Source organism: Dipteris shenzhenensis, chromosome 26 (genome assembly GCF_047967505.1).
Source record: "Dipteris shenzhenensis isolate YYH24624 ecotype China chromosome 26, Dip_SZ_1.0, whole genome shotgun sequence".
NCBI classification, from domain to species: Eukaryota; Viridiplantae; Streptophyta; class Polypodiopsida; order Gleicheniales; family Dipteridaceae; genus Dipteris; species Dipteris shenzhenensis.
In genome coordinates, this window is record NC_141621.1 from 14462607 (window position 1) to 14534695 (window position 72089).

At 41.0% G+C, this 72089-nt stretch overlaps 1 protein-coding gene across 1 annotated transcript; it reads right to left on the reverse strand.

The window, feature by feature from the left end:
* Positions 1-22370: 22370 nt before the first annotated feature.
* Positions 22371-23947, reverse strand: LOC147884714 (glucan endo-1,3-beta-glucosidase-like). The gene is made up of 2 exons (XM_087397543.1): positions 23725-23947; positions 22371-23624 (listed from the first exon to the last, which is right to left on the reverse strand). The coding sequence occupies exons 1-2, from the start codon at positions 23825-23827 to the stop codon at positions 22684-22686; spliced, it is 1044 nt and encodes a 347-aa protein (XP_087253669.1). The 5' UTR covers positions 23828-23947; the 3' UTR covers positions 22371-22683.
* Positions 23948-72089: the final 48142 nt, after the last annotated feature.

Sequence of the window (72089 nt, forward strand, 5' to 3'; positions counted from 1 at the left end):
GCGTCTATTTGTACGTCTAGTTTTGCATCTAGAGACCCGCATCTACCAACGCGTCTATATAGCAAACACACGTGCATATAGACGTGCATTTAGATGCTTAAATAGATGCTCTTATAAACACGTTTATAGATGCAAAAATAGACGCTTGTCGAACAGACAGATGCGTATATAGATGCACTGATAGACGCGCTTTATTATATTTTTTTTTAAATTTACAGAATGCATTTTAGTTACAATTCCAAATAAAACATTACAACTCCAAAACGCAATAAAATTGAAAGCTCAAAAAGTGCTTGTATGTACATATAGCACGAAGCTAAGCCACGTCATGTGGCTTCAAGTACAAAAAATAAGGAAGCTAAGCCATGTCATGTGGCTTCAAGTACAAAAAATAAGAGGAGTGTATATACAAGAGGCACGAAGCCAAGCCAGTGGCTTTAAGTACAAAAAAGAGTAGCTAGCACTACTTCTATGACTAATCTATGTTCTCCAAGTCCTCGCTCCCTTCCATGCTCCCTTCTGTGCTTCCTTCTGCGCGGCCTCCTTCCTCGTCTTCCTCATCGTCTTGTGCACGGGCCTGTAAACAAGGGACAACATATATCAATGTATGAAAAATCAAATCTTTACTTATAATTTTGGCATTATTTAATTACTTTCAAATACCTCGAGGGCTACTCCAGTAGCCCGGGTATACTGCTCCTCAGTAATCAACCCATCATCATAGAAGTGCCTCCATGTATCTCCTCTATGATGGTGATGGTGGTAGGCTATCTCCACAGGAGTAGGGTATCTGCCCACGATCTCAAGCTGCAAGACGACACAATTTGCGGAGGGATTAGTACAAAGAAACAACCTCTTAATAAACTACATAAGCAATATAATTTGAGATCGATACTTACCAATTGGGCCTCCCATGATTCAACACCCCCTGCTCCAAAATGCGCGCTTCCATATTCCTCCATCTAGATCGTTCGTGCCTCCACGTGCTGTAGACTGGGCCCTCCCTCGCTGACTTCATTGCTTTCTTCCACTCACGCTTGTGAGTGGTGTGGGGTGGGCCCCTTGGTGGTTGACCTCCCTCAAGCTTGGCAAGCTTCGCTAGTGCCTGCCTCTTAAGCGAAGATCTTTTATTGCCAAGTATCGTAACAATCTTTGACTTGGCCCATTTATCTGTGAACTGGCGATTGGGGGGGTTAGGATACCTAGAGCGAACAACAGCGAGGGTCTCATCAGCCAACCTCTTTGGCTGGTCTTTGAAGTGGATAAAGCAATCTCTGTAATTGTTAGCAATTACAGAGGGCATGAAGGCCATGATGTCCTTCCCTCGCGCATCCATCAAGATGCCTCTTGCCTGAGTGATGTCATAGAATATCGTACCATCACCCGGAGGCACATCTAAATCATCTGAATCATCATTGTCCCCACCGCCACCCCTCCCAAAGCACTATGCCATGCATCCCCCACCGCTCTCCCTGCTACTATGCCTACTACCGTGTCGTGTCGAGCTCGTACGCTGGCCACTCGTAGCTGGAGACTGCACGGGACTACGCTGACCACTCGTAGCTAGAGAACCGAGTCTCGACTGCACAGGAGTACGTCGACGGCTCTGCAAGACAGAAGGACCTCCTGACGGCATGGGGGAAGGGGCATAAGATGGCATGGCAGAAGGGGCATAAGACGGCATGGCAGAAGGGGCATAAGGTGGCATGGGAGATGGGCCTGTGTTGTGTAGCTGGCTAGGTTGTGTTGACTCCGCTGGGGTGATCTCAGCTGGTGTGGGGTGGTTTGGAGTCTGTAGTGCTGACTCTTGGGGGGTGTTTAGCGTACCCGTCATATACCCGTATAACTCCGCAAGACTAGAAGGGTGCCCTAAAAGGTTATATAAGTCCCTCCAAATAGAATCCCGGGGATCAAGTGAGCTGGAAGTGCTTCCTAGCCATATGTTGAACTGGAAAAAAGGAAAAAAATCTATTACTGATGGGTTGAGAAGAAGGGGAAGGGAAGAGAGAATCGGGTTATTGTCGGAGCGCATCTATAGATGCATCTAATTAGCGCGTCTATTTTTGCGTATAACAGTACATCTATAGACGCGGCTGTCTATGTCTGCAAATAGGCTAGATACGCGTTTAGACGCACCTATAGACGTGGTTTTAGACGCGCTCTGAGCTACGCCTATAGACGTGCTCCGACAGACGGACTTTTCTAAAAAGTAGAAAAGAACATTGCGCCCGACACACAAATGTGACACTGATACCCATATCATGTGTTTTTTGGATACGAGAAAGTACAAATCCAAAGAGAGCAAACTTCCAAAAAAGATCAACTGCAAAAAGACTTATCTTGGATAGAGGTATGGAAGGTTCTTCTCCTTTTTCAAAGTTGCAGCTTCTTCTCCTTGTTGGCCCTCCTCTCCTTTAAGCTTGGAAGTAGTTGTGGGTGCCTTCCTCTTGAGTATAAGCTTGGAAGCAAGTGTGGGTGCCTTCCTCTTAAGCGTCGAAACTATGGATCTGCTAATAACGAAGCAAGCAAGCCGCGTGAAGTATAAGTAATGTGAAGAAAAGCAACGCGAGCGTGCTAAAAGCAAGTTTAAAAGCCGCATCTATAGGCGCATCTAAATACATAGGGTAGATGTGGTTTTAGACGTAGTTTTAGATGCGGTTTTAGATGCACACCATAGAACAAATAGATGCACTTTTAGACGCGTCTTTAGATGCGCCACAAAGTTTAAAATTAAACATTTGAAGAAGAGCAAATTTTTTTGGGTTGTTTGTTTGTAGGATGTCTTCATCTTCAACAAGTAGCTCCAGTGAAGATGAATCCCTCCGTATCCACCATCACGAAATGTGGTTGGAGAAAAAAATCAAATGTATGTGTGATCGATGTCGAGGAAACATGTATCATGCACGCAGGATTACACTCAATCACATCTCACAGTATGGAGAATGGGATGCAATCCTAAACATGGTAAGTGTTAAAGAGTTAAGGTTGATTGAGATACCTATGGGTGTTCATATGTTTGAGTTATGATCCCATTTTAATTTGATACAGGATGCAGTGCCACACCCGCATATGTTGCCCTATGCTCGCCGTGAGGAGGCGAAGCATCGGCGATATGAGGTGGGATCTTTAGGAGGGATCGTTACGAATGCATGGAGTGATGGTGATAGTAGCCCTCCGCCATTACCTCATGAAGCCATGGAGGAGGAGGTGTTTGATGATATGGTGTGGGATTTATATGTCCATCAAGGGACGGATGATAGCATGGAGTAGGATGATCTTTTTACTACAGCATTGACTCCACTGTTTGAGGGGTGCACATTCTCTGCTCTTCGTGCCTCCCTTGAGTTACTAAACTTTCAAACCATCTATGGATGGAGTAGTGCAAGTTTGAATGCATTACTCAAGTAAGCTTTAAAGTCTATTTTGCAAACATGGTGAATTATGCTAGTGGGTCAATTACTCGAATGCTTTTCCTCATTTATGGTCTTCATGTGCAGGCTATTGTATAAAATGCTTCCAAGGGAGAATAAATTACCGACCTCAAGAGATATGGCAGGGCAACCTGTGACCTCTCTTGGAGGATTAGATTACAAGCGCATCCATGCATGTGTCAATGATTGCATTTTGTTTCGTGGACTACATAAGGATGCAAGAGAGTGTCCTACTTGTGGAGAGGCAAGATATAGAGCAGATCTCAAAACTTTAGATGTGCCTCCTAAGGTTCTGCAACATTTTCCCATAATCCCTCGCATCCAACATATGTTCAACTACAAATCTATTGCAGAGCTCATGTCATGGCATTCCTCCCATCGATCAACCGATGGCAAGTGGAGAACTCCTGCGGACTCTCCTGCGTGGAAGCATATTGAAGACACATGGCCAAGCTTCAAGGAAGAACCTAGGAGCTTGAGACTTGGATTGGGTATGGACGGTGTGAACCCATTTGGTCTCAAAAGCACCTCTTACAGTGTATGGCCAGTGATATTGGTGAATTATAATCTTCCACCCTCTATGGCCATTAAGAAAGGACATGTTATGCTGTCCCTTCTAATTCCAGAGAAACATAAAGTCAAAAACCCTTATGTTTATTTGGAGCCTTTTATTGACGAGCTAGAGATACTTTGGAGAGGTATCGAGATGCATGATGTGAGCAGGCCTCCCTCGTCACGAGACTTCAACTGCAAAGCAGTCTTGATGTGGATGATGCATGACTTCCCAAGCTATGGCGAGTGTTCAGGTAAGCATTGCACTTCTAATTATGAATAGGCAAAGGATGTGGGACCCTAAACCCACCTTCAACTCTTAATTGCATCTATTGTTCAGGTCTCACTACATCAGGTTACCATGCATGTCCTGTTTGTGGTCCTTCGCTAGTTGCCTCACGGGTAGACGCATTGAATAAGGTCATCTATGAGAATCACCATCGATTTCTGCCACCTGATCATCCTAGATATGTTGCCCCTTGGAATGAAGTCCTCCCACAATCACTCACCGTGGGAGATTGGATGAGAATTTGGGACGGTTCCATGACTCCTCCACCACTTGGCATGAGCTGGTAAGGGTTTGTAACTATTGTGTGCTATATCGGCTGGAAATAAAGATTGCCCGCTAACACTTTATTTTGTTTAGATACTCCATCTTTTATCGTTTGCCATATTGGTCCCACCTCAAGATCAATCACCTGCTTGATCCCATGCATATCTTCAAGAATGTGGCATCTACCATTTGGGAGCATTTGAATGGGACACGAGATTCTGTAGGCATAAAGGAGGATCTACGTACTACAGGGAGGATGCATGAAGCTTGGCCACAAGAGAGACCAAATGGGTGTGTTTCCCATTGGATGCATGAGGTGTTTGAAGGGAGCCTTTACAAAGAGCAAGAAAAGAGGTGTAGAGCAATTATATGGCTTGAAATCTCATGATTGGCACAAGATGCTCCAAGCAAGTATTTTATGTGCATAATATCTTTTTCCTTTCAAACTTGTGAGTGAATAATTATAAGCAACTAATCAACCACCTCCTCGTGGGTTCAGTTCATACTACCTACTAGCATTTCACATATTGCATCGAAGGACGTGAAAGATTGTATTTACAAGATGGGCGAGCTTGTGAGGTACTTTACATGATACAAAATATGATGCGTATCAATGCTCCATGCAAGTTTGAATGCATGTTGCTAATGTGCTGTACTTTTTCATTTCTAAGTATGTGAGCTCAAAGGAAATAGATCCCACCACACTTGAGAATGCTCGAGTTATGTCAGTGGAGGTGGTTTGTTTAGTGGAGACATTTCCACGTTCTATTCTCACAAGCCAACTACATCTTATAGTGCATTTGGTGGATGAGATTGCTATATGCGGTACTATACATGCACGATGGTTGTTCTTCCTCGAGCGCTTCATGAAGACCTTGAAGGGCTTCGTGAGACAAAATGCAAGACCCGAAGGTAGCATGGCTGAGGGTTGGTTGGTACAAGAGTCACTTGTATATATTTTTGAGTTTCTTGTTGATGTGGATAGCTCTCTCCCATGACTATGGATAGATGATGAAGACCTAAGGATGACCTCTATTGTGCCTCAAGGGAAAGGATGCAACAAAGTAATAGACACGTAGTTGCATAATAGTATCAACCTCTTTTGCGTGCTTAATAGTGATGTGATGAAAAGATGGGTGACAAGATACGAGGATGCAAAGGCAAGAAGACAAAAAGAAAGGGCCCTCTTTCGTACACACCATGGATCTCTGTGCCATATCCTCAGTATCTAAGAGCACTTCTAAAGGATATTCATGTGGATTGGCTACTTGATGAAATGGAGAAAGCAGAGAAAGACGAGGGGATGCATATCACAATGGAAGAATGGGAGTATGCTAGGGGATGCATGAGCAAGGTCAGTATATAGAATGTTATGCATAAGTTAGGAGCTTTCAATAATTTAGATTGCTTATTTAATTGATTTTTTCTTGGTGTAGTGCACTATGTTCAATGCTATATGGTGTGAGGGCAAGCATTTTCGAACACAACGGATTGATGATAAGAGAAACACACAAGATTGCGACGTCATTTCTAGCTTTGAGGGAGCCAATGGAGCCATGGATGATTATTGTGGCATAATCCAAGATATTATTATGCTTGACTTTCGATGCTTCTTTATGTATGTTTTGGATGTAAAGTGGTTTAAGGACGTGGTGGAAAGAGGCCCTAATGCAACAATAAAACGCCATGCAAGTGGCTTTGTAACTATTGACTCCACAAAGTTTTGGCAAAGTAGCAAGGAAACACTAGTACTACCGCAACAATGTGAACAGGTATTGTGCACACATATAAAAATACTCACTTTTAAATATTTGATGAAAAATAACATGATTGTATTTGTGTTTGAATTAGGTTGTCTATCAACCAATGGTGGACAATAATAGATGGTGGCATGTCATACCTATTATGCCACGTTCCAAAGTGATGTATAGTACATTTACTAATATGGAGCGTATGGAGGATGATCATGGCCATGGATGTGATGATGACCGTGATACGAGAGAGGAGGATGATCATGAGATAGGAGATACAGATATTGAGGCCATTACCCATGAGGACGAGCCTACCATTAGTGATGCTAATTTCGATGAGCATGAGTAGCACAAGTAGTAGTGGGTTGAATGTATTTGTAGATCTAAACACTTGTTTGGATTTTGAAGTAGAGAGTTTGGCAAGGGTTGATCTCATTGAGGATGAGATTGAACCATAGCCCCATCATTGATATTGGCAAAACTATTTTAGATATTGTCTCATTCTCCTCACCTCACTTAATTCTTGTATATGTGGGCTTGCAAAAAAGCATTGATGTTCTGTTAAAATTATGTGCTTTGGTAATCATGGGCAATGTTTGGAAAGCAATGATGTACACCAAAATCTCACTTTCTGTAATCTGTGGTTTGCGTCTATCTATGCGTCTAAATGCACGTCTAATTCTCAGTGTAAACGCGCAAATAAACGCATTAATACACGACAAATAGACACGCTGATAAATGTGATGTTAGATGGGCTCGTATTTTCTTAGATTAGACGTGCAATTAGATGTGTTAATACACCGCAAATAGATGACACAACAACACAAAGCAACTATAGACGCGCTTGGTAGACACGCAAAATAGCAGGCGCGTCTATAGGCATTGCTTTAGTAGAGAAATTACGGGCGCGTCTATTAGCACGGCTAAATGCTCGTCTATTTGCGCGTCAATCACCGCGTTTATTTGCGCGTTAGACCTGAGAAAATACGGGCCCGTCTAACATCCCGTTTATTAGCGCACCTATTTGCGCGTGTATTTGCGCGTTTATTTGCGCATTTACACTGAGAATCAGACGCGCATTTAGATGCGTTGTTAGACGCGCTCCAGAGAATACAGAAAGTGAGATTTTGGTGTACATCATTGCTTTCCAAACATTGCCCATGATTACCAAAGCACATAATTTTTTGCAAGCCCACATATACAAGAATTAAGGGAAATGAGGAGAATGAGACAATATGTAAAATAGTTTTGCCAATATCAATTGTGGGGCTACGGTTCAATCTCATCCTCAATGAGATCAACCCTTGCCAAACTATCTACTTCAAAATCCAAACAAGTGTTTAGATCTACAAGTACATTCAACCCACTACTACTTGTGCTACTCATGTGCTCATCGAAATCAAGATCTCCAATGGTAGGCTCGTCCTCATGGGTAATGCCGGCCTCAATATCTATATCTCCTATCTCATGATCATCCTCCTCTCTTGTATCACGGTCATCATCACGTCCATGGCCATGATCATCCTCCATACGCTCCATATTAGTAAATGTACTATACATCACTTTGGAACGTGGCATAATAGGTATGACATGCCACCACCTATTATTATCCACCATTGGTTGATAGACAACCTAATTCAAACACAAATACAATCATGTTACTTTTCTTGCATCAAATATTTAAAAGCGAGTATTTTTATGTGTGTGCACAGTACCTGTTCACATTGTTGCGGTAGTATTAGTGTGTCCTTCCTACTTTGCCAAAACTTTGTGGAGTCAATAGTTACAAAGCCACTTGCATGGTGTTTGATTGTTGCATTAGGGCCTCTTTCCACCACGTCCTTAAACCACTTTACATCCAAAACATACACAAAGAAGCGTCGAAAGTCAAGCATAATGATATCTTGGATTATGCCACAATAATCATCCATGACTCCATTGGCTCCCTCAAAGCTAGCAATGACGCCGCAATCTTGTGTGTTTCTCTTATCATCAATCCGTTGTGTTCAAAAATGCTTGCCCTCACACCATATAGCATTGAACATAGTGCACTACACCAAGAAAAAATCAATTAAATAAGCAATCTAAATTATAAAAACCTTCTAACTTATGCATAACATTCTATATACCGACCTTGCTCATGCATCCCCTAGCATACTCCCATTCTTCCATTGTGATATGCATCCCCTCGTCTTTCTCTGCTTTCTCCATTTCATCAAGTAGCCAATCCACATGAATATCCTTTAGAAGTGCTCTTAGATACTGAGGGTATGGCACAGAGATCCATGGTGTGTACGAAAGAGGGCCCTTTCTTTTTGTCTTCTTGCCTTTGCATCCTCGTATCTTGTCACCCATCTTTTCATCACATCACTATTAAGCACGCAAAAGAGGTTGATACTATTATGCAACTACGTGTCTATTACTTTGTTGCATCCTTTCCCTTGAGGCACAATAGAGGTCATCCTTAGGTCTTCATCATCTATCCATAGTCATGGGAGAGAGCTATCCACATCAACAAGAAACTCAAAAATATATACAAGTGACTCTTGTACCAACCAACCCGGCCATGCTACCTTTGGATCTTGCATTTTGTCTCACGAAGCCCTTCAAGGTCTTCATGAAGCACTTGAGGAAGAACAACCATCGTGCATGTATAGTACCGCAAATAGCAATCTCATCCACCAAATGCACTATGAGATGTAGTTGGCTTGTGAGAATAGAACGTGGAAATGTCTCCTCCACTAAACAAACCGCCTCCACTGACATAACTCGAGCATTCTCAAGCGTGGTGGGATCTATTTCCTTTGAGCTCACATACCTCACAAGCTCGCCCATCTTGTAAATACAATCTTTCGCGTCCTTTGATGCACTACGTGAAATGCTAGTAGGTAGTATGAACTGAACCCGCGAGGAGGTGGTTGATTAGTTGCTTATAGCTATTCACTCACAAATTTGAAAGGAAAAAGATATTATACATATAAAATACTTACTTGGAGCATCTTGTGCCAATCATGAGATTTCAAGCCATATAATTGCTCTACACCTCTTTTCTTGCTCTTTGTAAAGGCTCCCTTCAAACACCTCATGCATCCAGTGGGAGTACGAATTGTAGTAATAGCGCGCTTCACCGTCGCCATCTCTAGATTTGATAACATCCACGGTGCACGAGGTAAAAAAACACGCCCATTTGGTCTCTCTTGAGGCCAAGCTTCACGCATCCTCCCTGTGGTACGTAGATCCTCCCTTATGCCTCCCGAATCTCGTGTCCCATTCAAATGCTCCCAAATGGTAGATGCCACATTCTTGAAGATATGCATGGGATCGAGCAGGTGATTGATCTTGAGGTGGGACCAATATGGTAAACGATAAAAGATGGAGTATCTAAACAAAATAAAGTGTTAGCGTGCAATCCTCACTTTCAACCAATATAGCCAATCTTTACTTCCAGCCAATAGTTACAAATCCTTACCGGCTCATGCCAAGTGGTGGAGGAGTCGTGGAACCGTCCCAAATTCTCATCCAATCTCCCGCGGTAAGTGATTGTGGGAGGAGGGCAACATATCTAGGATGATCAGGTGGGAGAAATCGATGGTGATTCTCATAGATGACCTTATTCAATGCGTCTGCCCGTGAGGCAACTAGCGAAGGACCACAAACAGGACATGCATGGTAACCCGATGTAGTGAGACCTGAAACAATAGATGCAATTAAGAGTGGAAGGTGGGTTTAGGGTGCCATGTCCTTGCCTATTCATAATTAAAAAATGCAATGCTTGCCTGAACACTCGCCGTAGCCTGGGAAGTCATGCATCGTCCACATCAAGACTGCTTTGCAGTTGAAGTCTCGTGACGAGGGAGGCCTGCTCACATCATGCACCTCGATACCTCTCCAAAGTATCTCTAGCTCATCAATCAAAGGCTCCAAATAAACATCAGGGTTTTTGACTTTATGTTTCCCTGGAATTAGAAGGGACAGCATGACATGTCCTTTCTTAATAGCCATAGAGGGTGGAAGATTGTAATTCACCAATACCACTGGCCATACACTATAAGACGTGCTTTTGAGACCAAATGGGTTCACACCGTCCATACCCAATCCAAGTCTCAAGCTCCTAGGTTCTTCCTTGAAGCTTGGCCATGTGTCTTCAATATGCTTCCACGCAGGAGAGTCCATGGGAGTTCTCCACTTGCCATCGGTTGATCGATGGGAGGAATGCCATGACATGAGCTCTGCAATAGATTTGCACTTGAACATATGTTGGATGCGAGGGATTATGGGAAAATGTCGCAATACCTTACGAGGCACGTCCAAGGTTTTGAGATCTGCTCTATATCTTGCCTCTCCACAAGTAGGACACTCTCTTGCATCCTTATGTAGTCCACGAAACAAAACGCAATCGTTGACACATGCATGGATGCGCTTGTAATCTAATCCTCCAAGAGAGGTCACATGTTGCCTTGCCATATCTCTTGAGGTCGATAAATTATTCTCCCTTGGAAGCATTTTACACAATAGCCTACACGTGAAGACCATAAATGAGGAAAAGCATTCGAGTAATTGACCCACTAGCATAATTCACCATGTTTGCAAAATCGACTTTAAAGCTTACTTGAGTAATGCATTCAAACTTGCATTGCTCCATCCATAGATGGTTTGCAAGTTTAGTAACTCAAGGGAGGCACGTAGAACAGAGAATGTGTACCCCTCAAACAGTGGAGTCGATGCTGCGGTAAAAAGATCATCCTGCTCCATGCTATTATCCCTCCCTTGATGGACATATAAATCCCGCACCATATCATCAAACACCTCCTCCTCCACGGCTTCATGAGGTAATGGTGGAGGGCTACTATCACCATCACTCCATGCATCCGTAACGGTCCCTCCTAAAGATCCCACCTCATATCGCCGACGCTTCGCCTCCTCACGACGGGCATAGGGTAACATGTGCAGGTGTGGCACTGCATCCTGTATCAAATTAAAATGGGATCATTATAACTCAAACCTATGAACACCCATAGGTATCTCAATCAACCTTAACTTACAAATCCTTACCCTGTATACGGTCACATCCCATTCTCCATACTTTGAGATATGATTGAGCGTAATGCTGCGTGCACAATACATGTTTCCTCGACATCGATCACACAGACATTTGATTTTTTGCTCCAACCACATTTCGCGATGGTGGATACGGAGGGATTCATCCTCACTGGAGCTGCTTGTTGAAGATGGAGACATCCTACAAACAAACAACCCACCAAATTTGCTCTTCTTCAAATGCTTAACTTAAAAACTCTGTGTTGCGTCTATCGCCGTGTCTATCGTCGCGTCTAATGTCGCGTCTAACTGCGCGTTTAAATGCCCGTCTACTCTGTGTATTTAAACGCGCCTGTAGACGCGCTAATAGACGCGACTATAGACGCACTACTCTGTGTATTCAGACGCGACTATACCCGCGACTTTTAAACCTGCTTTTCGGCGCGCCGCTCGCTTTGCTTTTCTTTTGACTACTTAAACTTCGCGAGCGGCTTTCTTCCTTCTTTATTAGCAGTTCTATAGATTCGAAGCTTAAGAGAGAGCCTCCCATACACAGTTCCAAGCTTTCACTCAAGACAAAGGGACCGTACCTACACAGCTTGCTTCCAAGCCTAAAGAAGAGGAGGAGTGTGAACAAGGAGAAGAAACAAGTTTGGAAAAGAAAGATCCTTCCATACCTTTTTCCAAGTAAGTCCTTTTGAAGTTGTTCTTGCTTGCTCTTTCCAGTTTTGTACTTTTTCGCATCCACGAAACGCAGCATCTAGGTATGAACGACACGTTCTTTTGTCGGGCGAAACGTCCTTTTCGACTTTTGAGTATTCTCGACTGTCGGAGCGCGTGTATAGAGGCGTCTGAGGGCACGTCTAAACGTGCGTCTACAGGCGCGTCTATATGCGCGTCTGGCTTGCTACAGACACACACAGATGCGTATATAGACGCCCACACAGACGCTCTATTAAACAGAGTTTTAAACGAACTGTTAGATGTGCTTTTAGACGCACTGTTAGACGGATGTTTGGACGGATTGTTAGACGCAGTGGTAGACGCGCTTTTTAACGCACTGTTAGACGGATTGATGGACGGACAGTTAGATGCGCTTTTACTTGAACTGTTAAACGCTCTGTTAGATGCGTTTATAGACGCGAAGATTAGATGGGTCTATAGACGCGCTCTGACAGAGCCTCTTTTTTTTTTTCCCCTTTCTTCTCAGCTCCCAAAGTAATAGATTTGTTTATTTTTTTCCAGTTTAACATGTGGGGAGGAAGTGCTTCTAGCTCACCTGATCCACGTGAATCGATATGGAAGGATTTATATAATATTTTAGGGCACCCTCCTAGTCCTGCGGAGTTATACAGGTACATGACGGGTACCCTTAACACTCCCCAGGAGTCAGCACTACAGACTCCGAGCCACCCCACACCGCCTGAGATCACCCCAGCGGAGTCCGCACAGCCGTCTTATGCCCCGTCTTATGCCCCTTCCCCCGTACCGTCTTATGCCCCTTCCCCCATGCCGTCTTATGTCCCTTCTGCCATCCCGTCTTATGCCCCTTCCCCCATGCCTTCAGGAGGTCCTTCTGCCTCAGCGAGCCGTCGATGTACTCCCCAGCCGTCGAGACTCGGTTCTCCAGCTACGAGTGGTCAGCGTAGTCCCACGCAGTCCCCAGCTACGAGTGGCCAGCGTACGAGCTCGACACGACAGGGTGGCAGGCATAGTAGCAGGGAGAGCGGTGGCGGATGCATGGCACAGTGCTTTGGGCCATGTGGCGGTGAGGAGGATGATGATTCCGATGATTTAGACGTGCCTCTGGGTGATGGTACGATTTATTATGACATCACCCAGACAGGAGGCATCTTGATGGATGCGCGGGGGAAGGACATCATGGCCTTCATGCGCTCTGTAATTGCTAACAATTACAGAGATTGCTTTATCCACTATAAAGACCACCCAAAGAGGTTGGCTGATGAGACCCTCGCTACTGTTCGCTCTAGGTATCCTAACCCCCCCAATCGCCAGTTCACAGATAAATGGGGGAAGTCAAAGATTGTTACGATACTTAGCAATAAAAGATCTTCCCTTAAGAGGCAGGCACTAGCGGAGCTTGCCAGACTTGAGGCAGGTCAACCTCCAAGGGGCCCGCCCCACACCGCTCAGAAGCGTGAGTGGAAGAAGGCAATGAAGTCAGCGAGGGAGGAGCCCAGTCTGCAGCACGTGGAGGCACGGAGGATCCAGATGGAGGAGTATGGGAGCGCGCATTTTGGAGCAGGGGGTGTTGAATCAAGGGAGGCCCAATTTGTAAGTATCGATCTCAAATTATATTGCTTATGTAGTTTATTAGGAGGTTGGTTGTTTCTTTGTACTAATCCCTCCACAAAGTGTATCGCGGTCATGCAGCTTGAGATCGTGGGCAGATACCCTACTCCAGTGGAGACAGCCTACCACTGCCACCATCGCAGAGGAGATACATGGAGGCACTTCTATGATGACGGGTTGATTACTAAGGAGCAGTATACCCGAGCTACTGGACAGGCCCCCCAGGTATTTGAAAGTAATTAAATAATGCCAAAATTATAAGTAAAGATTTGATTTTTTATACATTGATATATGTTGTCCCTTGTTTACAGGGCGCCCCTGCACAAGACGACGAGGAAGACGAAGAAGGAGGTGCAGAAGGGAGCGCAGAAGGCAGCGCAGAAGGGAGCGTGAAAGGCAGTGAGGATTAGTCGTAGAAGTAGTGCTACTATTCTTTTTTGTACTTAAAGCCATTGGCTTGGCTTCGTGCCTCTTGTATATAGACTCCTCTTATTTTTTGTTCTTGAAGCCACATGACATGGCTTAGCTTCCTTATTTTTTGTACTTGGAGCCACATGACGTGGCTTAGCTTCGTGCTATATGTATATACAAGCACTTTTTGAGCTTTCAATTTTATTGCGTTTTGGAGTTGTAATATTTTATTTGGAATTGTAATTAAAATGCGGTTGGCTATAAGAATTGAATTACAGAATGTGGATATGGGATTCTTGTAACTATATAGCATACACAACATACACAGTATTCTGTAAAATTTATTTAAAAAAAAAAGGGGCGTCTATCAGTGCGTTTAAAAACGCGTTTATATTCGCGTTTGTCTGTTCGACTTGCGTCTATACGTGCATCTATCAAAGCGTTTATATGCGCGTTTATTTACGCATGTATAAGCGCGTCTATACGCACGTAAGTCTGATATATAGACGCGCAATTAGACGCGGGTCTCCTGATGCGCAAATAGACGCGCCCATAAGTTTTTTATTTAGTTCATGAAACGCGTCTGTGCGCGCATCTATGGGTGCTTTGTCTTGTTGTGTGAGTTGTTAGACGCGCTTTTAGACGCGCCCGTAATTCCTCTACTAAAGCAACGCAGATGCGCTTGCTATTTTGCCCGTCTACCGAGCACCTCTATAGTTGCTGTGTTGTTGTGATAGTCCCTTGCCAGGTGCCATCTGCATTAACTCCCTATTGTCTTTCCAAGCCTTGAACCTTGGGTGACATCCAGTGCATATTTTGACTCTCATTTGACATAGGAGGTGATGACTCTGATTATAATTGTCTTGAATTGGCTTCTTGCCTAGTACCCAAATAAAATCCTTCAATGGACTTCAATAGAAAGGTTTAATCATGGACATTCTTCATTTGCGATGTCTCCTTCTACTTCCTCCATGGCGAGCATCCTTAAAAATTCGTGTATATGCAAAATACTTTGCTGTGGTCTTTTTATTTTTCCTTCTACCTCATATCCCATGTGCTTCTTTGATTTCTTTGCCCTTGAATGCCAAGACACTATGATTGTCTCCGTCGAAACTTGAGAGACCGCTTCATCATTTGGGACCCACAATTAGTATACAATGTGTTGTTATCCATATTCTCCTTCTTGCCCTTTGGCTCATACCATACCGCTGTAAATGTTGTAGCTCTCCCTTGGTCATCTCTTTGCATATCAACTACTTTTGCAACCCAAAACTTCACATTCTCATATTCATCATCCGATGGCGGAACCACAACAAAACAATCGACCTCTATATCTACTTGTGGCATAAACTCTCTCTTCTTCGGTCCACAATATGGGCGTGGGAGTAATGATACAAATTCATTTTCAAAGACTGGAGCGGGCGCAAATCGTTATGAACATTTGGCCAAAATATATTGCATTCTTCCTTGACATCCTTTGAGCCTCGCATTCTCTCAAGGTCCTTTATTAAATTTCGTGTCTTGTTAATTACAGTGGTAGTGTGTTCTCTCCAAGTAGGCTTCAAATCAGGATATCTCCGGAGCATTTCCTCTTTGTATGTAATAAATGCTTTTAATCCTTCTATTTCACAGTTAGACCTCTCATTGAATTCTTGTATAGGAGCCCATGTTGGATACCTTTCCTTGCTGGGAATTGAAGTTAAGAGACTCTAAGGTTCTTTAGGTTCCCATTTTGTATCATCAGAATACTGTTGCCATTGCATTACGGGTTTTTCATCTTTAAAAAAAAAACGAAAGTAGTGTGGATTGGTATGACCTGTCAATGCATCACCACCCGTTTGTATGAAAGGTAGAATGAAGCTCTTCCAATCATACATTCTTTCGAGCCTCTCACATACTGTACTTTCCTTGCGACCACCAACTTGCCTACCACATCTTCTTACCAAGTCATCTATTGTCTCCGCATCGTTGCATTTAAGCTCCCTTGAGACTGTGCTAAAAATCTGATTAATATCCTCATGTGTATGCCCAACATACAAAAATCCACATTCGACCTCATTGAAGATTCGATGAGCAACTAGCATGGAGCAGAATGCAAACATGAGTACATTCTTATTTTCTCACCAGCAATTATCAGCTTGTATTCTCAAAGTCGGTGGTAGGTGACCTTTTTCTGCATGTACATTACGAATTGCCTTCATAATAGATGTTACAACTTGATTGCTATCATGTAGATGCAAGGAATCAATCCATATATTTGCAAAGAACTTAATTCCATGCACTAACACTCCACATAGATGTGTCTTTAGAAAGTGCTTTCCTTGTAATTTAGGTGGAGTGGCAACAAAACGAGGCAATGTTGTTGTATTCTGATCCATGGCATCTACAATAAGGCACATGTAGTCATCGGGATGCGAAATAGCTTGCTCCTTCCAAAATGCATATTTTTGTCTAGAATGTCGAATAAGGTCATGATGAGATTTTTGGTTTTTTTTGTATAATTCCCTTTGATTTGGACATGTTGCACTCTCAATCGCTCACCTTAAATCATCACAGACATTGCACTTTGACATTTTTTACCTCCTTGGGATTTTAACATATCCAAAGTTCTTCTTCCAAAGAGTATACAAAGTATGAGAAGAAGCTACGGCATCCCCTCTTTGCCTTTGCTTTTCTGCAATAGAGTCAAATACTTCGAGCTTTGTCAAGCCCATTGGAAGGTGCATTTCAGTGATCACGTCACCGTTAGGGAGTTTGATAGATATATGGGGTTGAGGTAAAGCATTTTCATGTATGAAGTCTTCCGAAATTGCTGCTGCCCTGACAATTGAGATTCTTGATTTGGACCTTCCTCTATTACTGTGAATGCTAAATTTGTTGCCGCCCTTTGCCTTGGTGACTAAATCCTAATATGTACCATGGGATAATCCAGTAATATTGCGATATGCCTTATTGCAAATCTTTTTTCCATTTACGAGAGGTTTTACCTTTTGTCTTGAACTTAGCCTTTTATTGCCATTCTGAAGAAAGCAAGAGAGACTTGTGAGAAGGTATTCATTTCTTTCGCTTCCTCTTCTTTGCCACACATGTCCTCTACATTCCCTGATGTCTGCAAGATCAATGGAGCGCATACATCTTCGCTTGCAAGATAAATATCCCAATGCATTTAACATGTTCTCCTCCTTCATTACTCTCTTCCTCTTTGGTTGCTTTTGTGGATCTGCTTGGATTCGCTCTCTCTTCATGCATATGTAAAACCGTTTTCGTTCCTCGTGCACGTTGTTATCTGTATTTATGCACTTCTTTTCCTCACATTTGTTTGTAACCAAGCATCCATGATTGGTTGTTGCATCCTTGGCCATATCACAATCAAAGTTAAATATTGAATAATCCTTTGTTGATCTCATCCTTGTTTTTAACATACTCTTAGGACCATTCAATGAATTCAATATTCTACGAGAGTATTGAGAACCTTGAAACTCTTCCACTCCAGAGAGAACATCACTCATTGGGAAATCTTCCATGGCTTTCACAAATCCACAAGCTTGATTGACACCAGATTTGTTAATATGCATGAACTCACACTTCTCACTGTGCAAGAATTCATCCACCCCAGATAAGGCTTCGCTTCTAAAGTCATTTTGTTTCTCGGAACCAATGAACTCATCCACTCCAGATAAGATGTCACTTCTATAATTAAGTACATTGAAATCATCCACATTTGAAGTGATAGAGCCTGGCACATGGGCACGCTTTTTAGGTCCTTTGATATTGTAGTATACCTTGTCTTTATCATTGAAAACCACGTGCCTCTTTCTCATGTTTAAAAATTGCATGCTCCATCTCATATTCTTACCTATCTCATAGTAGGGATCACATAAGGATGTTATGTTATCAACCATACCATCATTAGTGACTTTTAGATTCCTCATCTGTGCAAATGACCATTGTTGATCCACTTGTTCAAAACCCAATACTTTACCTTTTGCTATAGTCTTATTTGCAAATAATCTCATTTGTAAAATGTCCCCTATAGTAAAATCCAAGGTGGTGTACTTTGTATTCTTGATAATGTCTGTTGCATAAGTCTCATCTTTGTCCCATGCTATAAATGATTTGTTGGATGTATTGTAGGGCATAACATCTCCAAGTGTTTCCATATCTCCACATTTATACTTTAGCTCAACATGTGCGCTAAGAATCTTTGATACAGTAACTGCCACCTTATCTTCGCCAAGTCTTCGAAAGTGGCAAACTGAATTGGAATCACTATCATGGATTGTAGCAAATGCAAATACTTCTCTTTTGCTACATAAAATCACATCCATCCATGGAACAAAATCTATAGCCATCTCCTTTGTGAGAGTCCTTTGCAAGCAAGCTGCAGTAGCAACAATTACATAAATATTATCCACCTAGTTGAAGGTGCTTTGCATGGTCGATCGAGCATTAAATACCATTTTTGCCTTAGTGTCATGCACATCCATAAAAAAACATGCTTCTAGGTGTGTTATCCGATCAAGTACTTATGCGATGGGAATGCCACTTTGCATGTAATTCAATTCCACCTAGTTGAAGGTGTGTGCAAAGTATTGTGCCCATCGGATATGCTTTGCATTGTCGATCAAGCATAAAACACCATTTTTGCCTTAGTGTCATCCACAATCATAAAGGAACAAGGTCCTAGGTGTGTTATTCAAACAAGTACTTATCAGATGGGGGCTCCACTTTGCACACAAGTCTGTTTCAACTAGGTTGAGGTGCGTGCAAAGTATTGTCACCATCGGATATGCTTTGCAAGGTCGATCACGCATTGTACAACGTTTTCTCGGTAGTGATATGCACATCCCCAAAAAAACATGCCTTTAGGTATGTTATCTGACCACTTGGTACTTATCGGATGGGGGTGCCTCTTTGAGAACATTTCAATACCACCTAGGTTAAGGCATAGGAAAAGTATTGTGCCCATCGGATATGCTTTGCATGGTCGATCGAGCATTAAATACCATTTTTGCCTTAGTGTCATGCACATCCGTAAAAAAACACGATGCTAGGTATGTTATCCGATCAAGTACTTATGGGATGGGCGCGCCACTTTGCATGTAAGTCAATTCCACCTAGTTGAAGGTGTGTGCAAAGTATTGTGCCCATCGGATATGCTTTGCATTGTCGATCAAGCATAAAACACTATTTTTGCTTTAGTGTCATGCACAACCATAAAAAAACACATCCTAGGTGTGTTATTCAAACAAGTACTTCTCAGATGGGGACTCCACTTTGCACGCAAGTCGGTTTCAACTAGGTTGAGGTTCATTCAAAGTATTGTGACCATTGGATATGCTTTGCATGGACGATCACGCATTATACACCGTTTTTTCCCTAGTGATATGCACATCCACAAAAAAACACGCCCTTAGGTGTGTTATCTGACCAAGTACTTATCAAATGGGTATGCCTATTTGAAAACATGTCAATGCCACCTAGGTTGAGGTCTAGGAAAAGTATTGTGCCCATCGGACATGCTTTGCATGGTTGATCGAGCATTAAATACCATCTTTCCCTTGGTATCATGTACATCCGTAAAAAAACACGCTGCTAGGTATGTTCTCCGATCAAGTACTTATGGGATGGGCATGCCACTTTGCATGTAAGTCAATTCCACATCCTTTAAGGTGTGTGCAAAGTATTATGCCCATCGGATATGCTTTGCATTATCGATGAAGCATAAAACGCCATTTTTGCTCTAATGTAATGCACAACCATAAAAAAACACGATCCTAGGTGTGTTATTCAAACAGGTACTTATCGGATGGGGGCTCCATTTTGCACGCAAGTATCTTTCAACTAGGTTGAGATGCATGCAAAGTATTGTCACCATCGGATATGCTTTGCATGGTCGATTACGCATTATACAATGTTTTTCTGGTAGTGATATGCACATCCATAAAAAAACATGCCCTTAGGTATGTTATCTAACCAAGTACTTATCGGATGGGTGTGCCTCTTTGAGAACATTTCAATGCCACCTAGGTTAAGGCATAGGAAAAGTATTGTGCCCATCGAATATGCTTTGCATGGTCGATCGAGCATTAAATACCATTTTTACCTTAGTGTCATGCACATCTGTAAATAAACATGCTACTAGGTGTGTTATCCGATCAAGTACTTATGCGATGGGAATGCCACTTTGCATATAAGTTAATTCCACCTAGTTGAAGGTGTGTGCAAAGTATTGTGCCCATCAGATATGCTTTGCATTGTCGATCGGATGGGGGCTCCACTTTGCACGCAAGTCCGTTTCAACTAGGTTGAGATGCGTGCAAAGTATTGTCACCATCAGATATGCTCTGCATCGTTGATTACACATTATACAATGCTTTTCCCGTAGTGATATGCACATCCGCAAAAAAACACGCCCTTAGATATGTTATCTGACCAAGTACTTATCGGATGGGTGTGCCTCTTTGAGAACATTTCAATACCACCTAGGTCAAGGTGTAGGAAAAGTATTGTGCCCATCGAATATGCTTTGCATGGTCGATCGAGCATTAAATACCATTTTTGCCTTAGTGTCATGCACATCCGTAAAAAAACACACTGATGGGTGTGTTATCCGATCAAGTACTGATGCGATGGGAATGCCACTTTGCATGTAATTCAATTCCACCTAGTTGAAGGTGTGTGCAAAGTATTGTGCCCATCGGATATGCTTTGCATTGTGGATCAAGCATAAAACACTGTTTTTGCCTTAGTGTAATGCACAACCATAAAAAAACACGGTCCTAGGTGTGTTATTCAAACAAGTACTTATCAGATGGGGGCTCCACTTTGCACGTAAGTATCTTTCAACTACGTTGAGGTGCGTGCAAAGTATTGTGACCATCGAATATGCTTTGCATGGCTGATCACGCATTATACACTGTTTTTCCCCTAATGATATGCACATCCGCAAAAAAACATGCCCTTAGGTGTGTTATCTGACCAAGTACTTATCGGATGGGTGTGCCTCTTTGAGAAAATTTCAATACCACCTAGTTTGAGGCGTAGGAAAATTGTTGTGCCCATCGGATATCCTTTGCATGGTCGATCAAGCATTAAATACCATTTTTGCCTTAGTGTCATGCACATTCGTAAAAAAACACGCTGCTAGGTATGTTATCCGATCAAGCACTTATGGGATGGGCATGCCACTTTGCATGTAAGTCAATTCCACCTAGTTGAAGGTGTGTGCGAAGTATTGTGCCCATCGGATATGCTTTGCATTGTCGATCAAGCATCAAACACCGTTTTTTCCTTAGTGTCATGCACAACCATAAAAAAACACGGTCCTAGGTGTGTTATTCAAACAAGTACTTATCAGATGGGGGCTCCACTTTGCACACAAGTCCCTTTCAACTAGGTTGAGATGCATGCAAAGTATTATCACCATCAGATATGCTTTGCATGGTCGATCACGCATTATACAACGTTTTTCCGATAGTGATATGCACATCCGCAAAAAAACACACCCTTACGTATGTTATCTGACCAAGTACTTATCGGATGGGTGATTCCTAGCCCTATGAAGATCTTAGAACCAATGCAATAATCCCACTAAAATTTTAATGATCAAGATGACCACTTCAGTGATAGTTTGTACATAAGGATATAGCATATTCAGTCACCTCTTAAAGGGTAATAAATAAGGTAACTAGAAGACATTGATATCATAAACTTGGCAAATAATTTAGTACTAATACCTACATGATTTCATTTTGATGTCCTCTTGGTTTGAGTAGCTTTTTCTTTTGATAACCCACTCCCATCTATATCCATGGACACTTCAAATCCAGTGGGGATATGAAAATTTAACCTTTAACTAGGATTTCAATATATCACCTTTGGAAAAGGGTATTGACTTCTTTTTTGAGAAAACAGTAGTATGCAATCTTACTGTGGTTAACAAAACTGACCGAACTGCATCACAAAAAATCTATAAGCATTTAACATAATATCAACATGTTGCACAACATTTCTATGGTGATATTTTATGTCATATGATTCTTTTTTAATTGATCGATTGTTTGTTATTTGATAAATTAATACCCTCAAGATAGTTAATTTATTATCGGATGATGTGTTAGCTGATCTCACAAGAGCATTTGTTGCAATTGTAAAGAGAAGTGGAGCAAATGAATCTTTAAAAGAGGAGAAATGAGAATGAGAACTTAACATGTTGCATCGTATTTTTATGGTGATATTTTATTTCATATGATTTTTAAAATTTCATCAATTGTTTGTCGTTTGATAAATCAATACTCTTAATATTGTCATTTATAACCAAAAGATGTGTGAGAGATCTTAATAAGAGCATTCGTTACAATTATAAAAGAAGACGATTAATAGTGCAGCATGATTTGCCTAACCGGTCTTTAAATTAGGAGAAATGAGGATGGTAGCTCATCTTTGAGATGTAGTGTGGAATTTATGTGAAAGGACCCTTAATCCTTGAACTTTAACTTATGGAATCTACGCAATTTTCATCGCATGCTTCAAGCGCTTTTAGAAGTATTGGAGGATGCAGGTGTTATATGTCTTAGACGTTGCTCTCAAAAGGTTAAAGAAGATTCAAGAGACCAAACCCATGCATTCAGTCTCAAAGAGTGATGGGATAGACCGGGCTCTGATCAGCATTGAAGAGGCCAAAGTTCATCTCCTCAACACTTGATTTCATATCCTCGTTAAAGAGCTCGAAAATGTACGTCTCGAGGAGCACGTTGGGCCTCTTGGGAGTACCGCTTGCTACGTGATTCACCAGATTTTGGTTGTATGTCTGAGCGTTTGTCACCGTCGCCGATGCATCTGATCCCTTGCTTGGCCACCCACTCTCCGTCACCACCACTTTGATTCGGCTATATCCCGCCGTCTCCATCGCTGAAATCAGTGCATCCACCTCTGCATCGAACAGATTTGTGTAGTGCAGCCCATTGTCCACGTTGTCCGTTCCCCCCTGGAACAGCGCATACGCCAACGGTATCTGGCTTGGGTTGCTCGTATATCCGAAGAAGGGATAGACATTGGCTAGAAATGGTGCCCCTTTCTGCGAGAGGAATTGCAGAATGGAGCTCATTTGAGACTGAATTCCGCTTTGGAACGTGCCCTGCGACGGCGGATAAGAATTCCCTAGCACACTTGTGGCGTGGCTTGTAGAAACCTGAATGCTCCCTTGGAGATTGGAACTAACGAGAGCATTGTACACGTTCGTCATGGCTGGGAACAGGTACTGTGTATACTGCGAATTCTGTATAAGCACCTCGTTGCCCACAGCGATGCATTTTATCACCGAGGCGTATGGCACGATGTTAGTTTGCACCCACTGGTTAGCGGTGCTCGACCCCGAGGCCAGGCTTGCTAGTTGGTCGTTGGACACGCCTACGATCAGAGTTATGCCTGATCCTTGAAAGGCGCTCAGTACGCTTGCATCTGTGTCGTAGATTCTCACTTGTCCCACGTTTTTAGACTGTAAAAGGCTCACAACTTGGGTCGGCGTAGGAAGATTGTCGCCGTTACGCCCATATGCTACGCCAACCGTAGAGCCTGCAATTGACAAGCACAAACAAAACCAGTTATCAGGGGCCTGAAGGCGGAAGAATTACAATCGATAGAACTTTAAGAGAAGAAAACCGATTCGAGTAACCTGCTGATCCATGGAGTTGCATAGCACAGGCAAGGATCAAGCAGCCCAGGAAGAGGGTGCGTGAGCGCCGGTAACCGGAGAACAGGGCAAAACAGATAGACATTTCTATAGTAGTAGGTGAAAGTTGAGGAAGGTGCTCCTGGGACTATGAGTGCGTAGGTAGCAGCAGTTCTCAATCGCTGGTGTGGAGGAGAATGGAAGCGGGCTGGAATTGTGTCTGGGAGACTCGGAGGCTGCTTTTATATGCATATAAGGGGTTGCTTCAGGGCACATGTTCAAGCAGCCTTAAGGATGGTTTGCCTCGATTTTCACCACAGCGGACCAGGTAAAGATAGAACTTTCCGCTACCAGCTACGCACAGCAATATCTACGTTACTTGAAAAGCTTTGATCAATTTGACCGCGAGGTTGAAGAATACAATCCAAATTCCAATACGTGACTCAGCAGCATCAAGTTGCGGCATATTCTGTGTCCTCGTGAGACACATGCACGACCCAGACGATCACCGATCGAAGTCTACGTAGAGTTTCAAACGTCCGGGTTCCGGACTCCCTAAATATCCAAGCTCCACGAATCCATTTCAATCAGATATCGCAATGCAGAAATCACGAAGCGCTATCACATTCAATGACTCTAATAAGGACTCGAAGCCCAGGTTTGGACTTCCGTTACTATGGAACAGCAGCTCTACGGACGCAGCTCAGGCGAAGCAGAAAATACACGAGGTCCGTAGGAACCCACACAATCCTCACCGCCTTTTTTTTGTCTCCATCCCAACCTATACTGTGAGATGACAAGGTACTGTGATGAAAAAAGAGTCTCACGCATTGACTATCACCTGCAGTTCTCTAGGTATTACGTAGCGGTATCATCCAACGTTAACCACACGGCTTTCCCATAGACTTATACACGAAGAAGTCAAATTGCCAACGACAGAAGTCTGGCTTTCCAACAGCAGGAGTCTAGCTTTCCAACCACCATCTTCATCGCATTATTCAAACGCCTTTTGAAAAACCTCACTAGACTAGTGCCGAGTCTTTGAACGAGCAAAAGGCCCCAACATGTACACCTAGGTCCCCAAAATGTACAACTCACGTTGGTTACATTATGTGACATTCTACCCCCTCACCATTGAGGCACTTAAGAGAAAGTGAAATGAAACCTTGGGAGGCCTGCACTAATAAAAAATCCTAAGTATCATGTGCATTCAAGGAGTATTTAAAAAACCCTAAACTAAAAATGTTTTCCCAATAAAATCACGCCTTTTAACTTATGAACTAACGTATTTTTTTGTAAAGTGGAATTAAAAATCCCATCCTATTATTGTAAAGTGAGAATAAAACTTGCCTTCCAAGCCAGTTTTGGACCTCATGTGAATTCACATTCTTGGAACTCATGTAAATAGGCTCACATTGGACTTAATCCAACTATAGGGCTTAAGATTAAGGACTTAGAACATTAGCAAAGCTTAGTCAATTGGCTATCTCTTGGCTTTATTAAGCAAAGATGCTTTCCAAAAAGTGGGATACTAGGCTAATGTGTTGGTGGTATTCAGTGTGTTGACACTACTTTACATGGTGCATCACGAAATACTACGCTGAAGATTTCTTGTAGACAATTCTAGTTGTATGGGATACCAGAGCTATGGGTATAGAACTATAGGAGTGTGGTCTCTAGCCCATATGCTTCGAGGTGGTTGGATGTGAGTTGCCTGCTGAACTTTATTTTATTTTTACTGAATATGTTTGGACTGTGTCTAGGATAAGATTTAAGTGGAGATATTACACCAATAAGTAATGCAAATCGGATGCCATGTGCACTTGCAAATGTTGTGGAAACTCACTTGACTGGCAACTTCCATTCGTGTCCTGTTTCACGAATTTGACTCAGTGGTTATCAAGACTTTTGAATATGATATAATCTCGAACAACAGTCATGGAGAGATTCTTCCTCATTTCCAACTATTAGCCTTGACCCTTGAATCAATACTAAGATTTTGGTCTAGGTTGTGAGCAACGTTACTTGTCTTCTAGCCTTTCCTTTCTAAGAGTCTTATTTTCTAGATCCCAGTTCAAGATATCTATAGCTTTACCTGTCATCCAAATACAATTTACAACTACTACCTTCTAAAATCGAGTCCAAAGCTTCATGTAATTTGTCCTCATTCTAAAGACCAAATTATCCCTTAATGGCACTTCGGCTTCATTGTGAGCATAGAAGTTTATAATCTTCATAGTGTGCCATTAATCTCTTTATCCTCCTCAATGGGGGCTCACATGTGATGCAGTGATCTTTTGGGGGAGTCACTCATCATATGTAACCCTATCACATGAGTTCAACAGAAGGATATTTTTAATTTTAAAATTTTACAAAAGCTAATTTACATAAGGGTTTATTTAAAATAATTTTGAAAAAACTTTACAAATTTGTATAGGAAAAAGGGTACAACTTATTAATGAAAAATTTACAGATAATGGATTTTAGAAATAGGCCTTGAACGCATGTGATATAGAGGGTTTATACATAGAATGAGTATGGGAAAATTAAGAAATGAGACAAGGGATGAGAGTGAGAAGGAGAAGGAAAAGGAAAAGGGAATGAAAAGGAGAAGAAGAAGGAAAAGGGGGAAAAGGAGAAGGGAAAATGGAATGGGAAGGAGAAGGAGATCAAACTATCACAATGCATCTATACATGTGACTACCAATGCATCTATAGGCATGGATACATAGTTCAAAAAATAGCTTGATGTGCTATTAGACTCGCTCCAACATCAAATCTTGACAAAATTCTGATAGTGACAGATCGACCTACCTCCACATAAAACAAAAGTGCCCAAAAACATTCTTTCTTGCATGCAAAAGAGGACGAATCTGAAGAAAACACCTTTCCACAAGTACAAGAAGCATCATGGATTGAGAGAGAAGAGCAACTAACAAGAGACTTACCTTGGATAGAGTTATGAAAAGCTTCTTCTCCTTCTTCTCTTGTGGCCTCCTTCTTCACACTCTTCTCTTGTATGCTTGGAGATGAATGTGTATGCTTGGAGATGAGGATAAGCTAATCTTGGAGATGCAAAAACAAGTTGAGAGGAAAGCAAGTGCAGCGAAGTAAGGAAACGGTTTTGTTCATGTAGGTTTAAAACTAGGTAGCATGTCTAAAAACACATCTATTAGCGCATCTATACTGTGTAATAGATGTGCCTATAGGTGTGTTTTCACAGTACAGATGTGCTAATAAATGCATTCCATAGAATTGGGATGAAATTTTGAAGGGATAGCTTGATTAATATTTTGAGTTGTTATTATTTATAGGATGTCTTCATCTTCAACAAGATAGCCCTCTCAATGAATCAATGTGGTCGACCTACCCCAATCATCACATAAGATGCTCCATTAGTTTCCTAGGTAAGCCTCAGAAAAGATATCAATGTGATTCTCCTTTGTCGAGTAGTACATCAAGTCTACAAGCCCATCCTCAATCAGCTCCTTGATGAAGTGGTAACGAACCTTGATGTGGTTTTCCTTAGCATGGAACACTAGATTCTTCCTTTGAGAGAAATTTCCTAAGGCACCTTGCATTATAGGTTCATGCCCCTTTGAGGTAATTTTATTGTTCATCTTAATGCACTACAACATGCAGGGAGCTTACTAAAGCTTTCTACCAATGCTTCATGAGTGTGGGCGTGAAAATCATCGATATAGCTCGCATATGGGGGGAGGTGTTAGTATCAAATAATGGTATGTTAGTCAGTATAGGCATTTATATATACCAAAACCTATACCGACACTCGTACCGACACCTGTACCGACTCTGTCACTTGTGTCATTGATACCGACTTTGGTTAAAATTTTCCATGTACCGACGTTTTTATAGAACATCGTTTCCAAGAAGACCCAAAATAAAATTTGACCACAAGTTTGGTCGTTTGAAAGATAAAAAATATAAGAGTGTGTACACCAATATTGAGATCAAAACACTCATATATTGATGATAAACGTAACATATAGATTTACAAAATGCCAATATAAAAATTAGAGGGCCAAAGGTAGGAAGCCTTGCCGATGTTAAAACAATCAATCAGTAGCATTTCCATCAATGGCTTCATCTTGAGACAAGTCTTGCATGCCAAATAAGTCTATCTATAGGTTTATATACAATTGATTACCTATATCATAATCCTCTATTATATGTCTATCTTAGACTTGATCCTCTAGTTCACCCTTTAATTCTCCATCTTCTTACCCAATATCATGATCTCCACCTTCCTCTATTATAGTGTCATTATTGTCACCTTCTTCCTAGTCCATATCATCATCTGCATCCGCGATCCATCGGCATCATTAGTTGGATCTATTGGTGACTACTTTGTATCCACATCCCTATCTTCAAAAATATGTTTGCTTCGAGGAGCAACTTGGACCACGTACCACCATTTTGGATCTGTCGAACAATCTAGATGAAAGACCACCTACATTTAAGATGCAATTAAATGCCATCTATTATATGCTTAAGTGTGTGTGGTGTGTCTATATATATATATATATATATATGAACATCTACCAATTACTATTTGAAAACAAAGATACTAGCTTTTAATCAATTCATTAGTATTTACCTGTTCACAATGCTCTGTAGGGACAAAAGTATCACTTTCATCAGTTGATGGAGTCAATGGAAAAGAAACCACTATTGTCTCTCCTGATTGTAGCATTGGGACCATTGTAGATAGTTCTAAACCATTTGTCATCAAGAATGAAAATACTAAATCGTCTAAAATCATCTAAAAATACTAAATCATCTAAAATCAACTTCATAGATGTCACATCTTATCCCCCAATAATCTAACTGCAAGGAGAGAAGATTGGTATCATAAGCACTTGCTTAGCTATCTTGTACGAAGTTAGCCATGGCTTCATAATCATAGGTGACTCTCCTTGAATCGATGCGTTCCACACAAAAATGCCATCCATGTGACCATAATGCACTATACTTTTTGTACTACAAAAAGACATGATTATATCAATGATGATGCATTTTATAGTGATTGTGACCATAAATAAGCAAATTATGTACATGTGGCATACATCTGCCTACAAGCTCCTACTCTCAATCGGTTACATTCTCTCCATCATCTTCTACTTTACAAAGAGCTTCTTGTAGCCAATCACCTAACATGTGTCTGAGAAGAAGATCAAGGTCTAGTGGATATAGTTCCCTTCATGTGTGCATGACTATAAATTGTGCCCTCTCATTTATTCTTTCTGCTTTGGCCTCTTCCTATCTCTCCATCCATTTTTGCATCGCAGGACTATTGAGGATACAAAACTTGTTGAGTTTCCCCCTTTGATCTTCGCTCGATATCTTTCTTTCAATACCTTTACCTTGGGGAACCTCAGCGATGACATAATCATCATCCTTGATGTTCCAAGCATGTGGCATATTAGGATCCATGGATACAAGAAACCCCATAATGTAAACTAATGACTCCTACACAAGCCATCCCTCTACCATGCTTGCTTCAGGTCTATCTCTTTAATTTACAAATCCCGTCAAACTTTTGATAAACCATTCAAGAAAAAGCATCAAATGGCTATGAACGGTTCCTACAATGGCAACCTCATCAACTACCTATACAAGCAAGTGCACCTCCATCCTCATAATGCTTAAGGAAAAGTTCTTCTCAAGCAAGCACATAGCTTTGATGGAGTCCACCTTAGCCCTCTCGATGCTCGATATAGAGATCTCTTTTTGTGAGGTCCACCTATTCCACATGCACATGTAAGATTCAATATTTTCTACCAATCGTTTAAAATTGTATGAATATAATCAAGGTGATATGATAGTAAGCATACCTCACAATGCCATGGATCTTGTAGATAGCTTTTCTAACATCTTTTGATAAGCATCCTCACACTATAATTGGGAGGATAAACTACCCAAGCAAGAGAGGAGTTATAACAATGTATCACATTAATCATAGCTACATGAAAGCATCACAATCTTAGTTCTACTAAGCATTCAAGCTAACATGTAGAATACCTATAAGACCTTGTGCCAATCATGGGACTTGATGCCATTAAGCTTATTGTCTTCTGCAAATGATCCCTTCAAGCAATGCATGTGTCCCATGGGTGTTCAAAAAGATGCAATGTCTGCCTTGACCCTTTCCTCCTCTTACTTGGAAAGGATCCATGGTGCCTTCGGGAGAACAATTCTAGGAGGATGCTCTTGGGTCCTTGAACCACCCTCTTGGGTTGTAGAACCATGCTCTTGGGGCCACAAGTGAGGGATCCTACTCATCTCATGCAAGTCTTCTCGTAGTCCCCTTGTGCGTTTGTCACCAACCAAGTGTGCCCAAATAGAAGCCCCCACATCCTTGAGGATATGCATGGAATCCAAGAGATGATTGATTTGTAACCCACCCTACTATGGAATCTCATAAAAGATTGACAGCCATTCCATACCAAGAGGAGGTACCTCACCATTAGCTCTCCAATCCCAAATCCAGTCACTTTCCTTCTACACGCCGATGGTGGATCAAGTTTGACCCCCACGTGCAGGATCGTCAAGCAAAAGGTATTAAGCACGACCTTCATAAACCATCTTCCTCATATGTTTGGAGTGTTGTCCATTAAAACTAGGACCACAAATAGTACAAGCATAATACATTCATGCACAAAAATAGCATTAGACATTCATAGATCACACCACAATGCATAAAAGTATTAATAAGCATGCACAAGTAGGTACGTTCACACTCCCCATATCCTAGATAGTCATGCATGGACTGCATCCAAATTCGCCTAATGGAAATGCATTAGGAAAATTTTGAGCTAAAAAAGGGCCTCATAAGGAGAGGATTAGGAAATGGGTAATCTTGGGTAATCTCCTTAATTTCAAGAGGAAAATATGGAATAAATGCAAAGATTTTATGAGTCAAAAGGAGTTGCCACTATTCAGCTCCTTTGGACGGTACAAAGGGATCAAGGAATATAAGTTGAAGTGCTAAAAAATGTTTCCTAAAATTAGTTGATGGGTGCTCTTAGCCATTGGATCTCCAATGGATCTAATGGCAAGAAAAGGGTGGCTCATGAGAGCCCTTAGATGATGCATAGATCCTATGGCTATTAATGGCAGGTACACGAGCAATCTTGGGTGTGCCATGTGTCTAAAGCACAAGGTCTGTGCCCAGTGCAGAGAATATTGACCAATAGATCTTTCTAGATATAATGGTCCAATGCCCATGCAGGGCAAGTGGCGACACTGCATTTAAGTTGCATGCTCTATGTCGCTCCTTTAGTTGAAGTATTGGGCTTCTTCACAACCTCGTCAAGATTGAAAACTGATAATTGTAAGATTATGGTGAGATATTACTATTATTTCTATTCATTCAGACAAATGTGGAGGATGAACCAAAGTCTCGATAATTGGATCTACGGCGTCCAATTAGGCTTGACTCTCTGACCCAGTCCCCCCTAACCATGCTGATGCCAAAGAGGCCAAAAAGAAGTCACCACCGTCTTTTGGTTGGTTTCTTTGTTCAAGCACCCTATTTCACCATGCTTATTTGTGTGCGCCATGTGTCTTTGCTATACAGGCTCTGCCCACATGATAGCCAATCTCCACCATTAGTTCTAAAGAGATCTAATGGTCCAAAGCACCATCCACTACATCTAAAAGCATGCAACCAATGCCTCTTCTCCACAATCGGATGCAAGCACTGAGATCTAAGGGTGCACATTGCATGCCATTCATCAGCGATTAGATCTGATGGTAAGCCCCCATTATCGTAGGTTCAATAAGTGTAGACCACCACCATCAGAGGCCACATGTGGCGAGTGGACTCATAGTTATATGATCCAATGGATCATATGAGAAAGAATAGATTAAACACCCCTTTTACCATTGACATCGAGTTACTTGGCATGGGATCTCTTCTGCCTCTGCCAATGAGGTGCAAGCAAAAATCCTTGATGTTTTCAATGCTCAAGCCTCCTCATGTGCCTAGATCCTAATCCGCATTCAAGACAATTCTTAAGGCCCTAATGCAAGAGTCCCTTTTTGAGGCCATACTTCGCCTCACCTTGGAGCTCTAGAAACATCAAAGACACATACTCTCCTTCATAGGATCTAGAGCTCCTCGATATTCAAGGGTGCCATGCACATGTCCATATTCTTGGCCTTGTACTTCCCTAGCACAAGTACGACAAGCATTAGGTTTCCCTTCTTTATTGTTAGCCATGGCAAGATATTGTAGTTCACCAAGACTATGGGCCATGTCAACCAAGATGTCGAGCATAATCCCAAAGGGTTCACACCGTTCATTGTGGGCCTGAGATGCAAATTGTGTGGCTCCCTCACAAAGGATGGCCACATGTTGTCTATGTGCTTCCAAGTGGCACAATTTGTAGGGATTCTGAAAGTGTCATTGGTAGACTAGTGTGTAGCATGCCATGCCATCAGTTGTGTAATGGACTTGCATTTGAATATGTGTTGTATTCTGTGGATGATGGGAAAATGTCTCAAGACCTTTACCGGGATATTCTGGGGATGATGGAAACATGCTTCAAGACCTTTACTGGGATCTTCTCACCCAGCAAGACATGTCTGTAGTGCTGTGCCCCACACTTTGCACAATTAACCAAATTCTCATACTCATGATGAAACAAATTACAATCATTAGGGCAAGCAGGCATGGTGTCATAATCTATCCCAACCATTGTCAACATCTTCTTCACTTCGTCTCTGGAATTGGGCATGGTATTTGAGGCATGGAATTGGGCATGGTATTTGGGGCAAGCAACATATTCTGAAGCAACCTATTGCGCTTTGCCTATCCAAAAAACCTTAAGAATGAGATACTAATTAAAACAATTAGGAATGAGATGCTAAGAACGGGGAAATTTAAAACAATTAAGATCCAAACATGATTTGCACTAGCCTCATCAAGGCTAAGACGCTTGTGTCTGACCAGCCAAACTTGGCTTGCAAATTCAAGATTGATAGGAAACCTCATAGTTTTGTCATATTGGCACCATTATACAAGCATGTTGATGCCAATTCTTGCATCATGATCTCAAAATCATATATCTTGCCCCCATCTCCCATCGTGACTTGAAAAATAGAATCCATCTTGTCTACCATACCCTTGTTCTCATCTAGCTCAAAGTGTGGTGGTGGTGCAATGTGCTTAATGACACAAGGTTAGTGTGTGCAATACGGATGCAATATAAATATTCATGAATTACTCAAATACCATTAGCTTACCAAATGATCCACTAGCATGATGACCAATATCCTCTAATGGTGGCACCTCTCCATACACCAGCAAGTGGTGCATGACAATATGGTGCTGATGACAAACCTCTCGCACGCAATGTGTGTAAGGACAAGGCAATCTCTCATGAAGCCACTCCATGCTCTCGATGGGTTGCCCCCCATATGATGAGCTATCACTACTCATCCTCTCCACCTAAACACATCCAAGACCATCCCACAAAGTCAAATCAAACACCCAAAATATCACAAAACCCCTAAAACCTCAAAACCCCCAAACCTTAAATCCCCTTAAACTCCCTTAAATCTCCAAAACCCATTTAAAACCCCTTAAACCACCAAAACTCCCTTAAACACCTCTTGCCCCCCCCCCCCCAAAACCCCCAAAAAACCCCAAACCCTAAACTCCCTAAACTCCTTAAACCCCCTCAAATCCCCAAAACCTCCTCAAACCCCTAAAACGAAAACCCAAAACCCTCTAAACCGCCTTACTAACCCTCAAACCCCCTTAAACTCCCAAAACTCCCTTAAATCCCTGTAAACCTCCCAAAAATACCTAATCCTAAACTCCCAAAACCTCTTAAACCCCCTTAAACCATTGAAACCCTCTGAAACCCCCGAACCCCCCCCAACCCCCTAAGCCCCCTCTAAATCCCCTCAAACCTCCCAAACCCTCCCAAAATCCCCTAAACCCCCCAAACCTCCCAAACCCCCCCAAACCCTCTCAAACCCCCTCAAACCACCTCAAACCCCCCCAAACCCCTAGAACCCCCAAACCTCCAAACCCCCTTAAATATCATGTTGCATCGGTATTTATAGATGCCCATACTGACACTAATACTGATGTCTCTAGTTTTTATTTACAGGCACAAATACCGTCGGTTATACGAATGTTTCATAGAAAACAACGGGCCATGCTGCCTCCATCCCATGATTCCATTTGCATTTTCCATCCTTGCCTCCTCCCTGCTAGCTTTCAGCTTGCGATCGCCCTCCATCCTTGCCTCCCCCCAGAGTAAAAATTAAGGGGGAAACACAAATTATGAAAGTGTAGGTCAATGGGTGAATCTTTTTTTATATAGAATTACAAACATTATCCCTTTTACCATTTTTAGGGTAAATTTATCAAATTTGAGGCCATAAATATTAGTCCACATGTATTCTTGGGCAAATATATCAAATTTGAAACACTAAATATTAGCCCATCCAATTTGGACAAGCCTCTAAATTAGCCCCTGGGCTAAAATTCGCTCCTAATTTTCCCTCTGCTCCTTCCTCCTCCTCCTCCCTCCCCCTCCCACCTCTCCATCCTCTCCTGCATTCTCCCTCTCCACCTCCAAGACTCGCAAGACCCCCCTCTCCACTGCAAGGAAAGAATTTCTCTCATCTCCTTCTATTTCAAGGTCTTTTTGTTTCATTGTTGTTTCTTTGTTCCCTTATGTTTCCCTCTCACTATCCTCTAGTTTCTGTCCCTTTCTCTTATGTTTCTCTCTCCCTTTCCCTCAGTGACTATGAAAGGAAAGAACAATGTGTGAAGAAAGAAGCATGAAACAAAGGAGTAGGAACGATTTACCTCTTGTTCTCATGATTTCCTTTCTTTCATCAATAGAAAATTTTCATCGATGGAATTTTTTTCCGTTGATGAATTTTGGGATTCGAGAATCCAATGGGATTCTGGAATCCGAAATTTCATCAACAAAAACTTTTTTCTCGGGGGGGTCACTATGTATAAACCCTCTATACCACGTGCGTTCAAGGCCTATTTCTAAAATCCCTTATTTGTAAATTTTTCATTAATAAAATGTACCCCTTTTCTATACAAATCTGTAAATTTTTCCCAAAACTATTTTAAATAGTCCCTTATGTATATTTATTTATGTAAATTTTAGAAATAAAAAATATCCTTCTGTTGAACTCACGTGATAGGGTTACATATGATGAGTGACCCCCCCAAGACTTTTTTCCCCCCAAATTTCATCGATGGGAAAAATTAATAATTTTCGTCGATGAAATTTGGGATTCCAGAATCCAATTGGATTTTGAAAACCCAAAATTCATCAACGGGGAGAAATTCTTTTGACGGAAGAAAATTTCTGTCGACGGAAATTTTCTGTCCAAGAAAGTTTTATGAGATGAAATGTTTTTCCTTATACTAGAATGACATTCGCATTCACTCATGTTAGAAATTTTCCCTTTTTCGGATGAAAATTTTGTTTCATTCATGGAAATTTTTATGCGCTCAACTTTATCACAACAGTGGATTCCAAAATCTAGATTTTCATCATTTTTAAAAAGGACAATAGTTTTCATCTTCATGATTCATATTTAGATCAAAACAAAGTAAACCACTAAATTGTACTACTCACAATCATCTAAAATTTGACCGTTCAGATATTTGATTTTCTTTCTACATCTATCAAATTTTTTCTTTCAACAAGCCTCTTCTTTGTCTATGGACAACATATACCTACTTATCTTAGCACGACATATATTCTCTAATTCAATGATAAGGATGAACTTAAATGTTTGGGATGAAGTTTTCATAGAAGAAAAAGCACATTTTTGTAATTCTAAGTAATGTATTATACTTTATGTAGACATGTATGAATTATTAGTAGTTTCAAAGAATATTAGATCGTATCATTGATCATGTTTTTTTCAATTTCTCATTTGATGTGAAAAGTAGAAACTTTTTCATCTTTCAATTAGCAATATGTACATTTTTCAAAAGAAGTTTGAAACTATGCTTATTTTGTAAAAGTTATAAAAATAGTTCTCATTAATGTTTCCAAAAGATTGTAAAAGTGATCAATATTTAAGACTAGTGAAAAATCATAATAGCCTATTGCAAATGACAACTCATTACTCATTGTCATTTTTCATGACTCGCTGTTTTTATTTTCTCCTTCTGATTCCTCTTCTCCTCTTTCGTTCTTCCTTTCCTTCTTCTTTCTCTTCATTCTCTTCTTCTTTTCTCCTCTTTCCTCTTCTCCTTCTTCGAGCCTTCTTCTTTCACTTTTCTCCTTTTTTCTTTCTTTCTTTCTTTCTCACTCTCCTCTTCTTATTCCTCTTCTTTCTCTTATTATTCCTCTTCTTCTCTTCTATTCCTCTTATTTCTCTTCTTGTTTCCTCTTCTCCTTTTCTTCCTTCTCTCCTTCCTCCCATTCTTCCTCTCTTTCTCTCATCCATTCTTTCTTTCTTTCTCTCTTCTTATTCTTCTTTTAGCTCTCTTCCTCTCCTCTTCTCCTCTCTTTTGGCTCTCTCTCTCTCTCTCTTTCTCTCTCTCTCTCTCTCTCTCTCTCTCTCTCCCTCTCTCTCCACTCTTTTCCTCTCTTTCCCTCTTCTTCTTCCACTCTCTTCTCCTTCTTTCTTTCCCTCCTCTTCTTTTGTCTCCCTTTCTCTCCTCCTTTCCTCTATTTTGGCTCTCTTTCTCTCATTGTTTCTCTCTTTCCCTCCTCTCTTCTTTCCTCTTCTCCTCACTTCTCTTATTCCTTTTTCTTCCTTTCTTTCTCTTCTTTCTTCCTTCTTCCACTTGTTCTTCTCATCCTCTACTTCTTTCTCTTCCTACTCTTGCTTCTTCCTCCCCTCTTCTTCCACTTTCCCCTTTGTTTCTTTCTTTGCCACTCTCCTCTTCTTATTCATCTTCTCTCTCTTCTTATTCCTCTTCTCTTCTTATTTCTCTTCTCCTTCTTTCACATTTCTCATTTCTTTCTTTCTTTCTCACTCTCCTTTTCTTATTCCTCTTCTACTCTTCTTATTCTCTTCCCCTCGTCTTATTCCTCTTCTTTCTTTCTTTCTCTCATTCTTTCTCGCCCTCTCATTCATTCATGATTTCTTTCTCTCTTCTTATTCCTATTATTTCTCTTATTTTGGCTCTCTTCCTCACCTCTTTTCTTCTCTCTCTCTCTCTCTCTCTCTCTCTCTCTCTCTCTCTCTCTCTGTGTATATATATATATATACTCTTTTCCTCTCTTTCCCTCTTCGTCTTCCACTCTCTTCTCCTTCTTTCTTTCCCTCTTCTTTTGGCTCTCTTCCTCTCTTTTGGCTATCTTTCTCTCATTACTTCTCTCTTTCTCTCTTTCTTTCCCACCTCTCTTCTTTCCTCTTCTCTTAGTCCTTCTTCTTTCTCTTCTTTCTTTGTTCTTCCACTTCTTCTTCTCATCCTCTACTTCTTTCTGTTCCTGAGTGGTGAGGCCAAGACGGACTTACACCACTTTAGTTAGCTGAGTTTGATTTGAGATCCACATATAGGGTTCACCTATTCTTCTATACTAAGGGAGTTCTTTTGGATTTCACAACTAAGAACAGAAAATTTGTTTTCAGCCTCCACCTTTGTGTATATTCCCCCATTGTGTATGTGAGAAAGCTGCAAGTGAGACTCCTTCCTTCTCTCCCACTCTCTTCACATGTATCAGAGCTCGGTTTGTGGTAAGGAGCTCAAGAAAGCAAACCAAGTTCGTGGTGTCCTAGTAAGAGGATCAGTGTTGCTTTCCTTTTTTTTTTCGAGTTTGGGAGCAAATCTCTGCAGGTAGCACAGCCGAAAAGTGCAAGAGTGCACTGTCTCAAATTGGGACGCCCTTCACGGTGTGGTGAAAGGGCAGTATATGCTACAGATTGGGATGCCCTTGACGGTGTGGCTGTGAAAGAGTTTATGCAATTAATGGTAAAAGCATGGGGGGAGTCGCACATTACACATTACATGGTAATCTTGGCACCATCATAATATTTAGCACTTGCTTTATAAACATTTTTTGTTGCTGATTTGATTCTCATCCTATTTGCAGCATATTCTCTATGCACATGGATCATAATTTGTACAAAATTGGGGTCCTTTGTCAATTTGGAATACACAAGGCATGGAGAAGTCGCACTATAGAGCCAAGGCAGCCTACTTGAAGAACTCAAGGCATGGTGGTGGTGTCACTCATAGCGATGCATTGCATGAGATGTTCGACTAGTTTTTTAGATGTTTACTAGGAAGGACTTTGAAGCCTGAAAAGGCAAAGGCATCAGAACTTGCAAAAGCAGTTCAAATTGCATCAAAGAATAGAAGGCATAGTGCTTGGAAAGCATCCATAGGGAGTCAAGGAGTCGCATGTTTGTTGCAAGCTAGAGTGAGAGAAGGGAGCAGATGGGTCCAACCACCAACAGAAGCTATGGTGTAATTGTATGCAAATATGAAATAAATATATTGCTTATTGTGACGCCAATCTGTGTACTCACTCTTGAATATCTTGCTTATTTTGACCACAATTTTTGTACTCACATGACGTTGGGGAAAGTGGGGACATGGTGAAGGAGGGGGGAGAGAAGGGAGGGGCGTGGAGCAGGGCAAGGGGAGGGGTGGAGTGGTAGCAAGGGTCGGGGGAGGGGGAGATGGGGGTATGGGGGAGGGCAACGGTAGGGCAAGTAGGGGGAGGGCAAGGGGGGGGAAGGGCAACGAGGGTAGGGGGGGTTGGAGGGGTTAGGGTGGGGACAGGGGGCACAATGAAACCCTAAATGTAAGTCAAAACATGATGGGCCCTTATAAAAAGTTCAAAAAACCCTAACTCTCATTATTCAATGGCAAGAGTGAAGAACACTGCTAGACCCACTGGATGCTGCCTCCACCCTTCCTCCTCTAGCTCCACCACCTCCATGGCATCTGCACACATGAACCTATCCAGGTCTGATGGTGCCTCCCTCGACTCTCGTGAGCCCTCCCCCAACTCCCTCAAGTACCGTGAGCCCACTCCCCCGTCTCCTGAGCCTTCTTCTCCTCCCAAGTCTCATGAGCCCACTCCCGAGCCCCAAGAGCATGAGCCTTCCCCTCAGCCTTCTCCCCAGCCTTCCCCTCAGCCTCAATCTGAGCATAACCCTCAGCCTTCCCCTCAGCCTCAGCCTTCCCCTCAGTCTCACCCTCAGCCTTCCCCTCAGCCTTCCCCTTAGTCTTCCCCTCAACCTTCCCCTTAGCCTTGATCCCTCTCCTGATCGAACAAAATGTGTTTGATAACCTCCTGGATATAGAGAGGCTTCTTGAGGGTCAACAAACTGCCAGGAAGAGCACCATCATGGGTGCAATGCAGAACAAGCCTACGCAGTTATCATGTGACAATCAGAGTTGCATGGCAATTGCCAAGAACCCTGTGTACCACGCTCGCACAAAACACATTGAGATTCATTATCACTTTGTATGCGAGCTCATCATGGATGTAGAGGTCGACTTGGTGTACTTTCCGACTATAAAGAATGCTGCAGACATCTTCATGAATGCTCTTGGAAGGGACTTGCTGGAGAGGCATCTTCAGCGACTGGCATTGGGCCGAAAAAGTAGTTCACTTACGGGTGGACATTGAGGAGGGGTGTTAGATATCAATGCTCCACTCTTGTGTAACTATGCAGGAACCAGCTAACTCTACTTGTAAGCCCCCCATATAAGGAGAAGGCATTTGAGTAGCTAGGTTATCCGGTAGGTCCTGGTTTGGACACCAGATGGGGGCCATGTGTGGATGGCCGGACGGCTTTAGATAGAGTTGGCACACTGCCAACTAGGCTACATGCAAGTGCAGGAAGGCATCCCATGACAGACTGCAATGAGGGTAGACGGAGCATTTCTCGGGGCAGCCCACACTCTCAGGTTGTGGGGCCCGTTTGGAGCCCCAGATGATCCCGGATGGCTCTGGGCCGAATAGAGATGGGTTGCTCTATTCTGTGCCACTGTTCTAACGTGTGGTTGGTGGCCTATTTTGGGACCAACCTCCAGTCGACCGTTTTGGGCTGACTAGGTCGGTCTCCCAATTGGGTCTAACCGACTACGACTGGTGGCTATATAAGAGCAAGCCCGTGAAGCCCATATTTATCACTAGCTATAGCAACCCTGATTCCTTGGCATCTAGCATCTGTCCTCTATTGTTTCCAACATGCCATCTAAGCTTCTCACATAGGAGCGCACAATTGAGAGGTAGCGCCATCTATTGTATCAGTTTTATAGTAATCAAATTTTTAATTCTCCATACTATCTACTTTTCTCTCTTGCATATGGGATCCTATTATCTGCTGAGCACAAACGTTGTATTGTTTTCTTACAAGAGGAGGAAGGCACTGGCAAGGAAATGCATTTTCCTTGGTTTAGGATGAATTGCAACCTCCACAAAATATAACCTTTAGTAATTCCCAAACAACCACTATGCTTGTTTCAGTATTAAATCCCAATCAATAAATCCCAAAGTAATCCCAAACAGTATACTGTGACACCAAAATTTGACATTTTTTAGTTGGCATTGGTATTGTTTTCTTCTATGTTTGATAAGAGTTTGAGTATCAAGTGATAGCCTACCAGCTCTCACTTATTTCTATTTTCTAAGATATTATATGGGATTGAGAGCATGAGTGGAATGGATTATTGTAAATACCATAGGTATGAATTATAAATACCTTGGTATGGGGTGAGAGTTATTTGTGTATGGGATATTATGGGGTTTTTAGAAAATAGGAAGAGTGAGTCATATAAAGAGGTGGGCTCATGTCCATGTGTTCCAATGATATAAGAGAGGCCACATGCCAAGCGTGTGGAAGGCATGTGGAGGAGTGTGGAGTCAAGAGGAATCCTTCTAGAATTCCCATGTGGAATAAGGAGGATGTGGACATATGGAAAAGAGAGGGTCCCTATGGGCTCCTTGTGGGGAGACTCTTGACTTTCTCAATATTTTAAGAGTCTTGAGTATCTTTTGATAGGACACATGGCAAGAGTAGCCAAAAAGGACATGGATGCTGACATACGGGCTTATATGATTGATGGGGAAAAGAATCTACAGGCAGCAAGTGTAAATGGGTGAAGGAGGGTGACAAAATCTCTATAAAAGAAGCCCTCCTCTCCCTTATTCATCATCTCTTCCACCATTAGGCCTCATGTTGCTGTATTTCTAGTCTCCTCAAGCCTCTTCCATGAGCCTTCTCTCCCTCTTGTAGATATTCTTTTATGTAGACTCTTCAGTCCATCTCTCTCTAGTTCATTCTCTCCGTATGAGTAGTCTTGGAGCTTTCGCTCCCTCTTGTACGTATGAAACCTCTTCTTCTCCCTTGTGTTTATAGTATTTTTAGTTGCATTAGAGGAGAGGCTCACTCTATTGGTAATGAATGTCACTTCAGGTTCTCTCTCTTGAGTGTCTCTTCCCTTTTTTCCATTGCTTTCTCTTCCAAAGTGCTCAAAAGTGTTGCTTATTCGGCTGCTCATTATGCATACATGGTTTATCTATTTCCCAAGCCACAAAGGGGGCTCTTTCTTTCCTCCTAGGCTACCTCTATGGGACTTGGATCGTTGATGAAGTCTAAGCATGGAGGTAGTATTCTCCCAAGTTGGCACGAGTAGAAGGAGTAGGTGTTATTGATGATAGTTTGACCCCCTATCAGCATTTTGCTCATAACTTTTCGCTCCGTGGTCCGATTTGGATGAAACTATATTAGCGCAAAGCTCTCTTTAAAGAGCATCATCTTATGTCTTCAGTTATTGTATTGGATGTGAAATCAAAAATCTATGACTCTCTGTGTGTGACTATTTCTTTTTCAGATAGTTTTTACCCCCGTCCAGTAAACTACCCATATCTTTCCGACTGCTTCTCTGTTTCTTATGAAAGTTATATCAGAGCGAAGCCCATTTTAAGATGCATCTCAATATGTGTTTTAATATTTAATATTATGTCTTTGCTGAAAGCTATGGGTCTCTATGTCTTATGACATTTTGGAGAGTGTTTTGAGGTAATTGTAAAGGTATCTATGAAGGAGGAGCAATGTTTCCTCGGAACCTACCCATCCGACCCAATCATCCCCTTCAAACTCCTTGATATATATCAAGTCATGTCATGTTGAGTCGCAAGATCTTCTTTCAACAACGTATCGCTCTTCTCTTTGGTGCAGACCGACTTGCTGATCGATTATGGCTTCCGCCAATCCTTTCCTTCTCCCTATGCTTGAGTACAACATCACTTGGGATGTTACCATCTTCATTCTCATACAAGGGAGGATAGTATGGGGTGGTCTCTTGGTATAAAACTTCTTTTTAATGTCTTCTTCCCAGTGATCAATATCTCTATTACTTAGTTCAAAAGCATTACAAAGTGTCGAAGAGGTGCGTGAAGTTTACTACCCCCAACTTCATGTCATAATACTAATCCCAAACAACCACCACGCTTGTTTTAGTTACAATGACTATGCATGAGAGACAATCTAATTCATAGGTTCAGATTAGCATTGGCTCAAAATTAGACTATAGAGGAACCATCTAATTCACAGGCTCAAATTAGCATTGAGTTGGAACCAGACTATAATAACAATGACTTTACATGGGGGACCATTAGTTCACAAGTTTAGATTAGCATTGAGTGGGTTCATCAGACTGTAATAACAATAGTTCTCATTCTTCTGATCGAGAACTATTGTTATTACAGCTTGATGAACCAACTCAATGCTAATTTGATGTCTTGTTTTGATCTTGCCATTCTTCAAGGCAGTTGACTGTAATGACAATGACTTTGCATGAGGAGCCATCTAGTTCACAAGCTCAAATTAGCATTGAGTCAGAATCAGACTGTAATAACAATGACTTTGCATGAGGGACCATCTAATTCACATGCTCAGATTAGCATTTAGCTAGAGTTAGAAGTCTATAAGAACATATCAGACTATTAGAATTTTTCAATGACCAAGAAATTCTCCCATGGCAACCATCTAATCACACATCATGGCTAGATGATGGTATATATCGCTGCCTATGCTAGGTTAGGCTACCAGCAAGCTAGGTGCATGTCCCACCACTCCTCCCCCCTCATCCCATTGGATTATTATGATCTTTGCTGCAATGGCCAAGAAATTCTCCCATGGAAACCATCTAATTGCATGTCATGGTGACTAGACGATGATGTATATGATTGCCTATGCTAGGCTAGGCTACCACCAAGCTAGGTGCATGTGCCACAACCCCTCCCCCCTCATCCCATTGAATTATTATGATCTTGGCTACGATGATCGAGAATGGCAACCAGCTAATCGCATGTCATGGCTAGACAACGATGTACATGACCACCTATGCTAGGCTGGGCTACCAGCAAAATCCAATGGGTGGAGTGTGTACTTTTAGTAGTGATAGGCAGCCAAAGTCGCACAAACTGGCATAAGAAATGAAGGGTTTATGAGTGGGAGGGTAGAAATTCTAGCTATATAAAGGCCTTAAGGGCAAAGAAACAATTCACCACACTTAGGAAAATACCTCTCCTACCCCCTTCCATGCACTACAAGACCCCTTCCACCCATGTGATGAATCTTCTATTGCAACCTCGATGCACCTTCATAATGCTACCCAAGTCATGGGATCCATTGTTTGCCTTGGCTGTCCATCCTGCAACCCTCCACCAGCCATAGCCATGTTCAAGTAGCCAAGGTTTTTTCAACATCATTGCTCTTCTTCTAGTCAGTAAGTTCAATGGCAAACAAGCTTGTATTGGTGCTGTGTTTAGAGACTGCCATGAAGAGGTGGAGACCCAACCTATAGTGGTAGAGAACCAGCTCCTCCCTGAGCACATGAGGCCTTTTCTATGCCTGTGCATGGGCAGGGGAGAGGAGAATTGAACTCAACCTGGTAGCATATCATCGTTGTTCCGTCAAGCACTGGGAGAGAACTCAACTTGGTGGAGAGTTGCTCATAATTGAGCACAACCTTCGACACTAGGGGAGGAGAAGTCAACATGGTGATGAGCTCTAACACACTGAAAGCATCAGTGTGCTAGAGCTCACCACCAAATTGAGTTCTCTTGCCCACTGTCAAAGGTTGTGCTCAATTACAAGGATCTCACTACCTGGTTGATTTCTTTCTCCCAATGCCTTGAAATAAGTTGCGATGAAGAAGGTTATGTTCAATTACGAGGTGCTTGTATTGTCCCCTACATACGAGGAATTCTAGGTCAAAAGTGTAAGAAAGTGCTAACTGTGAGGTACTTGTATTGTCCCTTGCATATGAGGCACCAGGTCAAAAGTGTAAGAAAGTGCTAATAAGGGTAGAAAGTGACACCAAGTCCCGCCACAGTGGTGGACCTATTGACAAGTGCTAAAAGTGTTTAAAGAAGTGTCACAAAGACAAAGTGCTAGTATCTTTGGATGTTATCTCTTTTATGAAATGTTTTCTTCGGATGTAATTTCTTTTGTTTCAATTTCGATGTAATATATTATAATCACAAAAACTATCGGATGTAATTTCTTTTGTTTCAATTTCAATGTAGTACCATTGTCGCAAAAACTATTGTTGTTGTTACTTCGATAGTGAAAGTCGCTCTAAACTTTAAAGAAGCACAAATGGCATATTTCTGCCCTCATTTACATTTTATTACAACCATAGGGATTGTTGCACAAGAAACTATTGAAAAAATTATTTGTTACTGTAATGAAAATGGTTCACAAATGCCCTTATTTAGGATTTATAATTGCAACTAGTGCAACCGGTGCGGTTGCTGCACAAGAAATGGTTGTAGAAGGACTAAAATGGCTCTAAAATAGGACTATATTTTCCTTAGGTTGGAGCTAAAATAGCACTAAAACAACTCCAATAACTAGCAAAAATTGTTGCACAAGGACTAGTAGGACAAAAATAGCTTCAAAATAGGAGTTTATTTTCCTTTGAACTATAATAACTCCAATAATTAGCACGGTGGTTGCAAGGAAACTATCATAAATTGCAAATGTCTACATTTTCCTTAGCTTGAAACTAAAATGGCTCCAATAACTAGTGTGGTGGTTGAGAAATTATTGCACGAGGACTAATAGGACTAAAATAGCTGCTTTAAAATAAGACTATGTTTTCCTTGGCTTAGAACTAAAATAGCTCCAACAACCAGCACGATGTTTGCGGATATGGACCTTGAGGGTCCCCTTTAGGGATTCACATCCCACGGTGCTCTTCATGCCAATGTGGTGGTTTCTCCATGCCAACATCATTGCTCGAACCAGCACGGTGGTCAGCGCAACAAAAGATTGTGTTGTGCAGTGATAGATGGCAAAGCTGCACAATGACAGGTGGCAAGGAAAAGGTTGTATGATGTAGTCAAGCCAGAACTACATTGTGCAAAGGAGGGTAGAGCAACAGTCTCTGTGCTCATGAGTAAATGGATGTAGTGCCATGTGTCGAGCTCTATGTTGTTGACAATGATAAGATTGTGTCTCATTATTATGCTAGTCAAGCAATCATGATGTCGGGAAAACGTTTGGCGAGAGCGCGAGTCCGATAAAAATTCTAAATCTCACCCACCAACGCATTGCGTCGTAGCCCCAAAATGGCCTTGAAATTAGTTTTGTGATTGGCTACACCCAAGCAAACATTGACCCTTTGTTGATGACCTGCTGTTGGTGTTAGAGGCCAGGCTTGTCGTCGATGGATGCTTTGTTGTCTTTTGTGTAGGTGGGTTTCATAGCTGGTGGAGCACTATGGATATGGCTATGGCAGTGCTAGAGTGTCGCATGAGTGCTAGCTTGTTTAAAAGGCTTTGGAGAGGATTGCCTTCATTCGTGGTCACCTTAGCCTTTAGTTGCATGTAGGGGTCAAGGAGTTGGAGTTGATAGCTACATCCTTGTGGGGAGATAGTTGTTGAGCACTGCATGGTCATTGATTCCATCAGCTTTGGAGCTGCCTCCTACTTTGATAGTAGACTCTGCCTTGTAGTTGCAGGAGCTCGCTAGAGCTTGCTCGTGGGCACTGTTGAGTGCAAGGCTTTCATGAGTCATGGAGTCCTTGGATGCCTTTACTACTAGTTGAAGAACTGTTGCTATCTGCTTTTGCTTGTAGGTCGTTTGTTAGGTCATAGGAGTCCTTGCAAACAAGCTAGAGATGTAAGGATGTTGTAGGAGCTTAGGAGTTCTTAGCATCCATACTTTGCACTATACTATGCACACATGATTGTCTTATGCACATGTGGTTTTATACCTTTATACTATCCACATGCACTTTGCACTATATTACCAAAGCTAGCCTATGGTCACCCTTTGTGTATATATTTTACATACATATATATATAGTGCCTTGGGTTTTTCCCATGTACTCTCCAAGGGTCTTTTTATTTGCAGTATCTATAGGGCCTAGTTTGAGTGAAGGTGTTAGACCTATATAGCACGCTCCCAAATCAACCTGGTCCTCAACTAGACATATGCCTATGATTTATCAATATACATATGCCTATGATTTATCAATATAATCACTTCTTCCACAAGAAATCTTGAGTCTCACTCCTCTCTCCCTCTCCTTCCAACATAACTTGGTCAGCTAATGACATAGCAAGAGAGGGAAGAATAGAGAAGAAAAGAAAGTTCGATCAGAGCATCTGAAGGTCTTGAGGCCCTAGTAGTAATTTGGATAGAGGAGGGTAGGGTTTTCATAGATATTTTAGAAGGTACATGCATTATGACTACATAACATATCATTCATAGCATATAGGGTCTATTTTTCCACCCTAAACCCTAGTGACATTGCTAAAAAGGGAGTTTGTGGAACAAGTTGATTCCCCATGTTAAATGGCATAAAGATTTGGATTTCTCAAATGCTTCACAAAGTATTTTTCCCACAAGACGATGGACTCACAAGAGCCCACTAGCTTTGTGGGAAAAAATGGGGGGAAGTATGCCATGCTTGTGGACATTGGCATTGGATCTCCCCTTTTCCACAAAACTATCACAATGCCATAAGGCCTTATGTTAATCTTATTACAATGGGTAAGTTGAATGCCACTCCTCTAAATCAAGTAGGATTAGAGGCGCCCTTATAACAATGTCATAAGTCCTTGAAGTGCCTCTTATTGAAATGGATAGGTGAATGCTACACTCTAGATTCTGGATTTCATTATTATAAAATTTGCCACTTTTTCAAGATCAGTTTGACCCTATGCCCCTAATGGTCTTTTGTCATAGAGGGGAAAAAGAGGGACAACTGCTTTTTTTATGTTATGCAAAATGCATACTAGGACATAGGGGAATAATGAGGGACAATGGCAGATGGCACTCCATGCATTAGTACTCGGGTTGACAATCATGTTGTATGGATGTGATATTTCTTTATAGCCCTCTCTCATTTTCCATTGGATAGTTATGTCGTGCACCATAAAAAATTAAACGTCCAAAGTAAGATCTTCCAACTTGAAGGGGAAAACATCTAAAATATCCATCCTTATCCCCCCCCCCTTTCCCCTCCATGTCGTCAAGGTTCGCGGTTGCTTTAAAAACAACCCCAAACCGCACGATTTGCAACTTTTCTATTGTAGAAGATTGCATTGAAGCTCTTGCAAATTATTTTCAGCCTGTATGACTATACATCTTTATCCATCCTCGAAGATGAAAAGAATGCTAAGGTGCCTCTAAATCACTGGTCAACATGAAAAAGATGACGCCTCCTCTAAGCCCTTGATGTGAGTCAATTCACCAAGGGAAGGCAATTCGTTTTCATTTTCATTTTTCAAATTTGACTCCCTTGGTCAATTCACTAAGGTTGGAAGACCATGTAAACTATCCCATTAGAGTCTCTAATTTTGAGGAAGATTCTATTCATAGGTCACACGTGAACATGACCTTGAACGTCATCGTTCGCGTTGGAAAAATCTCAAACATCATTGTCATGGACGGAAGATGCACGGAATGCTGATGTGTGTGCTGGAAGATTGGGCTCCCCCCGAGCCCCGGTGTCCTAGAAATGCCTAGGGTCGGAATTTCTACAAAAAATTCTCGAATTTCTCCAAAAAAAGCCTTTAAATTTAAAAAAAAGAAATTCCTCCCAAGGTCATATCCGTAAGGACATAAGTGCGGGAGGGTTAGAGTTGGGTACCTCTTCGACCATTTTTGCTAGAAATTTTTGTGAAGGACGCGTCCTTTCACAAAAGGCTCATGAATCGATCTCACATGGCAGTTGTCTCTGATTTCGAGCCATAGCCAAGCTTTTGCAGAGACTAGTGCGCAATGCCGAAGACGAAGAGCAAGCTCGATAGAATTTTCGGTGATGGTAAGTACACCGGATTTCAGCTCAAGATTCGAGGAGCAAACTACGTTTTCCAAGCCGAAATGAAGATAAAGAATGCTGCACCAACGCCGCCCGGGTCAAAGGACAAGCGGAACGTATACCTGGGAAAGCACGCGTTGTTGAAGCACGCAGGTCATGTGGCTGACTTCGCAGCTACTGTGTTGGGTGAAACAAAGCTCAATTTCCCCGAAGAACCACCCGGACCTGATGATATTGATGAGGCGTGGAAAGCGAGTATTGTTCCCCGCTTAAGGGCTCTACAGGATTCAGCAAAGACGGAACTTCGCGAGGCTGCGGAGCGCTATGCGAGGGGGAAGTATAGCAAAGATCGGGATCCAAGGCGAATGACGAGACGCATAGAAAAATTTATTGCTGCAGAAAAAGGTCAATTGCCTGAACGCGACGTAACTGGCGCGGGAAGGGGACGCAAACCCCGCTCAAGCACTGCTGCAAGCGGTTCAGCAGCGCCTAAAAATCAAACGGACGAGGACGACGACGACGACGAAAGCTCGGAAGGAGAGGAGCAAGATCTGGATTATGACGAGGAGGTCGAAGAAAGCGAGGAAGGTGAGGAGCAGGACGAGGTTGAGGAGCCTGAGGAGGAGGAAGGCGAGGCTCAGGGGGCTGGCTCCTCATCACAACGTCGCGAGACGCGTAGCCCTCGCGAGGTGGAATTAGGCGAAGACATTGAAGAAGAAGACGACACATATAGCGAAGATATCTGCATTGTTCACAGTATTCCTACAGATGATTTCTTTTATTCCTCCTTATTCGACTACAATCAGCAAACTCAGCAAGGTGCTATCGACGTTCGTGGCCGCGTGCAGTCTAGCAGCAACTATTACCATAGCGAGTGCCAAGTAAGTTTTAGTAAAGCGCAGCCCAGCAATCGGCTGAGCGAAGACGAGATATTGAGCGATGCTTCGCATACGGGTCGGATGCCTTCATCGTCGAGTACAAGAGTTTCGACCCAAAGTATAACTGCAGCAACGGATGCTGGAATTGAAGATGATCTCCAACAACTATATACAGATATAATACCTTCACAGGATCTCAGCAGCACAACTGATCCATCGGACTTGCGTGAGATGCAGGAGATATTTGGATCGTTGCCTCCGTTAACGCCGTCTCGTAACAAAGATTTTAGTCCATTTAGCGATTATCCTTAACATGGTCGCTTACGGTATCCGCATTGCAAGTCTGGGATCCGCCAGATCTGCAAACTATATCCAATGACCCTTCAACGTTTACATTTCCACCTCTATAAACATTTTCTCAATTTTCTAAACCTACCAAACTTTGGGCAGTTTAGTTGAAACCTTCATCGTCCAGTTTTGTGATTTGTTGAGAAAAATGTTTTCTCTAAACACTGATGGAGATGTATATTCACTTGGCAGGAGCAACACAATACAATGGATGCAGAGAAAGCTTCCACCACCTCTAAGTTTAGCATGAAGACCATCCGAGAAGAGCTCAAGTGCTGCAAACAAGCTCAAGAGTGCCTCTTTGGACATTATGGATGATTACAACTGGATTGTAGTAGCATCCTTTACACTAGAGTAGAAGATGTAACAAGGCACAAACACACAAAAGAAAAATTACATAATAACATAATCACAACAAAACATATAGTGTTGCGAGATAATGGCAGTTTAAATGGCTTTTTGAGGAGCATAAGGCCCTTAAGAAATGATCACAAGTTAAATCTGTTTATCATTAGTCCCTTGTTTGATTCATTTGTTCATTAATCGCTCGCATTCATTCATTCATTTATTCATTGCTCTCTGTGCTTCACAATCTCATTTTGGCCATCGAGAACACAACTACTAACTTGAAATTGAAATTGAATCCTATCCACTTTATCAAATTTTTAAAGAAAAGAAAGAATGAGTAAATATATGCACATGAGACACGACACATGGTCCATTAGGACCCAATCCTTGGGATTTTTTTAGTATGTTCTTTTTTAAAAAGGACGTGTTTTTCGAATTAAAAACGCATGTGGATGTTCAAAATGCAAAAAATGCATTTTTTACAACTGATCAACATGCACCGGTTGACCGGCTATATACCGACCTATAAATCCCAACATCGACTGGTATTTTCTTGAAAATACTGATCAGTGTTGGGATTTACCGGTCGGTGAAAAGAAATCGGTTTGTGAATCACCACACCGACCAGTAGACAACAAACCGGTCAGTGAAACAAAAAACCGGTAGGTATATTTGAGAAAATACTGATCGGTGTAGTGAAACACCGATCGCTGTGCACGGACCAAACGCGTGACATGCATGCATTGGCCACAAAAACCGACCGGTGTGTAAACATACCGGCCGGTATGTCGAGTTGGATTCTATAAAAGGCCACCTTCGCATGATTTTCTTCCATAGTTCATCGAAATTCGCTAAAATTTTCTGCATCTTTGCTATTTTTCGCTTCTCCTTCAGGCTTTTGGTGAGCTTCTGACCTCACTATTGTTCTTAGTTAGGGTCGACTGGATTCACCTTGCCTTAGTTGAGACAAAAGAGAGAGAAATATGTCATATGTTTGTGCTTGCTTGCTTCTGTGTGTGTGTTTGCATGATGTGTTTCACTCGGGGCCAGATGATGACTCGCTTCGGCCAGTTGGATTCATCTCACCTCGAGTGATGTTCTACTAGTATCAGGATTAAGGCCAGGTGATGGCTCGCTTTGGCCAGCTGGATTCACCTCGATAAATAGAGAGAGAGGAATATGTGTGATGCTTATTTATGCTTGCTTATATGTGTTTGAATATGTGATGTTTATCACTTGGGGCCGGATGATGACTCGCTTCGGTCGGTTGGATTCATCTCACCTTGAGTGACGTTCTATTAGGTAGTATCATGATCAAGGCCAGGTGATGGCTCGCTTCGGCCGATTGGATTCACCTCGCTTTGGTCTACTATCATATATTCATATATATTGTACGTAGGTGTCAATAGAGCCGGTTATTGTCCAGATGATAGCTCGCTTTGGCCGGCTGGATTCATCTCAGCGATGACCTTCCTGATGAGCTCAAGATGTGTGATCACACAATGATGATCTAGATCATCTTGGTTCATTATATTGTGATTGTTGTTATATGTTTTCTTGTTCGTCTTTTATGGCCTATCCTTCTTCGATAGCCTAATAGGATTTGTTGGAGTAATTTGTATGAGGCGTGCTATTGCTTTTAGGGTCCACGTTATAATTATCTATTAGAAATTCATGTTAGCATGTGTGTAGATCTCAATTTTATTTCTTGATTTTTTCGCATTTGTTTTTGTAATGACTGTTGAGTGTTAATGTAATGCATTCCAATTGGACCTAGATGTCTCAATTACTTAATCGCTATGCGTTGGTTTTTGTATGTACATGTCGTGACTCATCATGGTAGTAGAACCTCACGAGTGCTTACGTAATGATTGTTATCTGAATTAGATCTATACCTCTGCCTTCCTCATGGCAACCACTCCTTCAAAGAGAGAGAGAGACACTTGGAGAATCGAGTTGCAACAACTTGTCTGTAGGGTGTGCATTCGACATATTATAACATTGAGTGAGGAGCAAATAAGAGACATTTCGCATACCAAGTCTAAGCTGGATGAAATGCATCAGCGCATACTTGCTCAATTCGACCGTAGCTAGACAAGGTGCGGAGAGGTGGAGTGAACAGAGGAGAAAGAGGCTGTACTAAATTTCCTACCTAGAGTGCTAGGTAATATAGTTGCACAATGGGAAACGGTAAAGCAGTCAGAGCCCTTGACAGACGCAACAAGGTCAAAGTTGGATAGGTGGCTCATAGAATGGAAGGAATCCCGCGCTACCATTCATAGGAAAAATCGAAAGGAAAAAGGTACGACCAATAGACTATCGAATGTCACCATGCAATATTATAACCAAGTTGCTAGAGGCTCATTAAAAGAATAGACACGAGAAGTGAAGATGGCAAGGCACAAATAGACTTGTGCATGAAGTTTGCCGACATGTGCTCTACAATGGTACACTTCCCACTAGTTGCATTGACAATTCTTGAGGAATTAGGTGGGGGGGTGGAAGGAAAAGTGTATCGAGTTAAGATAGAGGGTGTGCCAGGTTTCAAGCCAACCCTATCTTATGCTGGCAAGAAGTTGAGGCACGATACTGCACATGCACATAGATCGTTAAAGACAGAGCTGGCAATGATTGTAATGCATAGGGCCGTGTGTCGCGCAATTGGTTACACACACATTAGCGATCTTTGGTTAATTAATCCATGAGGTAGTATTCATGGCATGCTCATGAGCCTACCTTCCATGTATCATGATAATCCGAATTAGGCAAGGCGAGGCAACCCGCGAGCAACCTCACAAAGTGTGGCATGATACACGGAGCCAGATGCAAGCACACCTATTCTGTAAGAACATTCTTGCCATTTGCGCAGCTATTGCTAGTGCAATGAAACGAGTGCATGAGAGGGGGTTCGAGGGGGTTCAGACACACTGATTTGAATGCTGGAAACTATGTGCTAGATTTCACACCAGATGGGAAATCTGTGCGAGTAAGCATCATTGATTGCGGTCCAAGGTGTCTCCGCAAAACTGAGAGCAAGCCCAAGTAGGTTTAGGCGCATGCTCCAAAGTCAAGATTTCCTTGGTTTGCACCAAAGCTTTATGCAAAAAATGATGCTTTTCCTCAATCAAATGGTGCATGGTCAGACATGTCAGATTGCTATGATGTCAGTTAGTTACTTGGCGAAATAGCCAACTTCCTTGTGGGTGCAGGTCCACACTGTCAAAGTGATGAACTATACCCGGGGCATGTAATCAAGCTGTTGTGGGATTGCAAACTCCACTTGTGTTAGAAAGAGCCTCGGGAACGGATGACAATGGAATCGTTGCTAACTAAACTTCACGCACACTGTGTTGATGAAAATGACACAATGCGTCCAATAAACAATATGAAAACTTATCTATAAATTTTTCATTTGCAAGTCATCATATTTCCATTTGCAACTCATCATATTTCCATTTGCAAGTCCTGTAGTTTTTAAACATTCCTAAAATAAAATTTGCACTGTTTTGAAATGGATTTATGTTTTTCATGGGTTGTTTAGGATTTATGTTTTGAAATTTTGAGAAAACAATCTTCTACAATAGGATGAGAAGCAAATGTGTTTGAATGTATGTATGTATCATGTCCTGAACTCGTATCTTTACTATTATGTTTAGGGTTTAGCATTTCACCAAAACAATTCCACACAGGCCGAGTACCAAGCCCAAGACAATGCACACATGGTAGTCAAGCGATATAGTTCATGATGGATGTGGCTGACGCTACCATGCACCTGTCACTAAAAGAGCAAACAAAGGCAATTGCCCAAGCCAGTATTTCCCACAACCCTAATGGCATGAAGTACTTGGCTATAAATCTCCTCGTCTTGAATGACGATTTAGAGACTATATGGGATTGTAGCAAAAATGCTCCTAAACACAGGCGATAGTCCCTTAAGCGGTGTTATGATGAAGCCATGAAAGAGAATGCACAATGCATCTGGAAGATGAGTTTTGCTAGGAAATTTCGCTTTGAAATTCCCAAATACTTTGCAAAGATGCTACATGCAAAGTTTGTGCTTGGTCATGAAGTGGACTTTGCCTTAGTCACTCGAGTACGCAAGGATCCAGGTACGCCAAGCACCAAACCCATGGAAGTCAAACCTCCACAAAGCATCAGCAGTCAAGTCTCAGGTGAATATAATATTTAATTATGTCGATTATTTACTTTTGGGTTTTTGAAGAATTCCAACCCAACATCAATTGATAAGTTTGTATGTGACTTTATTGAACATGTAGCCTCTATCACAAGTGAAGATCTATATATGAATATCGAAGAGGGAGCTAGACAGGGAGCACATGTCGAGCGAGATGTCACATTTATGGCTGCCACTGTACGAGATGCAACAGTAGAGCATCGACGAGTGATGCAAGAACTTGAGTGGGTGAGAAGCGACAATGAAAGATTGCATGCACTATTACCCCAAACCGAGCGGCTTGATATCGACAATGCATATGCGAAGATGTGCATAATAGCAAGCAATTATTCTCAACAAGCACATGATTCACAAGCCGCCTTGAACATATCGAAGATGGGGGTGTAGTCTTGACAATCAATCGTGATTTTATTGGCCTCACCCTGTGCGAACCGTCCACGCTACCTAGAACATTACAATACATCGTGGATGGGCCATGTTGCCCAATCTACCAAGATCATTTTGATAGGGCCACATGATACTATACCCTCCCTTGTGATCATCCATTTCACCTTGTCTGTCTTGTGAATACTTTAAAGTTGAGAAGTGCATGTGCGGCATGCAACGCTCCTGTGGCACGTGAGTCGTATGACATGCTCAGCATTGGCACAACATACTCTCCCGATCCAAGGCTACGTTCAATTTAAATGATAAGGTTTCAAAGGTGTATTGAATTAATATTCTTGTTATGGTGTATTTTCAATTCTGAAGAGATTTGTTTATGATGATAATTGAAATGAATCGTATTGTGATACTTTGTTTTATTAGTCGATCATCTCCATGGCGATCATCCTTGCTATACTCATGCTTATCGTGAGCATGGTGCTTGCGGTAACGATTGTTTGCGACTGTTTCGTGGTGCTATATTGCCATGGGCTGCATATTCTACTGGATGCTCAAAGCACCCACGTACCAGTCGCCACTGGTGCATGAGTCGGCTAGAGAACATTTTTTGGTTAATTTATTTGGATCCTCATAGAGTCATATGTATGAATATAGCCAATCTTGATAGAATCTTTCATGCATGTAGCCATCTGTTGGCTTAGTTTTTTGTTGAGGCAATTTTGTATCGATATTGCTATATACTCGATATTGTATGAATATTTCCATGTTACGGCCTATTTTTTTAATGGGCTCATTTTGTATGGATAGTGCTAGCCCATTTTTTGTAACAATAATATTTCTGAATGGCGGACACGCAATCTCCAAGTCAAATTATTATTGTGAAAAGGCTGAAGTGCTCCATGTTGAATTGTAAAAAATGCAATCTTTGTTGAAAATTGTTGAATTGATTAACGTGGATGCATTGATTGTTAAAAATTATTGAAGTAATTAATGTGGATTCATTATTATTGTCATACTTTGAAGTGGAATTGTAAATAATGCAATGTCTACTCCACTTAAACAGGGTCCACTCGAGGAACTTTAATAAGAGATCATAGTTTGCAAATGATAATTTTGTAACATCCTTCAGTCAACTTGCAAAACTAAGAATAAGTGCAGTTGCTGAAGTAATTATTATGAGCATAATTTGATGTGAAATAAAAATCCAATGTTAGTTTCACCATATTCACCCTTTGCAAAATCAGTTTCACCATATGTCAATTCAAAATTAAAAAGGTGATTTACAATGCCTCAAAAAAATAATGTTGGACAACAAGTCCCAAAATGGTAGCAACAAGAGTTTACAGGGCCCTAATCTCTTAGTCCCTTGCATTCTGAAATTCTTCCATGCACATCACCCAAAAAATACAACACCCCCACTCAAACTAGGCCCTCTAGCTATGGATGAAAAACCCTTGGGGAGTACAAGGGAAAAACCTGAGCCACTATATATATATCTATGTGAAAATATATATTCAAAGGATGGCCAGAGGCCAATTTGAATGATATCATGTAATGTTGGATGATACAGTGCAAAGTGGACAATACAAAGGCATAAGACAAGCACTTATCCATAGTACAACACAAAGTATAAGCTTGGAAATGTGAACTTATTTGACATAGTGATGATTCATAATCAAGGCTTGAGATCTTTAAGTTTGATGTTTGAGCTCTTCATCTGAATAGGAGATCTTGTCGTCTCCAAGTTCAATCTAGTCAGACCTCCTCAAACCTTTTTGATCATGCCTTCATGTTTTGCACAATTCATCCATCCAAAATGATCGGTTCCATGCGGTGTATACGAGAGCAGTAAATATTCAAGTGTCCTTTTCTATTGTACCAAGGATGCATGTATGGGAAAATTACTTTGGCCACTCCAAATATGAGTATGCAGGGGCAATTTGAGATGTCCACAAAGCCACGGCTGAAATGTTGCTTACGTAGTGTAAGAAAGCCATAGCAACACAATAGAAAGGCCCATAATATAAAGATCCTGCAAATCAAGAACCAATAATCTATAAACACAACAAGTACCCAGACATCCAAAAGTACCAAACACTTGGGCATCCACAAGTACCAAACAACCAGGCAGCCAAAAGTACAGAACAACCAAAAATAAAACGAGCTTAAGCCACACACGTATGACAAGAGACAAGCTAGTGTCGATTAGATGCAGATAATCATAGCAGGAATGAAATAACAACCTCCTTGCATCTAGAAGTACCAAACAACCAGGAACACAAGCATCAGAGATTACAAATATCATCCAGAAGTAATCGAGACAATGGGCATCCAAGAGTATTGAACAACTGGCTGGCAGCCGAAAGTACTAAACAACTTGAAATACAGCGAGCACACACGTATGACAAGAGGCAAGCTTGTCTAGATTAGACACAGCTTACATAATCATAGCAAGAATGAAATAATAACCTCTTCGCATCGGGTAGTACCGATCTCAACTAGGAAGACGAACATCCAAGATTACGAAGAACATTTGGAAGTAACCGAGAAAATGGGCATCCGGGAACACCAAGAAAAAGGAGAAGCAACAATCACCGTGATCACTCTCAAATAAGTACTCAATAAGTAATCCATATGTGCCACATCCAAACGAGTATTTAATAAATAATCCATATGTCTCATGTCCAAACGAGTACTCAAGAAGTAATCTATATGTGTTCATAAATATTGTCACCTAAGGACCTTGAACCTTACCATGTCCAAACAGGCCTCGCAATAAGTAATCCATAGGTGCCACATCAAAATGAGTACTCAATAAGTAATTCATATGTGTTCATAAATAATCCATATGTGCCATGTCCAAACAAGTACTGAAGAAGTAATCCATATATGTTCATAAATATTGTCATCTTAAAGACCTTGAACCTTTCCACATCCAAACAAGTATGCAATACACTTTGAAATGACTACTCAATAAGTAATCCATATGTGTTCATCATAAAAGCCATATAAGGATGTGTTACATCCAAATGAGTACTCAATAAGTAATCTATATGTGTTCATCGTGAAAGCCATATAAAGTATGTGTCACGTCCAAATGAGTACTCAATAAGTAATCCATATGTGCCATATTGTAACGAGTACTCCAATAAGTAATCCATATGTGTTCATCGTGAAAGCCCGATAAATTATATGTGTCACATTCAAATGAGGACTCAATAATAACAAGGAAACATGTGAGAAGCACCTTTGCATATGTGAAGTAACGCATCCAAGAAGTAATGATATCAAAGCTAAACAGAAAAGAAACATTGAAAGAGAACATGTAAGCATGTTAACAACACAAAACATTCGGCAAGTCCTTTTCTTCCATAGGATGGACCAGCTTGTGAAAGTGAAGCTAATGTTGAATACATGATGAGCGAGTCGAGCAAATGTAAGCTTATAAGAGAGAAAGAAACATTAGATCCACATATTGCATATGTGAAGTAACGCATCCAAGAAGTAATGATATCAAAGCTAAATAGAAAAGAAACATTGAAAGAAAACATGTTAGCATGTTAACAACACAAAACATTTGGCAAGTCCTTTTCTTCGATAGGACGGACCAGCTTGTGAAAGTGAAGCTACTGTTGAATACATGATGAGCAAGTCAAGCAAAATGTAAGCTTATAAGAGAGAAAGAAACATTAGATCCACATTTTCTTTTGCATATCAAGACACCTACATGATTAGCAAGTCATCCCAGAATGACAAGAAAGTGTTTAGGATGAGGAACCTCCAAGTAGTATAAATGAAAAGCTCAATATCAAATCTTTATCCTACTCTTGATCAAAATACAATGGATGGTCTATAGGCATTTTTTATTGACAAAATATGAAAGATAACCTGCTTTCAAAATCATAAGATAATCGAAAGTTATTCTCACCTTCAAAATAACACAAAACATTTAGGAAATCAAAAGTAAACAATAAGATAATCAAAGAAAATCTAGCCTTCAAAACAATACAAAACATTTTGGAAGCTCCTTTGAATCAATCAGCTCATGCTAAAAGTAAAGATTGATATAGAATATTTGATAAGTCTCTTTAACCAATATTCATGGAAACTTGAAGCTGCAACTAAACTTGTTTGCAGAACATTATAATACATGTATTAACATTGTGAATAAAACATCAAGCATATGAATGTAGTGGAATACAAATAGCATAACCTTTCAAGTGGAATATCAAGGACAAAGCATTGTACTAAACTACGATGATATCATGGTTTCCAATCATGTACAATATTAAAGGAAGTTGGTTTATCTCTATACCAACAGGCAAAGAAAAGCTCTAACACATAAATGTATGTCATAGTGGTTGGTGATCTTGGAATTAACCATGATGGTCATCTTCTAGAAAAGTAATCAAGTTTTGTGAGGTACTTGAGTATAAATATTGACAGAGCTCTTTGGTTAAAGAAAGTTCTATGAATGCTGAGTAGCAAAGCACTTACACAAAGACTCGGCAACTGATGCACTAAATAGGAAGATGGTTAGTAAAGGATGCGCTAAATAAAAACTAGCTTAATACACATAAACCATCATTGGCTTTTACTTTTGCAAAAGCAGCATGAAACCACAAGTGCTGAAGCACTAAACTATTGTTTTCACTAATGATCTAATAGAAAGAAAAAATTACTTTCATAAGGTAGATAATCTTTTGTCCAAGTGATTTTTCCAATCAACTTTCCGGTTTGTTGAACGTATATAATTATCACTGCAAAAGCATGTACATTGGGCTACCTTACTCTTTACAACAAGATTGAGACTCTACTTGACATCGACTAGATAATATCTTCATCCTAAAGATTGACTATGCTTGCAACAACGATCCTGCGGTCTTGATTTTCGTGGATATGACCGGCAGGCATTGGGTCTCCTCTTCATCTAAAATTTTTTGGAGTCATCTAGCTAAAGAATTTTGCTTTATGTGATTGAGCCTCTTATTGCTCCATGTGGAAACATGAAAGCATGATATACCAGTGTGTTAGATCCAAGGGAATGAAAATACTGATTGCAAGATGGTATTATCAACTGGTGGAGACTAAAAGCAGGAGGGCGATGCGGTATCAGGAAGTTTCTTATCATTAACTCTAATTTTTTATTGCTTTTGCTTTTGCTTCAAATATTGTTGATTCTATAAAAGTATGAACCTTTTCCATCCTCATGTCCTAGATCAAGTCCTCTCTGGTCATGGGTGTTCATCTTCTTGTCCAAACACTCTTCTACCAGTTTATTGAGACTAGGCAGCAAGAAGAAATAACCATAATTTTCTTACCTGGAATCAGAATATAGTGATCTAGCCAATCAAAATAACCAGTGCATACTCTTTGAACAAGCGATGGCGGGCCGTTTTCATCAATCATGATCACATCATTGATTTGCAATGCATCTTTGATAAGATTTGTATATAAAATCAAAACCTAGGGATCAAGTGGTCAAAACAATCAGAAAGAACGTTCTGTGAATGATTGGGTTGTCAGATTGACAAAAATCATGTTTCTTTCTTCTCACAGTCACACTAGAGCATAGCCAAGCTCTGATACCATGTTGAGAGGAAGAGAAATAGGAGAGAGACAGACACGAGTTACTCCCAAGGAAGTGATTCTCTCGGGGGGGTTCCACCTTATGTAAGCTAAGTATACAACATGCATTCAAATGGTATTTAAAAAACTCCTCTGTGGCCACTTTTTACCTATTTTATATACCTCTACTGTGATTTTTTTTATCAATAATTATATCCCTTCGATAAATGTAAAATTTGAAAAGCCTATATTTTTTTCCCTCCTCTTGTATGTTTTAGTGTAAGCTGAAATAGATGCTACTTTTGAGAAGAAGTGTTGTATAATTGAATAAAACACTTTAATTTGTGTGTCATAGAGATGCATGCTTTACATTCATAATAGTACCTAATAGAACGTATTTTCAACTTTTTATCTTTGCGATTCCCAAAATCTCATGTATTTACTTCTTTTCTAGTTTTGTTTCCCTTGCATGCTCCCGAACTTATCACTAGGTACCAAAGTTTTGCATAAAGTCACTTGAATTGAACCATGGATAAAATGCAACAATCCTCAAGCTTGTTGACAATGTGGAGCATTAGAACATATTGTGAGCCTAGAGGCTATACATTGCATGACTTGATTCTCTAAGCATTTTGCTAGGGGAATTGTAGACCATGTCAAGAGACCAAAGTGCTTTTGAGGCTAGATTGTTTAGATACTATACATTGCATGACTTGATTATCTAAGATTGCAGATTGTTTCAAGAGACTGGAGTGCTTCTGCGGCTGTGGATCTCGGCTGGATTGCTTAGATACTATGTATTACATGACTTGATTCTCTAAGCATTCTTCCAGGGGAATTGCAAACTGTGTCAAGAGGCTGGAGTGCTCTTGAGGCTCTAGATTACTTAGATACTATACATTGCATGACTTGATTCTCTAAGCATTCTGCCAGGGGAATTGCAGACTATGTCATGAGACCGGAGTGCTCCTAAGGCTAGATTTCTCAGATACTATGCATTGCACGACTTGATCCTCTAAGCATTTTACCAAGAGAATTGCAGACCGTGTCAAGAGACTGGAGTGCTCCTGAGGCTAGATTGCTTAGATACTATGCCTTGCATGACTTTAATTCTCTATGATAACTAAAAAGGACGTCCACCAAGCCATATCCAACTCTATGCGCAATAATAAATATAGCTTATATCATATAAGATGGGATTACAAAGATAAGAACCTACAAGTGCCCTTAATGCCCTTTTATAAAGCTATTGCATACATTTTGATCATTCTCATTTATTATTGCTTGTGCATACATAGGTGACGTTTGCCAATGTAAAGATTCTCTCAAAATCTATCATATGAAATTCTATAAGGTCATATGTAAAGCAAATTGATAATTTTGCCTTTAATACCACCCATGTTTAACTTCCATTCTAGAAGAGGTCTATCTAAGAGATTAAACTCTCTTATGCTCCACATACTTCCCATCTCTTTTTTTGAACATATCCAAGATACCATATAGCTTGTGTCTCCTATCTTTACAAAGACCTTGGAATGTATTTCCTTTTACTTTTTTTGGTTGTCCTCCCACTAAAATTATACATAAAATCAAGATATATTCCAAATAGGCTCTTAGCAAGAGGTGTCTATTTCTTAGAGCATATAATCTTTGTCTAACCCTCATAATTTTATCTTTACAGAGCATGGGATTTTCATTAATCTAGGTTACCACAAAAATAAGACACATGTTTCATCAAGTGTAAATGAATTTTTTGGCTAGCCAAAATCTTGAACCCTATAAGCTGTTGACTACAAACCGGACTTATAGCCACTAATAGAACAGGGTAGCAACTTATGGTAAAGGCCTTTAAATCTAGAATGTGGTAGAAGATTACCTACTAACTAGAGTAAGTCTTCTAAAATAGCTCCAACATAGTAACTTTAGAACCATCACTGACGATTTTAAAGTTTTTACGTTGCAATTCTTTTAAGAGACCTAGTTCATTGAAAGAACTACAATGTAGTAAATTTAGAATCGGTTCTCATGAAGGAGGCTTTCCACATACAATCATGTCTAGACTAGAGGGCATTACTACAACCATCCAAAGTTGGCCAAATAGCTTTGTGGTAAGATATTACATTCCTACGCCCTCCCTGTGCATGACAAATCCATTAGAATGTTAGAAAGGAAGAGAATGAAGAAGCAAACACTTTGATATGCTAGCACATCACACTTGGGATTAGGATGATGAGACTCCATTAGTAGTCATTTTACTTGTCTTCAAGATCTCGTCAAAAATCTAAACCAAACAATTATGCGAAAAGATGTGTGAAGAGTTGTAGAGCCACGAGTAGAGATATTTATCTTAGGGCAGCAAAGGTCTAAGGATCTAGAAGGATAAAGACAATCGACAGTAGCCACTACTACACACAGATCCTATTGCGACATTTGCGTATCGACATTTAGCGCCCGCTTAACATTAATCGTCGGTATGAAAAGCGGGTTCCGTAAAGCGTCGCTATGTAGCGATGCTTGCTAAAAGTCGCTATATAGTGACTTTTATAAAGGTCGCTATATAGCGACTTTGAAGTGTCGCTATATAGCAACATTGATATACTATTTTATAGCAACGTTTTTCAGAGAGGTTTTTTTTTCCATATAGGCCTTAAAAGTTAGTTTTTTCCAATGACAAATTTTTTTAAATTTTCATACATGTTTGATCTCATAGAAAATAAAAAAATGAGAGCATGTACATTAAGCCTTTGAAGCTCATATGTTCATGTCCAAGTTTGAGATGAGAAAAATCAATTAAGAGCATTTACATCAACTGTTTCATCTTGAGCCATGTCTAAGGCACCAAACAAGTCTATCTCCAACTCTATACCGAGTTGATCACCTATATCATCATCGTACTCTAGCATCGTACATTCACCTAAAAGTATTTGATCATCTTCTTCAATAAAGTGTAGTGATTCTTGATGATCGTTGTCTTCTTCCTCAATATTGTGATCTCCATCTTTCTCACGTGCAATGTCATTATGCGCATCTTCCTCTTGGCTCATATGGTGATCTACATCTTCTTCGCTAGATTCATCAATTGGATCCGGCATTGGTAGTGGCATCTCCATATCCACATCTCTATCTTCAAAAATTTGCTTACTTCGTGGTGCAACTTGGATCACGTACCACCATCTTGGATCAGAACGATCCGGATGAAAAACCACCTATATTGAAGATGGGTGCCAAATGTCATCAATTATATATATGAAATTATGCTCAAGTACATGTATCAATGGATCTTTAAAAATGAAAGCTTCGATTAATTGAATCATTAGTATGCACCTGCTCATAGTGCTCGAGAAGAACAAAAGTATCACTTTCATCAGTCCAATGTTTGGTGGAGTCTATTGCAAAGAGACCGCTACTATCTTTTCTCACTGTCGCATGGGGACCATTGTAAATAGTTCTAAACCATTTTACACCAAGAATGAAAATACTAAATCGTCTGAAATCAACTTCATAGATATCGCGTATGGTTCCACAATAAACCAACTATGAGGAGAGAAGATTGGTATCCGAAGCACTTGCTCGGCTATCTTGTGTGAAGTTAGCCATGACTCCACAATCATACGTGACTCTCTTTGAATCGATGCATTCCATGCGAAAATGTCGTCCATATGACCATAATGCACTGTACTTTTTGTACTGTAAAATAGCATCATTAAAACAATGAAGATGCATCTATTTTATAGCATATATTGCCACAAATAATTACTTAATTATGTCAAGAGGTAAGAAACTTACATGCACCATACATCCAGATGATAACTCTCGCTCACGCTCGTTTATTGTCTCTCCATCATGTTCGGCTTTACGTAGAGCCAGTTGTAGCCAATCAAGTGACATGTGAGTAGGGAGAAGAGCCAAATCCTGTGGATATGGTTGTGATTGCATGTACATTACTCTGAATCTCGTCCTTGCATTTATTCTTTCTGCTTTGGCCACTTCATATCTCTCAATCCACTTTTGCATTTCAGGGCTATTGAGGATACAAAACTTATTGAATTTCTCCATTTGCTCTTCGCTCGTCTTTCTTTCAATCCCTTTTCCTTGGGGAACCTCGCCAACGATGCGATCATCATCCTTGTTATGCCAAGCTTGCCGTATATCGGGATCCGTGGATGCAAGAAACTCTATGATATATACTAATGACTCTTGCATAATCCATCCCTCTTCCATGCTTGCTTCTAGTCTTGCTCTTTGTCTTACAAATCCCTTTAAAGTTTTCATAAACCACTCGAGAAAAAACATCCATCGACTATGAACGGTATGTGCTATAGCCACCTCATCAACTATGTGCACAAGCAAGTGGACTTGAGTTGTCATAATGCTCGAGGGAAAGTGCTTCTCAAGCAAGCATATGGCTTCGATGGATTCCACCCTAGCCTTCTCGATGCTCGATATGGAGATATCTTTTTGAGATATCCACCTATTTCACATGTCCATGTAAGATATTTTCATAATCAGTCTACAGATTAATCAACTTAAATTGAAGAAAATACATTCAATGCGATTTGATAGTAAGCATACCTCACAATACCACAGATCTTGAATATAGCATTTCTAACATCTTCTTATAAGCACCCTTTTATTGTAATTGGGAGGATGAACTATCAAAGCAACAATGAAGTCATGTCAACAATATAACATAATAATAATTACGCTAACGCATCACGATTATCGGTACACTAATTCTACTTAGAATACCTGTAAGACCTTGTGCCAAGCATGGGACTTGAGCCCACTAATCTTATTGTCCTTTGAAAATGTTCCTTTCAAGAAACGCATGTACCCTGTCGGTGTTTGAAAAGAGGCAATGTCTGCCTTGACCGCTGCCTCCTCCCTCGTAGAGAGGATCCACGTTGCTTTTGGGAGGACAACTTTTCCCGAAGCATGCACTTGGGGCCACAAACGAGACATCCTATTCATAGCACGCAAGTCTTCTTGCACTCCTCTTGAGTCTTTGGAACCAACCAAGTGTGCCCAAATAGTAGCCCCCACATTCTTGAAGATATGCATGGGATCCAAGAGATGATTGATTTGTAACTGACCCCAATAAGGAAGCTCATGAAAGATCGATAGCCTCTTCATACCAAGAGGAGGTTCCTCTCCATTCACCCTCCAAGCTTGAATCCAGTCACTTGCCTTCAAATATGATGGTGGTGGATCAAGCTGACCTCCACGTGCGAGATGGTCGAGCGGAAGGTATTGAGCATGACCTTCATAAAAATTTTTCCTCATATGTTTGGAGTAGCGTGCAAGCGATTTCAGAGCCGGTCCACAAATAGGACAAGCATGGTACCCACTTGTAACAAGTCCTGCACGCATGCATGAATGTGTTGGTACAAGACCTGCATGCGAAAGAGAGTCAAAAAAGCATAATCCCTCATTGTACATGTAAAGACACAACCACGTACTTGCGCACTCTCCATATCCTAGGTAGTCATGCATGGTCCACATCAAGATACCCCTGACCAAAATATCATTGGTATGTCTAGGAGCTCTGGAAATATCAAAGACCTGCACTCCTCTCCATAATATATGTAACTCATCTATCAAAGGTGCCATGTACATGTCCATATTTTTTGCCTTGTACTTTCCTGGCACAAGTAGTGCAAGCATGAGTGTCCCTTTTTTATTGTTAGCCGTGGTGGGATATTGTAATTCACCACGACTATGGGCCATGTCGAGCGTAACCCGAAAGGATTCACGCCGTCCATGGCTAGCCCAAGATGTAAGTTGCATGGCTCCCTCGCAAAGTCCGGCCATTGATTATCTATGTGCTTCCAAGCTGCACAATCTGCAGGAATCCTCATTACAGGTATTCTAAGTAGAATTAGTGTACCGATAATCGTGATGTGTTAGCGTAATTATGATTATGTTATATTGTTGACATGACTTCTTTGTTGCTTTGATAGTTCATCCTCCCAATTACAATAAAAGGGTGCTTACAAGAAGATGTTAGAAATGCTATATTCAAGATCTGTGGTATTGTGAGGTATGCTTACTATCAAATCACATTGATTGCATTTTCTTCAATTTAAGCTGATTAATCTGTAGACTGATTATGAAAATATCTTACATGGACATATGAAATAGGTGGATATCTCAAAAAGAGATCTCCATATCGAGCATCGAGAAGGCTAGGGTGGAATCCATCGAAGCCGTATGCTTGCTTGATAAGCACTTTCCCTTGAGCATTATGACAACTCAAGTCCACTTGCTTGTGCACATAGTTGATGAGGTGGCTATAGTAGGTACAGTTCATAGTCGATGGATGTTTTTTCTCGAGCGGGTTATGAAAACTTTAAAGGGATTTGTAAGACAAAGAGCAAGACCAGAAGCAAGCATGGCAAAGAGATGGCTTGTGCAAGAGTCATTAGTATATATCACAGAGTTTTTTGCATCCATTGATCCCGATATGCCGCAAGCTTGGCATAACAAGGATGATGATCGCATCGTTGGCAAGGTTCCCCAAGGAAAAGGGATTGAAAGAAAGATGAGCGAAGAGCAAATGTTCAATAAGTTTTGTATCCTCAATAGCCCTGAGATGCAGAAGTGGATTGAGAGATATGAAGTGGCAAAAGCAGAAAGAATAAATTCAAGGATGAGATTCAGAGTAATGTACAGGCGATCGCAACCATATCCACAGGATCTGGCTCTTCTCCCTACTCACATGTCACTTGATTGGCTACAACTCGCTCTACATAAAGCCAAACGCAATGGAGAGATAATAAACGAGTGCGAGCGAGAGTTATCATCTGGATGTATGGTGCATGTAAGTTTCTTACCTCTTGATGTAATTAAGTAATTATTTGTGGCAATATACGCTATAAAATAGATGCATCTTCATTGTTTTAATGATGCTATTTTACAGTACAAAAAGTACAGTGCATTATGGTCATATGAACGACATTTTTGCGTGGAACGCGTCGATTCAAAGAGAGTCACGTATGATTGTGGAGTCATGGCTAACTTCACACAAGATAGCCAAGCAAGTGCTTCGGATACCAATCTTCTCTCCTCATAGTTGGATTATTGTGGTGTGGAACCATACACGACATCTATGAAGTTGATTTCAGACGATTTAGTATTTTCATTCTTGATGTAAAATGGTTTAGAACTATTTACAACGGTCCCCATGTGACAGTGAGAAAAGATAGTAGCGGTCTCTTTGCAATAGACTCCACCAAACATTGGACCGATGAAAGTGATACTTTTGTTCTTCCCGAGCACTATGAGCAGGTGCATACTAATTATTTAATTAATCGAAGCTTTTGTTTTTAAAGATCCATTGATACATGTACTTGAGCATAATTTCATATATATAATTGACGACATTTGGCACCCATCTTCAATATAGGTGGTTTTTTATCCGGATCATTCTGATCCAAGATGGTGGTACGTGATCCAAGTTGCACTATGAAGTAAGCAAATTTTTGAAGATAGAGATGTGGATATGGAGATGCCACTACCAATGCTGGATCCAATTGATGAATCTAGCGAAGAAGATGTAGATCACCATATGAGCCAAGAGGAAGATGCGCATAATGACATCGCACGGGAGGAAGATGGAGATCATGATTTTGAGGAAGAAGACAACGATCATCAAGAATCACCACACTTTATTGAAGAAGATGATCAAATGCTTTTAGGTGAACGTACGATGCTAGAGTACGATGATGATATAGGAGATTAACTCGGTATAGAGTTGGAGATAGACTTGTTTGGTGCCTTAAACTTGGCTCAAGATGAAACAGTTGATGTAAATGCTCTTAATTGATTCTTTTTCATCTCAAACTTGGACATGAATATATGAGCTTCAAAGACTTGATGTACATGCTCTCATATTTTTATTCTCTATGAGATCAAACATGTATGAAAATTTAAAAAAATTTGTCATTGGAAAGAACTAACTTTTAAGGCCTATATGGAAAAAAAAACCTCTCTGGAAAACATCGCTATAAAATAGTATATTAGTGTCGCTATAAAAGTCGCTATATAGTAACCTTTATAAAAGTCGCTATATAGCGCCTTTTGGTAAGCGTCGCTATATAGCGATGCTTTACGGAACCTGCTTTTCATACTGACAATTAATGCCACGCCGGTGCTAGACATCGGTACGTAAACATCGCAATAGGATCCATGTGTAGTAGTGTCCAATGCAACTCAAAATACTACAAACACAAGGGAGAAGAAGAGGTTTCATATGTAGAAGAGGGAGCGGAAGCTCCAAGACTACTCATAGAGAGAGATGGACTCAAGAGTCTACATGAGAGAATATCTACAAGAGGGAGAGAAGGCTCATGGAAGAGGCTTGAGGAGACTAGAGCTACAGCAACATGAGGCCTAATGGTGGAAGAGATGATGAACAAGGGAGAGGAGGACTCCTTTTATAGAGACTTTGTCACCCTCCTTCACCCATTTACAATTGCTGCCTACTGTAGATTCCTTTTTCCATCAATCACATAAGCTTGTATGTCACCATCCATGTCCTTTTTGGCTACTCTTGACATGTGTCCTATCAAAAGATGCTCAAGACTCTTAAAATATTGAGAAAGTCAAGAGTCTCCCCACATGGAGCCCATAGGGACCCTCTCTTTTCCATATGTCCACATCCTCCTTATTCCACATGGGAATTCTAGAAGGATTCCTCTTGACTCCACACTCCTCCATATGCCTTCCACATGCTTGGCATGTGGCCTCTCTTATATTATTGGAACACATGGACATGAGCCCACCTCTTTATATGACTCACTTTTCCTATTTTCTAAAAATCCCATAATATCCCATACACAAATAACTCTCACCTCATACGAAGGTATTTATAATTCATACCTATGGTATTCACAATTATCCATTCCACTCATCCTCTCAATCCCATACAATATCTTAGAAAATAGAAATAAGTGAGAGCTGCTAGGCTATCACTTGATACTCAAACTCTTATCAAATATAGAAGAAAACAATACCAATGCCAAATAAAAAATATCAATTTTTGGCATCACATCTTTCCCCCCCAAGCAGATCCTCTCTAGTGATAGAGAGGGTCTACTGGCCCTCAAGGTGGTCGAGCATAGAAGAATTTAAGGCGATACTCATTGGTGCATCTGGGTATCACCATGCCATCAACATCTTCAAGCTGATAGGTTCCATTCGTGAACTTCTTTTTGACTCGATATGGTCCCTCCCATCGGCCGATAAAGTTTTTGCCTAGCTGCTTGTCCAGATGGCTATCAAATCTCATGACCAAATCTACTTCTACAATATCTTTCTTCTTCCATAATTTGGTGTCAAAAGGCGCCTTGTGCATTTTTTAGAAGCTTCCAATTTTTGTAAGTCCTGTAATCTACATTTATCCAAGGCTTCTAGCCATACCAAGCATTGAGCATAGGCATCCTCCTATCCTTCTTTTCATGCAACAGCAGTGCGAAGACTATGTATCTCCAATTCAATGGCTAAAATGGCTTCTATTCCATACACTAGTTGGAATGGTGTAAACCCAATAGCTAGCTTGTGTGTGGTTCTGTAAGCCCATAAAACTTCTGCCAAGTGCCTATCCCAATGCCTTTTCTTGGTGTCTACAAGCTTTCCCATTGAATTGCACAAAATCCATTTGTTTTCTCAGCCAAGCCATTACATTGGGGATAGTATGGCGTGGACATGCTATGATTTATCTTTAGCTTATGCACCACATCTTCAATTAGTTCATTTCTAAAAGAGGTTCCTCCATCAGTGATAATTTCCAAAGGACAACCAAAGCGTGAACAAATTTGATCAAAAAGAAATTTTGCAACTATGCTTGCCTTGCTATTGACTATGGCCTTGGGCTCTGCCCACCGAGTCGCATAATCTATGGCCACTAATAAATAATGCTTGCCCTGAGATGAGCGAGGGAGTGGTCCCACAAAGTCCAACCCGCACCTCTCAAATGGTCCATATGCTAGAATAGGTTTCAAGGGCCCAGGAATCAAGTGTCACCTTCTAAACTTTTGGCATACTTTACAACTTCAACACCATTCATATACATCCTTATGAGGCGTGGCCAAAAGTAACCTGCATTAAAAAGTCTCCTAACTGTGCTTGCTGAAGCAAAATGACTGGAGCACTCATGACACATTTCTAGGATTCTCCTAGTCTCCATGGGATGGACCACCCGATGGAGCACCTTGTCTTTTCCCAATTTATAAAGAATGTCATCAACAATAGTATAGGGACAAGCCTTCCTTACCAATCTCTGCTTCTGTTGTGGAGTTAACCCTCGAGAAAACATGCCTTCTTCCAAATATTGTTGAACATCTTGCAATTCTGGCCCTCCAGTGTCTACCAAAGAAACCACCCCTCGGTCTTGAACTACAATGGCTTGAGTAGCCAACTCATCTGCCCTTTGAATTTTTTTTCTATTTATCTGAACAAACTTGCAAAAATCAAATTGACTACATAGTGCCATAGCCTTTTGATTAAGCTCCTTCAAATGAGGACTTCTTAAGTATCTTGTAATGCCCTTGCATTTGCTTTGCTGAGAATCTCCTCTTACTTCCAATTCTTTAACTTGACTTTGAAGACAACCCTCCAAACCAAGAATTAAAGCATTATACTCAGCTGCATTGTTAGTTGTGATATCTGGAAGCTCGTCCTCTTGCCCATAGCTCTTGACCTTTAGAATTCATCAAGACTATCCCCCTAGCTCCTTGTTGGCATGAAGGACTAAAAGCCCCATCAAAATATAGGACAAAAGTTGTTGGTGGTGTCTCCCTTTCATCATTAATGTCCTCCTTATATTTCTTTTCTTCTCTTAGATCCTTCCGTCCAATGAGCAAATTTGCCATAGTGGACCTAGTGGTATTTTCAATGACAAAAGAGAAAGAGAACTCTTGAAGCTTTGACAACCATTTTGCAAATCTCCCCCCAGGATTAGGCTTACGAGCTAGATATGCTAAAACAGACTGAGAGGTAAGGAAGAAAAATGGCCTAGATAATAAATTGGAGCGAAACTTTCTGACTGAAAACACCAAAGAGAGGGCTTGTTGCTCCATTTCTTCATACCTTGTTTCCACCTCTGTAAGCTGTCAACTGGCATAATAGATGGGTTGCATTCTACCTGCTTCTCCCTTTTGTAGCAATACAGCACCAACTGAATGCGAAGATACACTTGGATTTACATAAAAGACTTGAGACCAATCAGGGGGCTTCAATATTGGGCCCTTACTCATGGCCTTCTTAAGTTGCTGAAAAGACTCTTGTTGCTCCACAACCCATTGAAAAGAAACTCCTTTTCTTGTCAACAAGTTCATGGGATGCACTATCTTTGTGAAACCATCACAAAAGCGTTGATAATACTTACTCTTTCCTAGAATTCGACAAACACCAGTGACACTCTCAGGACTTGGCAATGCCATGATTTCTTGAACCTTGTCAGGATCCATTTGCAGGCCTTCTTCAGACACAATATGCCCCAACAAGGCTACTTTTGTTTGATCCAAGTGACACTTGCTAGGATTTAGACACCTTTTGCTTCATCAATCCTAGCTAAGGCCATCTTTAACTTCTCCATGTGATCTATGTGCCGAGAATAAATGCAAAAATCATCCAAAAACACCCTTATGAACTTTCCCAAGTAAGGCTCGAGTACTTGACTCATGAACCTTTGAAATGTAGCTAGTGCAGGCATTACTCTGTAAGAAAAAACTCCCCAAGGTGTGACAAATGATGTTTTCTTTTGATCTTCCTCCCGAATACGAATTTGAAAGTACCTAGAATACCCATCACATATAGAATACATCTCATGCCCTGCTACTTGGTCTAGTATTTCATCTTGGAATGGCAAAGGAAAATGATCCCTCTTAGTGCATGCATTCAAAGGACGAAAGTCCACAAAAACCCGCCACTTATTTCCTTTCTTTGGTGTGACAACTACAGGAGAAATCCATTTTGAATCATCAACAAGAAAGATGAATCCCGCCTCAAGTAGTTGTGTTACCTCTTTCTTTAGTGCCTCAGCTTGGATCACCCCCAATCGCCTTAAGCATTACACAAATGGCTTGCTTTCTGGCTTCAACTCAATCTTGTGCTCCACAAGAGAGACTGGTCGAACATGTGAATAGCTTGTTGCAAAGAGACATGGAAAATCATCTAACATATCCAAGTACTGGAGCTTCTCACTACCTAATAGAGAATCACCAAGAAGCTCTTCATTGCATTGGCATCATTTAGTGTGCTCCACATCCTCCACGTGAAGTCTCTATAGGATCTTCTTGTACCACCACCTTGTTCCCTCCTGACTCCATCTCGATCAGCACCAAGACAAAGACCAAAGGCCACTCCTTCCACC

Bases quoted from the DNA above. Each gene is read 5' to 3' on its own strand.
- LOC147884714 (XM_087397543.1), bottom strand. From the start codon at position 23,827: ATGTCTATCTGTTTTGCCCTGTTCTCCGGTTACCGGCGCTCACGCACC. The intron at 23,625-23,724 runs GTTACTCGAATC...TGTCAATTGCAG, and splicing joins GCAACTCCATGGATCAGCAG to GCTCTACGGTTGGCGTAGCA.